The following is a 72,089-nucleotide window of genomic DNA, read 5'->3' as shown; positions in this document are numbered from 1 at the left end:
TTTAAATAGTCCGCAACAGATTGTCTTATCTCGTGGTCTGTGGCCCTGCTGTCCCACTTCTTAACTGCAGCTGCAACAACACAAACATATAGGGTACTTGTTATAATAAACACACACAGAATTATCAGAGGACACATGTGTCACTTTGAAAGCTCAAGTTAAAATATATTCAATCATGGCATGTACACACAAAGTTGTTAAGATTTATTTTTTCAGTGAACAATTATTCTAAGATCTTTGAAATCCGGTTTATTAGTGTTCAAAGCCAATTTGTACTTCACAATATAATCATCAGTCCTTGATCCTCCAGACAAGAAATATATTCAATAACTAACTAGCATACTAAAGAAAAATACCACATATTTACCATTCACAATGGAGTACAAGGCACTGGTTTGGAAGGCTCTCTTCGAACGGGTGCCCTTCATATTGAACTTGGACATGAGACTGTTTGTAAAGAGCCTGAAAGACACATACAGGATCCTCTTTACTGGTCAATAGAACACTGCTGTGGAAATCAGCCTTGTGATTTTAATATCTGTGTTATAACAGCTTTCCATTGCTACTTCACAGTGTCAACATATACCTGTCCATGATCTTGGCTGCACAGTCCCTTACGTTTTTGCCCCCAACACTGCTCAACCGTTCAACCTGAGAGTAAAATTACCAAATAAATTACCCAAGACTTGAAATTTTACCTGATGAATGGGCATAATTTAGCATCCATTAAAAGCATTATGTGTGGATGTAAAATGGCATTCCGTACAGTATGGAAAACACCATTATCAAAAATAGCAAATATCAGAGCGTTTATCAATACACAGGATATATGACTATTCCTTGTGCCATAATCCAGGCTAAGTATACATATGTAGAGGGCCAAATCCAGGTTAATCAGAATGATATACTACCAAAGTACCATAGAAAACATGAGGCTAAACCATCATAAATCTACAGCACCATAAGAGAGACAGCAGCATTCATTAGCTCTAGTGTCAGGGTGAGTAATGTATAGGCAAATCATTTGGGTTATCAAGCGTGCACGTTGCTTTACCATTCGACTTTTTTCCTCAGCACTTTGGAGCTGTTCCTCCAAGCGATCGAATTCTTCCATCCTATCCATCTTGTCAATATGGTAGTTCCTCGGCTCCGCCCTCCCAACACGCTTGACCTCCTCAAATATCTCCACTAGTTGCTTCAGAACGCACTCCTGAAATTCTGAAATGTTGTAAAGACATAGAGAGGAACACTCATATATAAGCCATATATGAAAATTAACTTCGGCCATTTGCATTTAAGAATAGTGTAACAGGTTCCAATTGCATTCACAATGCAAAACGTTCAAGTTAAAGAGCGTGGTGCAGGTAAAAAATAAGAAGAATTTACAGTTAGGACTCAAGATTCTTAAGAAAATACCCCAAAAAAACAAAAACAAAATTAAAACATGCCCTGTTAAAAAGGGTCTAAGACTGCAATAGCTGCGTGCCTCCTATGTGACGTGCGGAGGGATATCAGGAAAAGTAGACCCGCTTGCAGATAGTGTGGGGAGTTGCGGGTTCAAGTCTGTTTGAAGTTCAGTCGAGACCGGATAATTGAATAGCTGAAAGTACTGCAGTTTATCGTGTGTTTGGCAACTTATTGTGGGAATTGTGCGTCCATGACTACAGTGAGTATTTTCCTGTGTTTATTAGCGTTGAATGTGTAGTTTGATAGATAATTTGCAAGAGAATGTAGCCAGTTGGCACCCTTTGAAGTGGTAATTAAGACGGCATGAATGTCGGTGCAATATAAGATGCTTGTGGGGACGGGCAATCGCCTTACAGTAATTTTCTGTTGAGAGTGGTGCGTTTGATAAATAGGCAATTCGGTGTGTACCGATAATGTGTGTAATTTGTATCTTTTGGGAAGTTATTTTATTTCCATTACAGTATGTATGCACTATCAATGATGCGCCCCAATTATGACGTGACTACATGTGCATATGCATGCTTTTGGCCCGTGGGCAGTAATCTGACGGCATGCCGGTATATGGAAGGTGACTTGGGGATATTTGTATGTTACCCCTACAGTAATGGCAGTAATGACTGTGGATCTGTGTTGATGTTATGGGTTTAAAGGTGGGATATTAACTCATTGAGTGCCAAGGACGGACATGTTCGTCATTTCAATTAGTAACGTAGAGTGCCAAGGACGGACATGTTCGTCAATTGCGTTTTTTGACGGTGGGGCGTCGATCAAAGCCTTCTGCCTCTGATGTACAAATATTATAGCTATTGGATGTGTCTAACCTATTTTACAGAACCCTTAGGTGGCGACAGTGCTCTCCACATAACAGAAAGGCAAGGAAAAAACAAAGAAGAAGTCGTTATGGAAACGGAAATCGCATCGCATCCGTATGCATCGATATGCTGAAGCACGTTACTGCAGCTGTGCCTGCAGCAGCCAATCTGCTCCCACAATTGAGCCGCTCCGTGTCGGTTGCGACAGCAAATCCGCACATCCACACCGTGGAGTTGTTATTATTCAACTGGAAGCATCGTTGCCGGTGACAAACACACGCGGAACGCTGTAAAAAAGCAGGATGTCTAGCACCCTTCACTGTGCGCACAGCAAACTCAGCAGAGAGCCACCACAGACAGGAGGAGGAGTGTGCAGTTGAGGCGAGGCGGGGCGGGGCGGGGGGGGGGGGGGGGGGAGGGGGCACGCAGAGCAGCACACACACAACACCCAGACAGACCCAGGCAGCAGGACAGGATTGACAAACGCAAGCCAGAATATCCGATGCCCACCAGCAGCAAATGAAGACCAGCAAGAAGCTGCAACCAGCAGCGCACGCAGGGGCCAGCGCTGCTGGTTGTAGCTAAAAAATATTATTCTGCCAAACAGAATTCCCTGGCCTTCACTGTTTTATTGAAGGAAATTATTTTTGAGGTGTGACTACATTAGAAAAGATTAGCTTCAGAGTCAGTGATGTGCTTGAAATGTTTAATTTCACAAAAGGCCAATTATCTCAGCTTCTAGAAAAAAATTGCTGTTTCTGGATGAATCAAGCTATCTTCTCCGGCTCATAACTAAAGAACGGAAAATGGGATCAATAAACTTTTTTTTGCAGATGATAGAATAGAGTCTCATCGTTCTTTGTGCGTGTTCAGTGTTTACATAGTAATATCACACAATATTCTGTGGGCCTCGAGAAATCACTGAAAACGCTCTGAAACTCTGGCACTGGGAGCATCCGTCCTCCAAAAGTGGCTGGCACTCAATGAGTTAAAGAGCATGTATGTTATATTTGATATATGGTTAATGTTATCATAATATATTACAATGTAATTGTATTATGGTTAATGTTAATAGGCCTGCTATAGGTAGTAGTATACTACAGTTATTATCATTTGTATACTTATTTCTATATTTGTATTCTGTTTATTTACAGAAACCACGTTTTCCACAATTTTCTACAAGTGTCACTATGACACCGGTCTAAGTAAAGGAATAAAGAGTAATTCAACTTCAACAAAGGCTTTTATTGGGACCCCTCTTCCACACCAGAGTTCTAATCGGACTCTCCACAGCTATTTGGCCTATCCCACCACAAGAGTTTTTTTTACAATTTTTTATGCCCCCAGGGCAAAAATATGGAGAACTAGAATGACCGCACTGCGGATTTATGCCTCCTTAGTTCATTCTTGAGTCCAAATCGCCATTTGAGGCAAATTGGAAGGAATTCCGTCAAGGCACTCCTGAGATGTTGCGTTACAGAGCTTGGAAATTGCATGTGTGAGGTCACAGTGACCTTGAACCATCATAAAGAAAGAAAAAAAAAACATTGCATGGATGCATAACTGGGACGTATCCTCAGTGATGTACCCTGGGGTCATAGGATGTTTCGGGTCTCGCAACATCATACACCCTCGCCCAGGTGACCCAGCCGGGGCTGGCCAAGCCCCAACTTACGTCCCAGTAGCTACCCACGGTCAGCCCTATAGGGAGGGTCGAAGGTGGTCATGCGGTCAGGGCCACTCAATCCGCTGCTCCGGAACTACTCTGCCGGGACCGGGGGAGGGAGAGGGCTCTGGTACGTAGAGGGACCGGGCTCTGTGGGTTGCCACCCGGCCGGGTTCCTCCCTCGTCTCACCAGGTCTAGGACCTGTGCGCTGCACCAGACTCCCCCGCTCCAAACATCTCATTCCGAGGTGATGGTATCTTAGTGGACACCATGCAGTACCAGTACTTGGTGGCACTGCAGTCTCCACTTGCGGCTTGAATGGCCCTCCTAAAAGGCCTCTCGTGGGTTTTTGGGCTTCTTCCTCATGGAAGACGCAGGCTGGGGAGCTAACCCATACTGCTACCCGGGTGCCGTCCCTGTTCCGGCTGTCAACTGACTCTCCAGTAGTCAGAGTCAAAGTCTAATCAGTTTATCCTTGAGTGCAAGTGGAGGTTTGAGGCAAATTAGATGAAATTTCGTCAAGGCATTCCTGAGATCTCACGTTAACGAGCATGAAACGAGCGGTTGTGATGTCACAGTAACCTTGAACTTTGACCACCAAAATCGAATCAGTTCATCCTTGAGTCCAAGTGACGTTTGAGGCAAATTCGAAGAAATTCCATCAAGACATTCCTGAGATATCGCGTTAACAAGCTTGAAAATGGCATTCGAGAGGTCAGTGACCTTGACCTTTGACCTTTGATAACCAAAATGGAATGAGTTCATCATTGCGTCCAAGTCGATGTTTGAGCCAAATCAGAAGACATTCCATCAAGCAGTTCTTGAGATATCGCGTTAACAAACTTGGGAATGGCTTTCGTGAGCTCACAGTGACCTTGAACCTTGACCACCAAAATGTAATCAGTTCATCCTTGAGGCCAAGTTAATGTTTGAGGCAAATTTGATGAAATTCCGTCAAGGCATTCCTGAGATATAGCGGTTAACAAGCTTGAAAATGGCGTGAGAGGTCACAGTGACCTTGACCCTTGATCACCAAAATGTAATCCGTTCATCCTTGCACCCAAGTCGACGTTTGAGCCAAATTGGAAGAAATTCCATCAAGCCGTTCTTGAGATATCGCTTTAACGAACTTGGGAATGGCATTCGTGAGGTCACAGTGACCTTGACCTTTGACCACAAAAATCTAATCAGTTCATCCTTGAGTCCAAGTCGATGTTTGAGGCAAATTTGATGAAACTCTGTCAAGGCATTCCTGAGATATCGCGTTAACAAGCTTGAAAATGGCATTCGTGAGGTCACAGTGACCTTGACCTTTGACCAGCAAAATCTAATCAGTTCATCCTTGAGTCCAAGTCGATGTTTGAGGCAAATTTGATGAAATTCCATCAAGGCATTCCTGAGATATCGTGTTAACAAGCTTGAAAATGGCGTTCGAGAGGTCCCAGTGCCCTTGACCTTTGACCACCAAAATCTAATCCGTCAAGGCGTTCCTCAGATATCGCGTTAACGAACATCGGACGGACGGACGTACGGACAACCCGGATCCATAATGCCTCCGGCCTGGCTATCACCGGCGGAGGCATAAAAAGGTGGCATTATAATGCACATGCTAAAAAAATCTGGGACGTCACTCATGCTAAAAAAAAAATCATCTGGGACGTCACTTGGGCTACGGTACTTACTGTAATAATAATAAAAATATACAGTCAATGTGTACAGCAGAAAACTTTCCAAAACACCAGACACACAATAATTATCGTATTTGTACGATGATTTACCTCCAACAATGATCATTTTGACCCTCTGGTACAATAATTCAACACTGCCCAGAATGCATTTCGGCACTGAAGGAGCAGAGAAAACTCCGCTCCGCCATTTCCACCCCCATAACCTTCTGTTTAGTTTGGGCTCCATCTATGGTTAATATGGCACTTTATGAAGTTTTAATAGATTCAGTAGTCAAACATAACTAGTAGTAAAACTAGTTGACCCCCATTATGCAATCGGTTTTTCAAAATAACGCCTATTTGGAAATATAATTTTGGAGAACCAGAGACTGCACAGCCGACCGACCATCTCAGCTCATCTAAGCCGGCTAGACCGGTCTTGGCGTACGGAGGTAATGATCTGAGGGAACGTTTATTGTTTATTAAAACGTCACAGGTGTTATTGCTAGATTTGCGGGTTTTCATGTGCGTGTGCCAGCTGCTTTACAAAAACCAGTCTAGATGCAGCTATGTGTGGGGGGGAAACAAAAAACAAAAGAGAATCCTAATTGCTACATAAAAGTCCCACATGTTAATGCAAAGTGGTCTCTAACCTGCACCATGCTCTTTAATGGCCCAAATCCCCGTAATATTTTAGTAATCATAATGTTACCCAACAGCAGTTTGACAAACAAGAGAAGAGATAGAAGTCTGAAAATACATATACATGAGACTTACTGGCAGTATACGTCGGAAACATGCCTCTCTGGCCTTCTGAAGCCACAGGTGTTTCTGAAACAAACATTTAAAATAATTTTAACTCAATACATGTCATGTGAAACAAACATTTAAAATAATTTAAACTCAATACATGGCATGCCAATAAGACTAATAACATATGGAGGCATGCATTTGCCATAAACAGATTTAAAAATAGGCTTTTTAGGGATAGGCTTTCTTATAATCTTCTCTCCTTTTTTCATAAAATTTGTATACAGGCCAAGCCTACATCTTTATACTGTAGGATCTGTCATATTGAACCAGCTCAGTGGCCTTGTGGTTTGAGTGTCCGCCCTGAGACTGGGAGGTTGTGAGTTCGATCCCCGGCCGAGTCATACCAAAGACTATAAAAATGGGACCCATTGCCTCCCTGCTTGGCACTCAGCATCAAAGGGTTGGAATTGGGGGGTTCGATCACCAAATGATTCCCGAGCGCGGCACTGCTGTCGCTCACCGCTCCCCCAGGGGATGGGTCAAATGCGGAGAACAAATTTCGCACACTCAGGTGTGTGACAATCGTTGTGACTTTACCTTTACCTTTATATTGAAGATATTCATGATTACTCAACAAGACAAGAGTCTAGGAGATTACTTGTATTGCCTTCCACAAATTGAATATCTACTCAAAAATCTGTTATGTATAGAGCCACTGCATTATGGAACACGCTGTCTGATGGTATGAGAAACACCCAGTCTTTAAGTCTGTTCAAAAAACATCTTAAAAAGAGTCTGTTGATTGAACATTGATTTATGTGAATCTGAATTTGGTGTTGGTGTTCGTAAATTTTTTCTTTTCTTTTATGTTTATCTGTAAACTGTTTTAATCAAAAGCAACCATAGTTGGGTTGTGGTTATATTTTAAGAAAGCTTACATAGCATTACCTCATTTTTTTCATGATTTAAGGTATACAAACTGTATTTGAATAATTGTATCCATCAAATGTATGTAATTTTTTTTTTTTTTTACTTTTATGTTGTGGACCTCAGGAAGAATAGCTGCTTCCATGTATGGCAGCTAATGGGGATCTAAATAAACAATAAACAATAAATAAACCTCGGGCAGATTAATGACACGATATTCACCTCAGCCGTGTATTCGCGCAAGTTGAAATTTCTCAACTTGAGCGGAGAATTTGTGTGACACTGTGTCACGATAGCCAATCAGCATTGAGATTCTCTCAATGTCACCAACGTCCTGACCCTGATGAAGATAAGCTAATTGTGGCTGTTTGTGGGCTCCCGGAGCTATATGACACCAGTCTCCTGGCATGTCGCAATAAATAGGAGAGGGCTTGGAAAAAAGTCAGCAAGGAAGTTGGACTGAGTGATAAGTTCTGAAAATATGTGACTGTTTTATTGCAGCTATCGGTTAGCACAACCGCTAGCACAGCTGGCCTTCCTGGCATAACGAACAATCAATCTTCAGCTCCTTCCAGAGATTGCCAAGACACCGGAGGCTACCAACTCTGCTCCGTCAGCCGGAAGGGCTCGCAGGTGGCGTAGAGATCGTAAACAAAGATGGGGAAGAAGGCTACGGGCTAAGCTAACTATCTCTACCCAGCATCTTCCTCGCCAATGTACAGTTTCTGACTAACAATATGGATGAGCTGTGGTTGTGGATCATCACTCACAAAAGGATTATGGACTCCAATATCCTGATCTTACCAGGAACCATGGCTCAACAGTGGCGGCCCCGATAGTGCCATTGAGTGAATGGGACGCTATACGCCAGAGAGAACAACAGACGACTCCGGCTGGAGGTGGGGGTCTGGGCATTTATATAAACAAAGCTTGGTGCGCAGACACTGCTGTAATCGAGAGTCAGTGCTCTTGCATCTAAACATAGCCCACATTTCAACAACTATTTTTGGCCTAAATGATGACCATGATGGACGGACCTGCTTTAGTCTAAACATTAACGTATGTGGACATCGGGTGCTGGGTGGGGTGTGTGCAAGCGTCAAAGCCACATCATCCAGACAACAGATGTAAAAGAATATATTCTCAATTCCTTAGAATGTTAACCAATAACAGAAATTACTGTAAATAACTTAAGCGTATCTTACTTTTCAAGCTGGGACTAGGTTCGTCCTGACCCGAAGCGCCTCCGTTGTCCTGACAGTCCTGGAACCTCTGCTCATTCATTTCCCAGTTAACTGCATCAATATCACAAGGCTCCTCTTTTACGCTCAGGTTTGCGGGCGGTGCGGCCAGATTTGGTGTCCCATTTGACACGCCTGACACCTCTGAGGAGTGTGAGGTGCGGGTCTGGTCCAGGCCCGTCCTGCTGGGAGACGACGGGGGAGCAGACTCGTGGCTTTGGGAAGAGAAGTGTGAAGTAGGTCTTACAAAAATGCCAGCTGTGGAGTGAGATGACAAACACAAGACAGAGAAACACAATTAAACTGAGGCTACGTTTAGACGACAACAGTCTCGGCAATAAAAACGGCAAACTGTCTTTGCATTCTGGCCTTTGATTCGTTTGTGATAACGATTTACATGCAGATTGGAGCTGCAAATGTCATCACCAACTCTAAGCAGCGTCAAGCAGTCAGAATAAAACTGAAGCTTGCAGCTAGAACCTTCACAATAATGGCAATTAAATAAAGTACGGTAATAGCCTTGTCAAGGCTATTATTATTGTTATTATTATTATTATTATCGAAGCATTGCAACGTGCATCAAGGCCCTTGATGCACGTTGCAATGCTTTTTTGTGTGATCCAAAATATTTTACCGATTTTACCCTGTAGTGAGTCGACTGTTCTGTTTTTTATTTACCCATTCATAAATTTAGGGCTGCACGAGTATGTCAAAATTATCATCTTGTTCTGTTGTTGTGACATAATATGTGTCACAACAACAGAACAAGATGATCAAGCATATTATGCTTGATTTGAGGGGGAGAAGGCAGAAGGGGGGGGGGGGGGGGGGGTTGGGGTGAGACCCTCCCACGATGACGTACTACAGCAGGGGTGCCAAACTTTTTCAGCTTGGGAGCTACTTTTAAAATGACCAAGTCAAAGTGATCTACCAAACATATTTATTTATATATATATACACTGAGTATACAGTGGAAAACAGTGGAACAGTGGAAAAACAGTGGAAACAGTGGAAAAACAGTGGGGGGGAAAGAAAAAAAAAAAAAAAAAAAAAAAAAAAAAATCTTCCTCAATGCCATGCGATCTACCACACTACCTTCGCGATCGACGTATTGGGCACCCCTGTACTACAGCCTCACTACATGCAGCGGCCACTGCATGCTGCTGTATGAATTGTCTGAATTAGCGATGGGAGGTTTGACTCTTTTTACTAACTCAAGTTTGCATGAGTCACTCAGTAAAGAGAGTCGGTGTTCGAGTCACTTGGGTCACCTGAGTCAGTCACCCCCCCACACACACACACACACACACACACACACACACACACCCAGAGCCTAGAAAATCCCCCTAGCCGTTGCAACTTGCTTTTTAAAATGATTTCATGATTAAATAATTTGCTAGATGAACGTGAAGTATATTATGTGAACACTTTACGCCACAATTGTATATAGTAGCTACTGTAAATGTTTGCTCATGTCTAAATGTACCCTTCTTGCATTGGGCATATTCGTCTCTTTCTTTCTTTTTTTCCTGTATGTGTGTACTTTGAGAGCAAAGCAAACCGGAGTCCAATTCCTTGTATGTGTACATACTTGGCCAATAAAGCTGATTCTGAGGCCCGCAAAACTTACGACCAAAAAGAGTAAATGGTCAATGAAACAGACTGAGGTTCTAAGTAGGAGGGAATTAACATGGCTTTAGAACACAGCCCACGCCCCTGTAGTTACCCTGTAATTACATGTAAGTAGGAGGGAATTAACATGGCTTTAGAACACAGCCTGCGCCCCTGTAGTTACCCTGTAATTACATGTAAGTAGAAGGGAATTAACATGGCTTTAGAACACAGCCTGCGCCCCTGTAGTTACCCTGTAATTACATGTAAGTAGTAGGGAATTAACATGGCTTTAGAACACAGCCTGCGCCCCTGTAGTTACCCTGTAATTACATGTAAGTAGGAGGGAATTAACATGGCTTTAGAACACAGCCTGCGCCCCTGTAGTTACCCTGTAATTACATGTAAGTAGGAGGGAATTAACATGGCTTTAGAACACAGCCCACGCCCCTGTAGTTACCCTGTAATTACATGTAAGTAGGAGGGAATTAACATGGCTTTAGAACACAGCCCACGCCCCTGTAGTTACCCTGTAATTACAAGTAGGAGGGAATTAACATGGCTTTAGAACACAGCCCACGCCCCTGTAGTTACCCTGTAATTACAAGTAGGAGGGAATTAACATGGCTTTAGAACACAGCCCACGCCCCTGTAGTTACCCTGTAATTACATGTAAGTAGGAGGGAATTAACATGGCTTTAGAACACAGCCTGTGCCCCTGTAGTTACCCTGTAATTACATGTAAGTAGGAGGGAATTAACATGGCTTTAGAACACAGCCCGCTCCCCTGTAGTTACCCTGTAATTACATGTAAGTAGGAGGGAATTAACATGGCTTTAGAACACAGCCTGCGCCCCTGTAGTTACCCTGTAATTACATGTAAGTAGGAGGGAATTAACATGGCTTTAGAACACAGCCCACGCCCCTGTAGTTACCCTGTAATTACATGTAAGTAGGAGGGAATTAACATGGTTTTAGAACACAGCCTGCGCCCCTGTAGTTACCCTGTAATTACATGTAAGTAGGAGGGAATTAACATGGCTTTAGAACACAGCCTGCGCCCCTGTAGTTACCCTGTAATTACATGTAAGTAGGAGGGAATTAACATGGCTTTAGAACACAGCCTGCGCCCCTGTAGTTACCCTGTAATTACATGTAAGTAGGAGGGAATTAACATGGCTTTAGAACACAGCCTGCGCCCCTGTAGTTACCCTGTAATTACATGTAAGTAGGAGGGAATTAACATGGCTTTAGAACACAGCCCACGCCCCTGTAGTTACCCTGTAATTACATGTAAGTAGGAGGGAATTAACATGGCTTTAGAACACAGCCCACGCCCCTGTAGTTACCCTGTAATTACAAGTAGGAGGGAATTAACATGGCTTTAGAACACAGCCCACGCCCCTGTAGTTACCCTGTAATTACATGTAAGTAGGAGGGAATTAACATGGCTTTAGAACACAGCCCACGCCCCTGTAGTTACCCTGTAATTACATGTAAGTAGGGGGGAATTAACATGGCTTTAGAACACAGCCCGCGCCCCTGTAGTTACCCTGTAATTACATGTAAGTAGGGGGGAATTAACATGGCTTTAGAACACAGCCCGCGCCCCTGTAGTTACCCTGTAATTACATGTAAGTAGGAGGGAATTAATATTGCTTTAGAACACAGCCTGCGCCTCTCTAGTTACCCTGTAATTACATGTAAGTAGGACGGAATTAACATTGCTTTAGAATAAAGCCCGCACCCCTGTAGTTACCCTGTAATTACATGTAAGTAGGAGGGGGAATTAACATTGCTTCAGAACACCGCCGCACTGTAGTTACCCTGTAATTAGGTGTTATTATGGAACCCACCACGGTTCCGGCAAAAACCACGCCCTGTGCCCGCCTACGCAGCAGTCAAGCGCTGGGATTGGCCAGGCGCCAATGAGGTCTAATGCTCGCAGCTCGTCACTCAATAGGGAAATAAGGCTTAGTTGATGACTGAACTTCTCTTAGAATTCCAAGGAAGAAAAACAACAAACACCTGAATAATGTCACGGGAAAATTGGAGGAGTGCAGAAACGCCCGTTGGATGAGCCGTGGGTGGCGCAGTACAAATCAATTGAATTGGCAACTTTGATGATATATCTGCGCATTGAAGCCGTGGTCTCCCCCGGGGAGAACACAGCCCGCGCCCATGTAGTTTCCCTGTAATTGCATGCATGTAACTACCTAGTACTTTTTTTTTTTTTTTACATCAAAACAAGTACCACTTATATAAACTTTTTTTTTAAACCCAGGAAAGCAGCAGGGGGTGATCGGCTTTTAAACATCTTATACCTTTTTTACATCAAAAGTCCCACTAGCACACGTGTTTTTGTTACCCAGGAAAGCAGCAGGGGGTAGCAGCAGCAGCATCGCCTTTTAAACTTTTATATCGCACTCTCTCAACCCGCGTTTCTCCACCGCTGCGGGCTGTCTCTTCCCCCTCCCTTTTCCCTTCTGGAAGCTTCTGGGTAAAAATTTCAACTAATGTGATTTAAACAAGTAAATAGCCTCACTGATGCATGTTGGAGGAGAAAAGGGTGTTTCAACAAACGAAGCAGCAAACATTGGATCAAAATACTAGTTTTGATGTTAAGTTTACATAATAGTGAAGCTGCAAAGCATTACTCAAAATGTGAACGTTACAACAAGGGCTTTATTTTGAAAGAGCTAAAGCAGACGACATACTTACATTCTGGCTGACTTGACATAACTAATTGACATAACATTATTAGCGAACGTGTATAGACGATGCGGTGCGAGCTTGGCCTGTACAGTACACTGTGCATTTGTTTGAGCACATTGCTCCAGCTGTAAACAAGGCTATCTCGGTGAATACTCTACCAATCTGAAAGAAATATGTCACGATGAGTTTATTGACATGTATGATGATGACATGTATAGGCAGCAGCGTGTCTTGTATGCACAAGCTAATATGCTGAGGAAAAAGTTTTATTTTTGCTCTGATGAGGTCAAGATTAATAATAATAATAATGATTGGATTTATATAGCGCTTTTCTAGACACCCAAAGCGCTTCACAGAAATCATTATTCATTCACACCATTCGTACCAGTGGTGGTAAGCTACGGGTGATGTAGCCACAGCTGCCCTGGGGAAGACTGACGGAGCCTGATTAGCCTGTTTAGAGCCAATAGACCTTATTCGCTAACCCCGGACAACGCCATATTGTTGACATACCGTCCTGCAGCTGACAACTATAGTAACGGCCTTATTGTCGTTTCTGTTCCATTACAAAATAGCGATAGTGATGACAGCAAAAAAAAAACCAGAGTTGTTGTTTGTATGCTGCCGTTAATGCCTGTAATAATAAACAAAAGAAAAAACGAGGTGAACAGACTTTGCTGTGAGGAGCTGTCAGAAAGTTTCACCTGTCTCTCCTAACTATCCACACATCTCCTGTGCTGCTGACGTATCCTCCGTCTCGCTCCCTTCACGTCTGTGGACGGTAGAGATAGAAACAAACCACGGGGACTTTATTGCTGTCATTACTACAGCCATGCCTAATGCAGGTCACCATCCGAACACAATTGGAACGATACAGGTAACGCTAACGCTATAGCTTCCTATAAACGCTGCTCTCACATAGGTTGTCACTTAAAGCTGCAGCGCTATGTCGAGAATATGGAGGTGGTGGGCGTGCCCGTACGTGAGTGACGTCAATCGAATAAGGTCTATAGTACTCCCCTTTATATTGCCCCCCTGTGGGTCAAGTTTAAGCAGACTAGCATTCAAAAGCTTCAGGTTGCTTATAATGACTGCATGAGGAGTCTGCTCAGAAAGCCAAGGTGTTGCAGTGCTAGTGAAATGTTTTGTGGTGCAGGAGTCTACACCTTTCATGCCCTGCTGAGAAATCTGACCTACAAGTTTATCTGTTGTCTTAATGTGTCTCAGAACTTGATTATCATGCTGCTGTCTCAACCTGGTCTCAGTGCTATTAAGTACCAGTCCAGCATTTGGGCACATTGGTACAACTCTTTAATGTAATGTATTGGGGTATGTATATGTTATGATTTGATGTATTGTCTGTTTTTATACTGGACCTTGTGTCTGTTCATAAAGTGATGATGATGATGATTTATTAGACACATACAGTGTGGAAAATAGGGTCCAGGTTGAAAAAAAAAACGAAATTCTCCTTTAAATGTGTGTACAAAAGATACTTAATGTGAAGTGGTTAGATTATTTTTGGCCTCTAAACATATAGAGGGTATGCATGTGATGTCACAGAGGCAGAAGTCACTGTGGGGTCACGCCCACTGAGTCACAGCAAGAATGAGCTTGAATGCAGTAATCAGCCTAGACACCTGCTGCTCAGGGAGGAACTTGACACTCATTTTGACACTCATTCCCGATTGAGGGGGCGTGTTCCAATTAGGGATTGGTATCGAGTTTCGATACTTACTTGGCACCGAAATGAAAACATCGATACTAAGGGGTATCGAAGCCTCCCTTGTCAATCGATACCAATTTTCGATACCAAAACAAAACAGCGTCATTGAGCCTATAAGCATGCGACATGCTTGCACACCACGCTCTAATACGGCTGGTGATTGGCTGTCATGTAGAAGCATGCAGGGAAAGTTACGCCCACTTTAGCTGGTGTGGGTTTGTTGTGAGGCAGGCAGCGTGCGGTGCGGAGACAAGTGGAACTGGGACTGGTTTCCACAGACGAGAAATAATCGAGAGGTGGGTCAGCTTACCGCAAGTTTGTTGTTGATGTTAGCGGTTATCAGATCCCTCAGTCTGACAGTCTGGCTGTGAGTTGTAGCTACTAGCTAGCATTAGATCGTTTAATTAATTGGCGCGGTAACGTTATGCGCAAGCGGGCATTGTGTATTTTTAGCAACTCGTTAACAAACGCTGATGTCATGATAGTTTGTTGAATGTAAATGCGATTCACTTTGTGCCATTTAATAAGGCTATATTGATAGGCTAGTCAATGCTCAACTATTGTCTTCCATGCATGAAGTGGAGCTGTCTCATCAGTTTTGACAAGAATGACGTTCTGTTGCAGCAGTGAGCATTAAACACTGATCTGCAATGCTAGCGTTAGATGTTCAATTAATTAGTGTTAACGTTATATGCAAGCGGGCAGTTATCGCCCATTATGTATTTTTAGCAAATCGTTAACAAACGCTTATGTCATGATAGTTTGTTGAATATACGGTAAATGGGATTCACTTTGTGCCATTATTGATAGGCTAGTCAATGCTCAACTATTGTCTTCCATGCATGAAGTGGAGCCATCTCATCAGTTTGGACAAGAATAGCGTTCTGTTGCATCAGTGAATATTAAACACTCATTTGCAACTCTCCGTTTTGCACTGAAAACTATTGCACTGATTTATTTGTTTTACATTTATTTCCTTTGTAGTACTCCAATTTTTTTTGTGGGGACAGTAATAAGTTTAGACAACTTAAAGTTATGTTAAATACAGTAGGTTTTTTTTCTGCTGTAAAACTTGAAAAAAAAACTACAGATTTGTATCATAATTGTCAATGTGTAATGCAGTTTTATTTTTGTTAAAATGGATTTTTCTAAAAATTGGTATCGAAAAAAGTATCGTTCAGGAACCGGTATCGAAATCAAAGTATCGAAACGGTATCGATATCGAAAATTTTTGAACGATACCCATCCCTAGTTCCAATGGGTGTGCATACCCTCTATTGACAAGAGACACATTTGTACACCTGGTGGCTGAAATGCGGTACTGCAGGGGGACAGCTCTGCACAAGACGTGAACCATAGACAGTGGAAGAGATGTGAGGTGTTTACAAGCAACTTGTAAAAACCAAACTTGGGGCAAGCATGTAAGAGGGCAAAGTTGCACATAGAGAGAATTAACTAATGCAAAACACAGTAATTGCTTTCAGGTGGAGTGGTTTAAGAGCTGACTTTTGGTCAATGCTGCAGACTTGGAAGGCATGGGTTCAAACCCCAATTGTAATGTTTTTTGCATGTCCTTATTATAACAGAGTATGTCTACAACACTTGTCAAGTCATGATTTTGTTTAGTTTGTTTTTCTTTCTTAATGACAAAGACTCGTTTTTACAATCCATTTAGACGGTTTTAACTTGACAATAGACATTCTAAATGGTCCCTAGCTTACTTCCAGTTGTAGTGTTCGTTAATACAATAGCTGACAGGAAATAAGCTAGGTTTCAAACTGTTCCCTAGCAACATCGTTCTGTGAAAACTGTCTATATTTAGGGAGATTTGAAGATCTGAGGTAGCCTACTTCCTGCATGTAAATGTAGCAGTGTATTTATGCCCAGATGACACCTGGCGGCTAAAATGCGGTACTACAACAGTGGACGGGAGGCAGGTCTGTCCAACGCGTTTGTTTACATAGGGGGGCGCACATGTAGGCTACAGGGGGGTGGATTTGCGCCTAACAGGGCTGACCGTGTTTACATTTTAAAAACTACGCAGTTCACACAACTTTAACACGTCATGCATTATACATCAAACTCTTGAGCTAATTTTGCTCTCACTCGGAATGTCAAAATATAAGCGATGTGATGTATAGGCTACTTTTTGAAATATTAATGTTTGTTTGGCACAACTCATACTAGTTAACTGCCGCAGGGTTCCGCATTTCTGGGTGGCAGTGACATCACGCTGATTCGTCCTATAAAAAAAGTTATTATTGGGGCGCAGGATTACATTCTAAGCTAAACTAAATATAACATCACGATTTAATGTATACATGTCATTACCTACTTTGAACATGAGAATAGTGTAATTGAATACATTGTTAACCTGTGGATTTTATATGGTAAATTTCATATACATAAAACCAGTGTTAAAATCTTCCCCTAATTTCATAAGGTTTCTTTGTGAGTTTAATGATTACATTAGGACTCTTAAACGTAGCCTATAGATAGTAATAAAACTAATAAAACTGTCAAATTATATTGTGATTAAAAGAGAAGAGGATAGCACTCCAAGTTAACTTTTTATTGCCTGCAGCAAACGTTTCGGGCTCTTAACCCTTCATCAGTAGTCTCTTAAAACTTGTATGTTACACCCCCAGAACATGCACAAGGAAGTTGGGAAAAAAACCTTCAGACAGGAAAGAAGTTCGACAGAATCCGACCAATCACGACACGTGGGTCCACGAAAAATGCGCATATTGGATTCTGATTGGACTAATGAGCGGAAGACCCGCCTTTCTACTTCCCATTCCGGTTGGTGCATGATTCTCCCCTAATGGTGCGTTCCTTTATCGCAAAATAACTGGGATGTGGAGGCTAAATGACATCACATCCGTTTTGTTAGCGTTCCATTTGCAGAAAACTTGAGCTGGGAAGTTCACTGTTCATTGGTCAGATCCAGTCGCTAGCCAGGCTAGCCATTGTTAGCCATTGTTAGCAATAAAATTGACAACATGGCATTTCGCGGCAATTTGCGCATACAAACACTGCAGCCTCATGTCCACACAGATAGAAGTTAGGCAGTGCTGTGTGTACAGCTGATTTAATGAGACACAAACAAAACAGAAGTGCTAAACAACATTACTACGATTATACTACTACTGTTGTTGCGCGGCGCAGCCATCTTGGATTTTTGAGGTTGGGGCTGCTGAGACTCCTACGAGTTTGGAATGGGACATACCAGCTCTGATGACGTCACCGCCCAGCTCATGACCTTTGAAGTCGTAAGATTACCAGTCCCCAGTTATAAAGGAATGCACGAGAAGTACAGACAGTATGGCGGAAGCATTTGAAAATTGCGGAAGCCAACTCGTCTGTTCTAAGAGACTACTTCATCAGTGCAGTAGCCTACTGCACTGATGAAGGGTTAAGAGCCCGAAACGTTTGCTGCAGGCAATAAAAAGTTAACTTGGAGTGCTATCCTCTTCTCTTTTAATCTTGACATTCATTGTGGATTTAGCACCCAGTTATTTGTTCAGTTGAGTTGAGCGCGTTTTTTGATTTATTTTTGATTAAATTATATTGTGAACCATTTAAAGAGGAATCATTTGTTTTTGTTTTCTCTCTTGTCATTGCTACTTGATTCTCGACTGTAATTTGTACCATTATACTTGTCCATTTTTATTTATTTTCTGTTATGAGCACATGTCTGTAATGTACACTTGTCTGTTTGAAAAAAAAAGTTATTATTGGGGCGATGATATATCGAAATTCAACATATCGCAATGCAAAAAAGTGAACATGTATCATGGAGGACCAGAAAATGAGGTGCATTTTATAGGCTACGCTTACTCACTTGAAGTGCTCATTTCACACTCAGGGCTTTGGTCTGTCATCTCACTGTCACTGTCAATGGGCTCCAAAGTGTTCTTCTCCCCCTGTTGAGGAAGATCGTTACAGGTGTGTGAGCTGTCGAGGCTGCTGTGTCCATTTCCAAAAAGTCCACATGTGCGTCCCTGTCCCTGTTGCCGCAGAAGCTGCAGCTCACGGTCGCTCTCCTTCGCTCTGCTCTCGAGCCGCTGGATCTCTTTGTCCCTCTCGGCCACTATCCTTTGATATTCGTGCGTCCTGGCACTGTTGACACTGTACAGTACGTTTATGACTGAATCTATCGCGAGTCTGATCGCGTTTTCGATCACAAGCGCTTCTTCTTCGCGCAGGTGTGGATAGATAGTTCGGTTCTGAATTAAAGTCATCTTTAAAATCAGCTGTTTGATAATAGCACTTAACTAGCAGCCTACAAGGATGTGAGAATACGTCGCTGCAGACACTGCGCCACACGAGTCCACGTTACGCAAAGTAGTTCTCCTTAGAAATAATACAGGAATCTGAGGCTTTTCTACAATGTAAAACACGAAAACATCTACTACACAGCGACAGCTGACTGAGCCAGGCAGCGGGATGCCGCTTGCTTGCTTCCTGTTCCTGTCTGTATCGTCTTCTTCTTCCCCCGCGTCCAGTATTTTGACCGCTTCAGGTAGACCGGACGCCACAGCGCCATCTGGTGGTTATGCTTACAAAGTGGCAGTAATTTGATCTGAATGCTACAACAAAAGCAGAATCTTTATCAACGACGTGACATATTTCTATATTTTATGCACACTTTCAACTCACTCTTTCGAAATCCAGTAAATTGCATTTTATCCGAAGCATAAGGTTCTAAGACAAAACCTTCATAACACAGAGTAGTAGCCTATGGAGCCGGAGGTCATGTTGGCTGTTTTTTCATGTTGGAGTACTTCCATGCACTAGCCTTTCATACTACCCTCTTTAACACCATATTACATTTTTGGCACACTTTTTGCTTGATAATTTAGTAAACAGGGTGCCGATGAAAGGAATGTTTGCTGCATTCAACCTCACTATTGTAGGCCTACTACCACTTCAGCACACGGTAGTAGGCTATAGCACAAAGTCAACAATTTACAATAAACACAAATACTGTAGTAGTTACTAGTAAACTAATCATTAACTAATCATTAGTTAATGAGTAGTTAATTAATAATTTGTCATTAGTCAATCACTAATTGTTAATTAATCATAGTTAATGAGTAGGTAGTCATTAGTTAATGATTAGTATCTAAGTTCCTGAGTAGAAAAGTTAATCATTACCTAATGATTACTAAATGTCAGTTGTGAATATAGTAGTTAATCATTAGTTACTGATTAGTCGGTCAGTTCCATGAGTAGAGTAGTTAATAGTTCGTTAATGATTAATAAATGTCAGTGTGTGAATATATTAGTTAATCATTAGTTAATCATTAGTTAAGGTCACATTGTGAGTATAGTAGTTAATCATTAGTTCATGATTAGTTGTTAGTTCCTTAGTAGAGTAATTACTCATTAGTTAATGGTTAGTCAATGGTCAGTTTGTGAGTAGCCTATAGAGTTAATTGTTAGTTACTCATGACTTAATTATTACCTGTCCATTAGTTACTCTTTTTGTGTACCCTATTGTAAAGCGGTGCATCATACTCAGTAGTTTATGAGTACCATAGGTGTAGTCCCGGCAGAACGCGTGGGAACGGCGTTCCCATACTTCTCCAAGGGGTGTTTTGTGTGTGTCAGTGTGTGTGTGCATGTCGAGCCAATAAAACGAGTGAAACTTGACAACGTTGTCATTCGTCCTATATTTAAGGTGGGCTGAATTATTCACACAGCATCAACTCGCGGCTTGAAGAAAGAAGGAAACATTCCACCTTAACTATATTTAAGGTGGGCTGAATGATTCACACAGCATCAACTCGTGGCTTGAAGGAAAAGGAAACATTCCACCTTAACTAGCTACAGCGCGGGGGAACCCTCAGTTTAAAGGAGGACTTACCCCCTAGATATGTATTAGAACAGTGATTTGAAAATACCTATGGAAAAAAACAAGAAATGACATATGCTCTTGTCTATACTGGACTCTTTGGCTTGTTCAAGTCAAGATTCTTTTTCGGAAATCGACGCCATTACAGTTTGCCTACTGCCTCAAAAATAATTTATTTGAGAGGGGCCATATCTTTATAAATATCAACAACTAGCCAACGCTGGTGTCCTGTTTGGAAAGAGCTTTGCTCAAAATGGTTGAAAGTTATATCAATTTGGTAATTCAGTGGCGAACTAGAAATTTAATTATTTTTCTGCATGTATCTCTATGGAAACTACTCAAACTACGTTACGAGAGCAAAGTGACATGGGCTCGTTAACAGCAGCACACCCACAATAGGACAAACCTCTCGCTCTGGGGTAACACAATGCGAGATTTCTCCACGTAATTCCCTCGTCTAACTAGAGATAAACCGCGCAATCAAATCCGTTTTTAATTTGCGTTTTGGGGCTTTTCGTGATTCTTGTTGAAAGTTACAGCATGACAGCAGCATTTTTCCTCTCAGGGCGCAGGAGAGGCAGCGCAGAGCTCTTCTCCTCTTCAAAGCCCCCGCCTCTCACTGCCCGCGCGTCCCCGCTGCCTGAGCACACAGCAGCTCGTGCTCGCACACAGCGAGTCAACCCCCCCCCCCCCCCCCCAGTCCCCAGTCGCTCTACTCTGCTGACATTTCCTAAAAAGTTGGCGTTGCTTGTACACAGTGACGTTATTATAGTAGCCGATGTGTTTAGACCAGCTTTGTCACGTTGTCACGTCGTAGTATAGCGTTATATTTTACATGTGCGCTAAACTGCGACGCTATTTGTTTGCGGAAATATCAGACTGCTCTCTGCTCTCAGAGCACAGAGAGCCCAGCTGCTGCTGCGCGCGGCCGCGCGCCCCCGGAGCTTGAGGCTCGTCCATGAGGTTACAGTACGACTCTCTCCTGCCCGCTCCCACCTGCCTGGGCTTGAGACAGTGCTTCCAACTCGGACTGATAATATAAACATCATCATTCGAGCTTATTCAGGTAAGATATTAATAAAGTAGTGACACATTCAGCGGGAAACTAACTATAATTAAGACATGTGCCAACTTTGACAACGTTTGGTTCAGTATTTTAAGAGCAAACTTCAATAAGAATAGGCTTGGAGTTCTGAGGAGCCGAAAGGGTACAGAGGGGGTAGGGGAGTAATTATCTTGAAATCCCATAGTCTTTGGGAACACTGTGACGTCAGTGTGTTCCTAATCTCCCATTCATTTGAGAAAAAAAAAAAAGCAGTGTTCGACCCGTAGAGGGCGCTTATGCCAGTTATGCTGCTGAAAAATGATACAAATGGTAAAATGGCAACAGTTTGGTGTCAAATGTGGAAATTCTGACCAGAATTCTTCACACATCACCCCCAAAGTCATATATATTGGTTAAAATATAGTGTTTTGGAGGTAAGTTCTCCTTTAATAAAAGCTATACTGAAACATACTGGCTTTTTCAGCATCAAAATATATTTTTTTCCACCAGTACCTCACTATAACAAGTAAAGATGAAAAAGGCAGCCAAACATCCTTTAATTTTTCGGACCAGCTGCTAAAAAGGTACGTTTACAAGCATGAAGAAACAATGTTAAAAGCGTGTTTCTTTTCAACGCGGTTGAATCAAAAGTTAGCGTTAATCACCCCATTGCAATTTGCATCGCCAGATGCCAGTTGTGCAACTTGTGTGGTCGCTGGTTGAGAGATTGTTTAGCTGTTTGTGTTGATAACTGAGTCTGCTCTGCTGTGCCCATATATGTATTTTAGTTTCAGAGCTGCAAATGTCACGGGCTTCTGCAGTGTTTATAGAGGACACAAGTTAGTCGTGTGTCAGTGACAGTGGTTTGCAGCACTTGAGGAATCCCTGAGTTTGCTCATTTAATTCGTTGATATAAGCGATTGCCCGCCCCGAACGATTAATTAATGAATAGGCTGCGTGAACGTTAGCGTGTGTGCGTGTGGGGGGGGGGGGGGGGGGGGGAGGAGGGCGCTTTGTTGGGACCTGTGCGTGTGCAGGTGTTCCCCATATAGGTGCGTTCCCCCACTTCTCTAGATAGCACTACACCTCTGAGCAGGGGGAACACAACCGGCATCGATCTCCACCTCGGCTTCCTGCACAGCCACCGTAGGGGGTGTAGAGCAGCTAGGCTGGGCCGGCTCCTCCGGCATTAACCCCTCTCGCTCACCCGGAGACACGAGCGTCGCTCTCCTGACTGTAACAGCGTTGCAGATGATGTCTCTCTCCTCCCTCCGGCTGCTCACATTCTCCCCAGCCTGTGTCCCTCCTCCGTCCTCTACACTCTCAGTGCAGTCTCTGGCTAAGTGCTCAGGCGAACGGCAAGTCCAACAGAGCCTCACCTGCCAGCCGCCTGCACATCTCTGCTCTCCCGCTGTCCTCTGGTCCCCGACAGCCTCTCGACACTCCCTCGCTAGATGCCCAAACGCTCCGCACGACCAGCAGACACCCAGCCGTCCCCAGTACCTTTGCTCCGCGTACCTGGTCTGTCCCCCGGGACCGCTGCGACACCACCTTGCCAGGTGACCATGTTCTCTTTTGCGGCTGCTCTGTCCGCCGTTCTCCATGCTGCGTTACCTCCGTGCTCAACAAGTCCACACGCTGCATGACCTCCCGCAGCATCCGCATCAGCTCCACTGCACAGGCAGGCGTAGCTTCCAATAGCCGTCTGACTTCTTTCGACAAACGGGCTTCCATGCCCGCAAGCACCGAGCTGAACCCCGGAGCTACCGGTAGGTCGCTCGAGCCTCCAAGCCGTCAATTCCAACTTTCTCCGTTCCTTCTTGCTCTTTCCCCCCTCGGCCGACGCGGAGGCGATAACTCCACGCTTTACTTCTGACACCAATGTGACGAATCAGGTATTCGTCCAGGAACCAGGAGACTTATAGTTGGTACAGGCTTTTATTCACAGACTTCAGACACAGCTCTTAGCGGTAGCTACGCTCCTAGCTCTACACACGTCTACTCAGCTTCCTCGTGTAAACAGACTGGTCATGCTCAGACAGGAAGTCACACTTACACTGTAGGAACAACCCGACACATCAGTTCCTAGCTAAAACCCAGAATCGCCACAATATTTTCGTTGAACTATGAAGTTTTTGCACACACAAAAAGTCCCCCCCCCCCCCCCTGAAAACTTTTTGCGGACCACCTGGCAAAGTGCCATGGACCCCTGAGGGTCCCCGGACCCCCATTTGAGAACCACTGCAATAGGGTACACAAAAAGAGTAACTAATGATTCAGTATTCATTAACTACTCAGTATAAGAGTAACTAATCATCAGGTAATAATTAAGTAATGATTCAGTACCCATTAACTACACAGTATGATGCTAGTACTTTACAATAGGGTACACAAAAAGAATAACTAATGGTCAGGTAATAAGTAAGTAATGATTCGGTACTCATGTAGTAACAACTCTGCAGAAGCACTTAAGGGGGGAACGATAAAGGTAAGTGGTGTTAACCTCTTCTAAAGCCACCTATTTCTGAAGAAAATGGTGAAAACGACATACCCAAACTAAAATGCTTACTGTGGCTGAACCGCTAGGGTTACAGACAACTGCCTGAACTTTTCTGAAAGGTAAGACTTTGAAGTTTCTGTTCCAAGTGTCAGAATGAATCTATGTGTTACTGACCCTGAGTAACACCAGCTCAAACACAGTGGTTGATTCTCGCCTAGAATAAAAAACACTTTTAGAGTGTAAACAGTTACCTGTGGTTGTTGTATTTATGGCTAGAAACCCAATGGAGACATAGCCACAGGCCTTACCACATCCCAACTCAAAGAATATGAAAAAATACCAAAACAGGGAGGGAGATACCTAGGTGGATTTCCAAAAAGCCATTATAAAAAGCCATTTGAAAAAGCCAAATAATCTGAAATGTTGTCTTTGTCTTTGTACAAAGACAGCTATAACTTCTGCTGTGTTGATCTGATCTGAAAAAGGAAGACAGGGTTCGATGCGCAAGATTCAGCCGGTTAATTTGGTATGTAGCATGAACAGTATTGTTCAGAATTAACTACCTAATTAATCACATAAATGACAGATGAACAGCAAAAAATCAGAAACGTAACGCCCGGGTTACGGTGACATGCAAGAGGTTAAGTAATAATGTCACTCTTTGGAGTGAACAGCTTTGATATACCTACAAAATAATCATTAACTAATCATTAACTAATGATTAACTACTCTACTTTATTCACAAACTCACATTTACTAGGAATTGACCGACTAATCAGTAATTAATGATTAACTAATGATTAACTAATATATGCACAAACTGACATTTATTCATCATCAACGAACGATTAACTACTCTACTCATGGAACTGACCGACTAATCAGTAACTATGAACGATTCAAAATACAATGCTACAGCATGCGCTGGGACGCGTCATCAGTGATGTTAACTGGGGTCGTAAGGTGTTTCGGGTCTATCCAACATCATACACCCTCGCCCAGTAGACCCAGCCGAGGCCGATTAAGACCCCGACCCGCGTCCCGGAAGCAGCCGCTCACGGATCAGCCTTCCTACTCTGTCTGCAGCGTTGTCCGCGGAAGGGTTGATCATGCCCAATCCGCTGCAATAGAGCTAGTGCTACACCGCAGCATTGAAAGACCCTTCGGTGCATGGAGGGCTAAGGCTCTGTGGGTTAATCCTACTATAAAAAAAAAAAAAAAAAAAAAAAAACTACTATATTCACGAGCTGACATTTAGTAATCATTAAGTAAAGATTAACTACTCTACTCAGGAACTTAGATACTAATCAATAATGACTACCTACTCATTAACTATGATTAACTAGTGATTGACTAATGACAAATTATTCATTAGCTACTCATTAACTAACTATTAGTTAATGATTAGTTTACTAGTAACTACTACATTATTTGTGTACGTTATTGTAAAGTGTTACCCTTTGTGTGTTTTGTTTTGTTTTAAGTGGAATTTAATTCTGGTTCCTTATAGTCTAGTGGGAGAGGCCCTCAGAGTTTGAGTTAGAACAAAACACAACAGTGTTTTTTCATATCCCATATGTCTCCCATTAATGAAGTGGATTGTAATTGTTGGGAACTTTTATTTTGTTTTTGTGTGTGTTATTCTTATTTAGAACTACCCCAATCTCTGAAAAAGAGCCAAATTAGGCCAGTGCAAATAGCAGAAACAACAAGTAAACTAAGGGGAGGCACCTGTTTCCCAGCTTTGTTTGAGGGGATACCCATTGTCTCAGACTTTGAAAACCCCTGGCCTAGAATGCTATGTAAGGGATAATGTACAGTGAACACCCCACAGGGTGACTCAGGCACAGACGAGTAGCGGAGGTGCCTGAAGGGTGTTATTTTCTAATTATATTCCATTATATCTTTATAATTTGTTTAGCAGAGCTACGCTGGATGGTATGAAAGATCTCTGGGCACAGGACGTCCACAAGGGCGGTACCCTGTCCCTCTGTCCTGATGGTAACAGCTCCTTTTCAGTATTGAGAGGGTGTGATGTGTCTGTACCTCCGTCCTAATGGTAACAGCTCATATTCAGTATTGAGAGGGTGTGATGTGTCTGTACCTCCGTCCTAATGGTAACAGCTCATATTCAGTATTGAGAGGGTGTGATGTGTCTTACTGTACCTCCATCCTAATGGTAACAGCTCATTCAGTATTGAGAGGGTGTGATGTGTCTGTACCTCCGTCCTAATGGTAACAGCTCATTCAGTATTGAGAGGGTGTGATGTGTCTTACTGTACCTCCATCCTGATGGTAACAGCTCATATTCAGTATTGAGAGGGTGTGATGTGTCTGTACCTCTGTCCTGATGGTAACAGCTCATATTCAGTATTGAGAGGGTGTGATGTGTCTGTACCTCCATCCTGATGGTAACAGCTCATATTCAGTATTGAGAGGGTGTGATGTGTCTTACTGTACCTCCATCCTGATGGTAACAGCTCATATTCAGTATTGAGAGGGTGTGATGTGTCTGTACCTCTGTCCTGATGGTAACAGCTCATATTCAGTATTGAGAGGGTGTGATGTGTCTGTACCTCCATCCTGATGGTAACAGCTCATTCAGTATTGAGAGGGTGTGATGTGTCTGTACCTCTGTCCTGATGGTAACAGCTCATATTCAGTATTGAGAGGGTGTGATGTGTCTGTACCTCCGTCCTAATGGTAACAGCTCATATTCAGTATTGAGAGGGTGTGATGTGTCTGTACCTCCGTCCTAATGGTAACAGCTCATATTCAGTATTGAGAGGGTGTGATGTGTCTGTACTGTACCTCCATCCTGATGGTAACAGCTCATTCAGTATTGAGAGGGTGTGATGTGTCTGTACCTCCGTCCTAATGGTAACAGCTCATATTCAGTATTGAGAGGGTGTGATGTGTCTGTACTGTACCTCCATCCTGATGGTAACAGCTCATATTCAGTATTGAGAGGGTGTGATGTGTCTGTACCTCCATCCTGATGGTAACAGCTCATATTCAGTATTGAGAGGGTGTGATGTGTCTGTACCTCCGTCCTGATGGTAACAGCTCATATTCAGTATTGAGAGGGTGTGATGTGTCTGTACCTCCGTCCTGATGGTAACAGCTCATATTCAGTATTGAGAGGGTGTGATGTGTCTGTACCTCCGTCCTGATGGTAACAGCTCATTCAGTATTGAGAGGGTGTGATGTGTCTGTACTGTACCTCCGTCCTGATGGTAACAGCTCATATTCAGTATTGAGAGGGTGTGATGTGTCTGTACCTCTGTCCTGATGGTAACAGCTCATATTCAGTATTGAGAGGGTGTGATGTGTCTGTACCTCCGTCCTGATGGTAACAGCTCATATTCAGTATTGAGAGGGTGTGATGTGTCTGTACCTCCGTCCTGATGGTAACAGCTCATATTCAGTATTGAGAGGGTGTGATGTGTCACTGAGGATTGCCCTCCCTTTTCCAGTCACACGGGAGTCACATAGCTGTGTCATACTGAGTTGTTGTCGCCCTACGATCTTACTGCACATGTTGATAACCTTATTGAGTTTGTTCTTATTTTGTTCTTATTACTAATTATTAACAAAACTCTCGGAGCTTCCGCAAGAAGTATAATCGTTGTAAACCTTTCCTGCTCTGAAATCAAAAATACTTTATTTTGTCTTTTTGGGGTTTAACTGAAGAACACTAGCATGACACCAATTTACAAACTCATCCACACATTTACGGTATTTTGTTTCATCATTATTCGTGATCAAACCAACAATCACTGTATCGTCAGCAAATTTAACATTGAAAACATCAGATAAGTTAAGGTTACATTCATTTGTATAGAGAATAAATAAGACGGTTCTCATCAGGGTTACAGAGAGTGCCTTGCTTGTTCTCATCAGGTTTACAGAGAGTGCCTTGTCAGTTCTCATCAGGGTTACAGAGAGTGCCTTGTCAGTTCTCATCAGGGTTACAGAGAGTGCCTTGTCAGTTCACATCAGGGTTACAGAGAGTGCCTTGCCAGTTCACATCAGGGTTACAGAGAGTGCCTTGCCAGTTCACATCAGGGTTACAGAGAGTGCCTTGTCAGTTCACATCAGGGTTACAGAGAGTGCCTTGTCAGTTCACATCAGGGTTACAGAGAGTGCCTTGTCAGTTCTCATCAGGGTTACAGAGAGTGCCTTGCCTGTTCTCATCAGGGTTACAGAGAGTGCCTTGCCTGTTCTCATCAGGGTTACAGAGAGTGCCTTGCCTGTTCTCATCAGGGTTACAGAGAGTGCCTTGCCAGTTCACATCAGGGTTACAGAGAGTGCCTTGCCAGTTCACATCAGGGTTACAGAGAGTGCCTTGTCAGTTCACATCAGGGTTACAGAGAGTGCCTTGCTTGTTCTCATCAGGGTTACAGAGAGTGCCTTGCTTGTTCTCATCAGGGTTACAGAGAGTGCCTTGCTTGTTCTCATCAGGGTTACAGAGAGTGCCTTGCTTGTTCTCATCAGGGTTACAGAGAGTGCCTTGCCAGTTCACATCAGGGTTACAGAGAGTGCCTTGCCAGTTCTCATCAGGGTTACAGAGAGTGCCTTGCTTGTTCTCATCAGGGTTACAGAGAGTGCCTTGCCAGTTCTCATCAGGGTTACAGAGAGTGCCTTGCTTGTTCTCATCAGGGTTACAGAGAATGCCTTGTCAGTTCACATCAGGGTTACAGAGAGTGCCTTGTCAGTTCACATCAGGGTTACAGAGAGTGCCTTGCTTGTTCTCATCAGGGTTACAGAGAGTGCCTTGCTTGTTCTCATCAGGGTTACAGAGAGTGCCTTGCTTGTTCTCATCAGGGTTACAGAGAATGCCTTGTCAGTTCACATCAGGGTTACAGAGAATGCCTTGTCAGTTCACATCAGGGTTACAGAGAGTGCCTTGTCAGTTCACATCAGGGTTACAGAGAGTGCCTTGTCAGTTCACATCAGGGTTACAGAGAGTGCCTTGCCTGTCATCATCAGGGTTACAGAGAGTGCCTTGTCAGTTCACATCAGGGTTACAGAGAGTGCCTTGCCTGTCATCATCAGGGTTACAGAGAGTGCCTTGCCTGTCATCATCAGGGTTACAGAGAGTGCCTTGCCTGTTCTCATCAGGGTTACAGAGAATGCCTTGCCTGTTCTCATCAGGGTTCAGTGGCGGACTGCATAATCGGGCACGTCGGGCAAATGCCCGGTGGCCTGGCCTGGCCTGGCCTGCAAAAAAAAAAAAAAAATTTTTTTTTTTTTTGCAGGCCAGGCCAGGCCACTCACTGAACAGCAGGCCAGGCGCCGCCTACTGGTTTACTAGTGGTTTTATTACTTTATTCAGGTTTAAAGTGGGTGCATCTCATTGTAAAATTGGACTTGGCCCAAATTGTTCTTCAATGTCAGGGCGTCATTGTAAAAGAGGGCTTGCGCTCTCAACTGACCTTTCCTGAATAAATAAAGGTAAATGAATGAATTTTTTTTTAATGAAAACGGCCCAAATTGGGCTTCAAACGGCCCAAATCGGGCTTCAAACAGCCCAAATCTGGCTTTAAACGACCCAAATCTGGCTTCAAACGGCCCAAATTGGGCTTCAAACGGCCCAAATTGAGCTTCAAACGCCCCAAATTTTTCGCCGCCGCCCTTCGGACGCCGGCACGCGCGTCGGCCCGTATCGGCCTGGCCTGCTTGGTATCTAATGCCCGGCCTGAATTATGATCCCAGTCCGCCCCTGTCAGGGTTATAAGTCTAAAAGTCAGCTCTCTTTCAACAAACCAGCTAAGAGGATAATCTCCGATTTTAGCTCTCCTACTTTCTTTACTTCCTTTTGTAAAACAGGAATGAGGCCTGCTGCTGTTTTGTTAAAAATACAGTAATCATCACAGAGGCATTGCGGTAGGCTGGTAGGCTGGTAGGCAACGTGCTTTGGGTCGAGTCTGTCCCGGCTGCTGTCCAGGAGGTTTTCAGGCAGAGAGGCGACAACAGCCAGCTCTGTGAAACTGAACTTGAGTGCAGAGCAGGGGAGCGGAGACGAGCAGGGGAGCGGAGACGTGTCCACTTCACAGTTTCCAGTTAAAGGAAGGGGAGCCCCGTCCGTCCCAGGTAAGCAGACATAAGAAGACTGGCACTGATTGAACATCAGCTGTGTTACTGAGCAGTCCTGCAGCTCCTGGGTCTTTGTGATGGGTTTTGGCACAATAATCAAAGCATCGGTTGTCTCGACCTCTTCTGTCTTGTATTGTAATGTAACATTGCCTCGAGGTGAAAGCCATTCCTGTGAATACAATAGCATGGGGACATGCTGATGATTGATTGATTGATTGACTGATTTACTTTAAGGTCTTGAATTCATCAACAAGAATACAGGACTATAACCACAGTAAATACATGATTCACCATACTGTAAGTCTAAAAAGCACTATAAGTATAAAACATTGAGTCATACTGCATAGCAGCCATACTGGCTGCTATGCCAACTTGTTTGGTAACCAGGATGCCAGTTGGCAAACTTCCTTGACTTCTCCCATACATCTGCATAGCCTACTTACCGGTGAATAAATCCTTTCAGCCGATGTTGATAAGTGATGTGTGAAAGTTACAAATGCTGGTCTATGGATAAATGTCCTTCATAACTTATGTTCCTTGTGTGTTGTGCTTTCTTATATGCACTTATTTTTTTGTGTGTTTTTATACTAATTATTAGTCCTTTGGCTGAAAGGAGAACTTCCACTCTACAATAAAGTTAAATTGAACTGACCTGAACTGAACTGAACTGGAAGCCAAAAGATGACCACATCACTGTCTTACCTACAGTATAATAAGAACACTGTGGGGTACTGTAAGTTGCATTGTGTTGTTAATGGAGACCGTAGAAAGGTGGAGTTGGGCTAGCTCACCTGGAGATTGCCTTTGTGTTCTTGAAATAGAGGTTGAAAGAAAGGGGCCGGGGATGGTGTGACCAGCAGAGTTTTGATCTTCATTCTGCATTAAGAATCATGATTAGAAATTTACATTTTGCAATTTAGGCATGTAGCTGACACAGTTATCAAGAGCTGAACAATGAGTAGTCATGTAGCTGACACAGTTATCCAGAGCTGAACAATGAGTAGTCATGTAGCTGACACAGTTATCCAGAGCTGAACAATGAGTAGTCATGTAGCTAACACTACCCAGAGCTGAACAATGAATACAACAGCATAGATCAGTATGTTCTCAAAGTGGGGTCCGGAGACCTCCAGGGTTCCTTGAGGGGGTTCCAGGGGGTCCCCGGCAAAAAGGATAAGGGTAAGGTCTTAAGCCTAAGGGTAAGGGTAAGGTCTTAAGCCTAGAGTGCACCATGCCCAGGTGCGCACAGGTGGTCTAATTTGTGTCATTAGGGTCCTTGACGTGAAACATTACATTACATTACATTACATTACGTCATTTGGCAGACGCTTTTATCCAAAGCGACTTACAATAACACATTTTTGTCAGCAATAGAGCAATCAACTATGGAGCACAGTCTATGATAACTACAACTTCTGAAGGAACAGTGGTACAAGTTTAGGTTAGTGGTACAAGTTTAGGTTAGTTGTTTTTTTTTGTTTTTTGTTTTTTTTTAGAAAACATTTGAGAACCACTGACATTTTGAGCTACAGAGACCAATACCTTGTGGCGGGGTTGTAGAATATAAACAGCAGGCCTGCTATAACCACACATACTGGGCCCGCAGACTTGATCAAGATGAGGAATAGGTTTTCTGGTTCTTGTTCCTGTTCAGGGTCTGGGTAACAGCACAGAATTAGTGAGGCCCTTCACTATAGCCCTACTTTGAATTGAGTGCTGTGTTTTTTTTACTGCAAAAAAGCATTTAAACTTGAGAAGAATAATCCACTGCCAAAAACAACACCACACACACACACACACACACACACACACACACACACACACACACACACACACACACACACACACACACACACACACACACGCACAGGATTTGGGCCATGAGGATTTGAGCAAATGTGCTGAGCAAATGTGCTATGAAGCCGTTACACTGAAGAATGGCTTTTTACCTTTAGCGGGATCAGTCGTCCAACATTTCGGTTCACTCCATTCACTCCAAATTGCTTTGTAACGATAAGGTCGAGATTTCACTTTGATGCAATAATTGGTATGTGGTTCAAGTTGAGATTTTTCAATTGAAATAGATTTGGTTTCTGAGGGGAACGTGTGAACCTGAGTGGGGAAAAAGATTTTTAGATTATTGTTAGATTTTATTAGAGCAAAGCAAGACATCAAAGTATGGCAGTTTTTGACAGCATATCTTACTTTATTGCTGATGCCGGAAGATTTTTGAAGTGAGAGTTCGTAGTCAATGTATCTTTGTTTTTGTGAATGTTGTTTTAAGTAGGTATGGTTTTCATACCCACTTTTCCAAGTAATGAGGAATTTCTCTGCTGTCCATTGGACCACAGCATTATACGGGGATGTTAGCTGAACTAGTCATAGAAAAACAAACAAACAAACAAACAAACAAACAAACAAAAGAACATTTGCAGAGGTATTTTCTAAAGAAATAATTTATTGTAATGACTTGCTGTCAATAATCTCATAAAAGTGGGTGAAATATTACATTACCGGTAAATATATTTTTGAACACACATGCTTGCTTGCAAATACGAAACACACACAAACATTAACACACATCCCAGACAGTACACATATAATTGCAATAAATTCATACGTACTGTTCTGTCCTGGCTCAAACTCATCTGTTACATTTAGGCACTCTGTCTCATAACAAAGGCGTATGATTAAAATATCAACAGCCGTGAAGGTCTTGGAGGAGTTCTTGATTGCAGCAACTGTACAACTGTAACTATGATCCATCTTCACAAGTGGACAGGTGAATGTGATGACCTTTCTGTGGAAGAGAGAGCATGAATTTCTCGAACTGGAATTTACCATTTTGCATTAATGTAATGAGATAAAGTGCAATTACCCATCATCCCATTCAAGATCCCATTCAAAATGCAGCGAGTAATTGGTCTCTGTTTGTCCTGCGGGATCTTCAGTGATGTTCAAAGCACAAGTAATTGTAAGCCAATAGTCAGTCTTGCAGGAATAGTGATCAATTACAGCTGGAAAGAGGGAAGAAAAGATACACATTCATGAGAAGGTTGCTTATTTTTCTTTTTATCCATTATTTTATTTAGCAAATTTCAGAACATGGGGAACAAAAACCGGCTCAGACAAAAAAACTACAACATGCATATATCATCAACATTCCAATGTTACAGTGTGGTGCCACCAGCCGTGTCACGTGCTTGTAAGAGATGTGTGCGGAATCCCACGCAAGGGGTCAAGGTTGTTTCATTTTCAACACATCTCTGTGTCTATTTTGGGGCAAAACTTTCCATAATAACATATCTTAAAACAATATATAGGCCTATTGACACACACGCATGTAGGACAGTCACAGCATTGTAGAGACTGTGCAGAATATATATTACTCAAATGTTCAAAATCATATATGGTAATCAGATTAGCATGATAATTAAAGGATAACTTCAGCTTGACAGTTCTACATTTACACATTTGACCTGAGCTTTCTGAGATTTCTACTGCAGTTAATGAAAGGTATATGGGACACAAGTGAAGGAATCTTGTCAAAATTGATGAAGAGAGTACATTGATCACATAAAAGACATGTCATGACAGGAGACATGACATAATATCACCAAGATATTTCACACAAATATTTACTCTGTTCAGGATGGTCAGTGGTACCTTCAGCACAGTTAGCCCCTGCAAAGAGGCTGCAGCACCAGCACACAAACAGAAGTGGCAGATACTTCATATTTCCATGGATCTCTGTGGATATGAACATGACATTACATCTTCTGTATTCTGTTTGTTGTTTGCTCATTGTGTGTGTGTGTGTGTGTGTGTGTGTGTGTGTGTGTGTGTGTGTGTGTGTGTGTGTGTGTATGTTGTTTGCTCATTGTGTGTGTGTGTGTGTGTGTGTGTGTTTTATGGAAAAGTTGCATCAGCATATCTGCTTCTGTGGCACAAGACAATATAATCAGAAGAAACTGTTCAATAGTGCTGTATGACTCTATGCCAGCCTCTGTAGACTATTACATCATCTTAGTAGATAAGGTGATTTAATACATTAAGAGATGATTATAGTCAAATGACAGCCAAAGCCTAATGAGCTGTGTATATTGTAAAGCACCATTGTGGGAAATACAGTACATGTGAATCATTGTTAATACTATAAATTGGAATTCATCATTCTGTAACATGACAATCTGGTTACACAGGCATAATAAAAAAATACAAAATACAAAGAAAATAAAAATAACCAGTTGAGACTTAGTGCTATAAACCTGTCAAATCTAAAGTTCAGGTGGAAAGTGTTGTATTACCTTAGGGGCTGCCGTGCTGCTGCTGACGTCTCAGAGCGAGAATGAAGCAGAGATGGAACCCTAAGATCTAACTTATCACTGGTTAGATGAGAGGAAGTCAGGGCCTCGTTTGACGTCAGATGTCCTACACATGCTCTCTTTTTAAGAAAGGGGGGAAAAGACTGTCTGTTCCATCTGTTCTGTGATGTTCTGTAGCTTGAAGTTAAGAGGGAGGTTTATATGATGAGTGGGGCAGCTGAATCATAGATTGTGAAAGGGTCGAGTTGAAGTGCTTGAATGAATGAATTATACTGTGTGTGTGAAGCACGTGCATCACTGTTGTTTGCGCTCATTTCAAAAAAATAGTTGGCTACATTTACAAAACACATACTTTTTTCTGACTGTAGGCTACTATTGTCCTCTGATAATTTGGGGCTTACATCCGGGATTTGAGAAATCACATTTGTGTGGGCACATCAAGGCGGTAGCCTGGTATAACCATCCTGATCATGTGACCTCACATTCTGTTTCACTCCACATATCTGTGTGGAGTTCCAGCCGCTCACATCGATGTCAGTGGGCAGAACTACTTGCCTTGATAGGGAACTTCTTTAGCCAATGGGCATCCACATCCGGGTAGTGCAGAAGGCCCGCGGTTGATTTTCTTTAAATTGCAGGGGACATGTCCCTCCTATCTCCGTGCTATATATGCCCATTGCATCACCCGAATTCTGTGCTCTTGTTTTGTATTAGGTTAACAAACACTGAAATGAAATGATACCCGAATTTCCGACCTGTAATTCTGACCTAGATAACTGTTCAATTCTTTTTTTACAGCTTGGAGCTCGTTTTTTCCAGTGTTCCGAGTTGTTTTGAAGTTAGCGTGGCACAATATTGGGGGAAAAACTGACATTGGGGTTTTACGGATGTGTGTGTGTTTAAATGTTTTAGAGTGGATTGTTCTTTTGACATCCAATAGCTTCTTATTGACTGAATGTAGAAGAATAAAGACAAGTATGCAAGTGTGTGTAATAGATGTGAAGAGTGCCAGTGGTGAAAGAGAGGCAGTGAGCTCAGCAAAACTTCCTTTCTCCTAAATACAGGTGAAAGAAAAAGTGGTAAAGGTTTTCTCACCCATCTCTCCATTCAACAGGGGAGATGGAGGCCAGAGAAAACCTGGTGTGGTTCGTCAGTGGTGGAACAAGTTACCAAACTCCATTCGATCCCCAGAGTCCTTCTCTAAAGACGCTCTTTAGTGAACATCTTCTCATTTGATGGCCTGTGTAAAACTCCTCTAAGCATTGCCTCATAGCACCTACAGTGTGTCCTGTTGGACCAGAGCTTAGCATTATGGCACTTACTCTGTTGTATTGAGTCTGGTGCAGCGCACAGGTCATAGACCTGGTGAGACGAGGGAGGATCCCGGCCGGGTGGCAACCCACAGAGCCCGGTCCCTCTACGTACCAGAGCCCTCTCCCTCCCCCGGTCCCGGCAGAGTAGTTCCGGAGCAGCGGATTGAGTGGCCCTGACTGCATGACCACCTTCAACCCTCCCTATAGGGCTGACCGTGGGTAGCTACTGGGACGTAAGTTGGGGCTTGGCCAGCCCCGGCTGGGTCACCTGGGCGAGGGTGTATGATGTTGCGAGACCCGAAACATCCTATGACCCCAGGGTACATCACTGAGGATACGTCCCAGTTATGCATCCATGCTATGTTTTTTTTCTTTCTTTATTAGTTAGCCTGGCCTAGCCAGTGACTCATAGGAATAGACTATGTGACAACCAGGAAAGACTGGTGACTACTGGAGAGTCAGTTGACAGCCGGAACAGGGGCACCCGGGTAGCAGTATGGGTTAGCTCCCCAGCCTGCGTCTTCCGTGAGGAAGAAGCCCAAAAACCCACGAGAGGCCTTTTAGGAGGGCCATTCAAGCCGCAAGTGGAGACTGCAGTGCCACCAAGTACTGGTACTGCATGGTGTCCACTAAGATACCATCACCTCGGAATGAGATGTTTGGAGCGGGGGAGTCTGGTGCAGCGCACAGGTCGTAGACCTGGTGAGACGAGGGAGGAACCCGGCCGGGTGGCAACCCACAGAGCCCTCTCCCTCCCTCGGTCCCGGCAGAGTAGTTCCGGAGCAGCGGATTGAGTGGCCCTGACCGCATGACCACCTTCAACCCTCCCTATAGGGCTGACCGTGGGTAGCTACTGGGACGTAAGTTGGGGCTTGGCCAGCCCCGGCTGGGTCACCTGGGCGAGGGTGTATGATGTTGCGAGACCCGAAACATCCTATGACCCCAGGGTACATCACTGAGGATACGTCCCAGTTATGCATCCATGCGATGTTTTTTTTCTTTCTTTATTAAAAGCTCATGTCTGCCACTTTGGATAAAAGCATCTGCCAAATGGGAAATTGCTGTAAATTGTAAATCAACTGTCTGTCTTCTTGTAAGGAAAAGGTGCAGATTCACAGATAAATGCACAAAGCAAGGTTGATGGTTACAGTGTTGCTGACATAACAGATAAATACACAGAACAAGGTTGATTGTTACAGTGTTGCTGACAGAACAGAAGTGCAAGAACAGACATTATCAGACAACAGGAGCTTGATAAGGTGATGTGCATACTGGTGTCACAAGCTAATAAAACACACAAGACCATTTCATTTAATTAATGTTTATTTGTGTAGGGACAGGTATACATACATCGAACATTTAACAAGAAACGGTCGGATGTCATATATCACAACATTTATAGCCTAAACTAATTTGCAATGCCCATCCCTAGATGTTATTAAAAGCACATATCAAAAGCAAATAATATAAAATATACAATAAACATAAACGAGAGAGAGCACACACACAGAGGATAAAATCAGCATAGACCATCAAGTTTACACGCACGCACACACACACACGTGTGACAATCGTTGGGAGTTTACCTTTACGTGCGCACACGCGCACACACACACACACACACACACACACACACACACACACACACACACAAGAGAAGGACACAGATTGCTCTTCATAAACTGTCTTAGGTTGGATTTAAAATGATTCCAATTACGATCTTGTTTAAGATTATGAAGCTGTATACACAAATATAATACAATTTAAACAAAAGTATACATCAACCATCAATACAATATATTGTTGCGTTACTAGATTTCTATTACCGTACATGTAACTTGAGTCAATACATATTATTATACTAAAGTACAGGTACCAGACAGTATTCAGAGGATACATATATTTTTTACAGTTATGACTATAGACGGTTTTAACTTGACAACAAAAACATTCTAAATTGAACCCCCGCTCACTTCCTGTTGCAGTGTTTGCTATGGACATAAAAGAAAAAAAAACATTCAAGTGCAGGACTGACCATTCCGTGAAAACCGTCTATACAGCTGAGCGGCGAAAACAGAAGTAACGATGTCGAGTGAATATTTCTGCAGTTTGCCGAATGCTGAGAAAAAGTAAGTGCTGTGGGGTTGCGCTCTGGTGAAAACCGTCTATAAGGATGATATGAAATATGACAATATACTGTACATAGAAGGTGCACAAAATAAGAAGTTTCAAGATAAACACATGGAATAGAGCTGGGGCAAGTATGTCACGTCTGGGCAAGCAACGCAAGGCACTGTGGGTAAATAGGATATACTCCTGTACAGTAGTGCCACTCGCCATTAACTTCAATGTAAAATAGCAGTAACAAAAAAATCGATAAAACCCCCCAGAAATAATTTCATTCATAAATGACCCAAAGACAGCATGACACGATGATACATTACAACTTTGCGACACATCGAAAAGTTATTTGATCCATCTTCAGTAATGTCACTCATGTCTGTTACTGTATGTGACCTAGTTAGAGCCCGCTGTCTGTCTGGCATTTGAGAGATAAGAGCTCGGTGTTGGAAACTACGCAATATTTGAAAATACTGATTATGCGAAACTTCAGATAACAACAACATTGTGCAGGAGGTAGGTAGGTACTGTTGTATTGTGATTGCTAACGTGTATGTAGCGTACGGCCAGTTTAGTGGAGCCTGCAAGTCCTTATCGGGGCGGTCTTTCAAGACTCAGAATGAAGAATGAATGAGTCTCGCGTCGAGGCTTTTGAAGTCGCCGACTTACGGTTTAAACATACAAGTTGAGACTTTTTATGGAAACATTTTATGAATACTTGTAAGCATGTCTCTAATTCGGCATACACATGCTTCAATAAGAAGCACACATTCCAAATATATTAAAATGTTTTTTCGCGGTGATTCTCACAGCGCTCTACCTGCAAAATACACAGTGGAGGGCGGTAACACAGCAGCAGAGCGAACCACTTCCAAACATGGGATTTGACAATGACATTTACAAAGTGCTTCTTCGGAGATAATATGTATGCAGAATTGGAGAGTGGCGTAGGTTTGTAAATGATGTTCTGGTGGTATTCAATTTATCGATAGACAGGGCCACATTTAGTTGCCATATGAATGGAGTTTTGGTGTGGCTGCTACTAGCCTAGCCGCGACTGTCGTACTGGACCACAATGCACTGCGCTGCAAGCGCTCCTCACCCGCGGTTACATCACGCGCGCCAGCCCTATATACAGGATAGCCGGATAAATCAAGTTTGTTCTGATGCAAATAACTAGCTTGGAAAGTCTATATCCCACATCACTTATGACAGTAAATCTACAATGCTTCTCTTTGGTGCGTAGAGAATCACAATGTTTTTGGAAGTGTGTTCGCTGAGTCGCTGGGGTCTTCTTGTAGAGTGCTACATATCATCCACTGCTTGACATAGTTTGAATTTGAGTGTCCTCCTTCATGAAATAAATCAGAGTCTATCTGCTCCACTGTGTTGGACTCTGAGGTCACAGGACTGGTGCAGTCCGCCTCTCCAAAACCACTATCAATGGTGTCCAAGTCCACAGAAGGGTAACCGTCCTCCGACTGCTCGTTTGAGGCGAACGAGACAAGTGAGACCCTCTCCGCTTCCATGATATGGGCAGGGGGCTGACAGTTCATATTTGACACTGATAAGTGATTAGACATTTGGTTTCCATCCTGTTCTAATAACCCACCCTCTCTAAACATCATGGACATCTGAGGTTCCCCTAAATCATAGCCAGCATGCTCCCTGTTGTCTCCTGCATATGAACCAAAGCTTTCGCCTTCTTGGTAACTTCTGAGGGTATTTATGGAGCTCTGAGAAGCAGTTTCCGCCTCAAACTCTTCTTCTCCAGACAGGGTTACCGTATGGATAGAGATGTGTCCAGTGGAGTGGCCGGTGCCGTGCAAACTACCACCCTCATGGAAGTGCAGTGGTGAGGCCCTGTGAGGCTGGAAGCTAGGATGGGAGCAGCTGCCTTGTTTCGTCTCATCCTTGCCACAGCTTTGTCTCTCCATATTCCAGGGAAAGACGTCATGCTGACCCCTGATAGGTGTGTTGATCATCACGATGTCGTACTCGCTGAATACAGGCCTCACCCACTCCTACAATGGGGCAAATAAGAGAGCTTAATTTGGAGTACGGTACATGCCTAAATAGATACTAGTTTACATTTGCATATGAATGTTGAATGTATGTTTGTAGATTTGCATGGCTTTTGAATATATTTTTCAACCGTAAAGCTTTATATTGTCTGTGACTTGGTAAGAACACTGCAGCTAGGCTAGAACTAAAAGCAGAGATCATAGGATCATATCTACGTTCACACAGCAGGCATAAGTGGCCTGAATCTAATCTTTTCCCCCTTAAGTACTTTAAAATGTGGAAAAAAATCAGATTTGGATCACATTTTTTGGAATGTGACCTTGGTGTGACATGTGGCCCATATCAGACTTCAATGTGACTTTTACGTCACTCCAGAGTGACATTCGTCACTATTCTGCGCTGGCAGGAGGGCCAGGGCAGTCAGTAGTGATTACAGACATGCAGAGGACAGCTGCAAGGGAGCTAGTCAGTAGAGGGACAGTGAGGTTTTAGACCCCATAAGTATTTGGGGTGACACTTCTGTGCAAGCAAAACTTGAGGGTTGCATGTAGTGAGTGTCTTGTCGTGAGTCTTGTGGAGAGAGGCTGACAGATGTAGTTCAAAGTAACCTTTGACATCCTGAGATTTTTGATGAACTTTGTTTCAGTGTAGGCATGCACGTCACGGTCCCACCACTCCTGGCTTCGACTCCGCATCCACAAACTCCTCTGTACAGAAGTAGCAGCTATTCCTCCACAGAAAGCCATAGTTAAAATTGTAAAAATCTTCTTCACTATCATCTGCTTCCGTATTCGCTGGCGTCCACTGCACAATAACTTGCAAAATTAAACCGGAAACAAAACATGAAACAACACTGTCAGCTACCGCCATGTTTACTGCTGTCTTCTTCCGGGTTTACGTAGAACAGCAGTGTGCTGCATGTTACGTTATTGTTCTTCTGCGCATGCGGGTCACTTCAGGGCTGTGACCTGTTCACACTGTTATCTGATATTGGCCACTTTTAACACGTTAACTGCCAGCGACGTATGCATACGTCAAAAAAAATCCAGCGCTTGACTGCCAGCGACGTATGGATACGTCAAAAAAATCGTTTTTTTTTTTTTGACGGTGGGGCGTTGATCAATCCCTTTTACGTCTCCTGTACAATTATTGGAGGTATTGAATGTGTATAATCTATTTTACCGACCCACTAAGTGTTGACAGTGCTCCCCCAGACGAGCGAAATCAAAGAAAAAGGGAGCAAGGAAATGGCGAGGCGATTTTACAGTATTACATTCTCATGAAAATGGTTGGGGGAAAACGCTCTCGTTTTCGCACTGATTGCTGGCGATGCGGGATTGCAAATTTACATAATACATTACAGGTGGAACACACTTTGAAACACGCAGCATAAATATGACCAGAATCGCAAAAGCTTCTCTCAACCAAAACTCCCAAGAAGCGAGCGAGTCCATGCCGACTTCCTCAAACAGCAGCCTGCAGACAGGCACAGGAGAGCAGCAAAAGCACTGAGACTGTGACGGCCGCGGCAGCCAAGAAGAGGGAGGAGTTGAAGGAACTCTGCCTCTCGCTCTCTCCCTCTCTCTCTCTCTCTCTCTCTCGCTCTCTCTCTCTCCCTCCCTCCCTCTCTCTCTCTCTCTCTCTCTCTCTCCCTCTCCCCCTCTCACTAGGATTAAACCTAGTGCGTCTCCCTCCCGAGAGGGAGGGAGAGAGAGAGAGAGGGAGGGAGAGCGAGAGGGAGGGAGAGAGAGAGAGAGAGAGAGAGAGAGGGAGGGAGAGCGAGGGGAAGGGAGAGAGAGAGAGAGAGAGAGAGAGCGAGAGGGGGAGGGAGAGAGAGAGAGAGAGAGAGCCAAAAATGAATGGTTAAAGTGACAGCTCTATCGAATTTCACAAAAAGCCGTTTATCTCTGAATATTTTTTCTCATGCTAAAACCATGCTGTATTCAACTGATAATGCTTACATAACTACTAACTCTACAAACTAACTCTTTTAGACAGAGAAAGTACACATTCTATTAGTACTTTTGAGATATTGTATGTTCACAAACTCCAAGCAGAAAATAATCCTCGGCGCTTGTAAAATGAGCCACAATCCTCAAAAAACGGCTTGGCAGAAGCTACCTACAGCAAGAAAAAAACGGCTGGCAGTCAATGTGTTAAAAAGTCTGTGTTTGAACAGCCACACAAAATCTGATCTGAGAAAAAAAATCTGAATTGAGCACTAAGGTTTGCTGTGTGAACGTAGCAGTCTCATTTATAAGTCACATTGGAGGGGGGATTCACTGTCTTGCCATAAACTCACAAACTGTAAAAACAAAAGTCAAAAATACCCTTTAGATTTGCATATTCAAAAACCTGTCAAAGTGTGGTTGCAAAGTACAATCGAGGGGATTATTATACGATCTATGAAAGGACAGGACCTACTCTTTATATCTCTGATATATTTCTTCCCTAAGTGCACCATGCTATGCTGTGAGCATGCTAGCACAGTGTGGCATGTTTTTCCATTATATTTTATGCAGCAATCTGCTTTGTTCTAGTGTGCTGGAAACAATCTGGCAAGTACCCAAACATATTTAAACATATCTCCTACTGGCTCACTTTCAAAGGATGCAGCTGGGTTACATCTGAACGGATCCTATGGAAAAATATGTTGTACCCGAGCCATAACAGGCCCAGTGTCTGTGTAGCATGGCACTACATTACGGGGAGGACGACTACATGAGGTTCCTGGGGTAAATTATATTAAGTATGCTAATTAATATCTTTAGATCCAATACACAACTTCATATGCTTCTATTATGGAAAATAAATTACACTCTTATACAGAATGACTTAAAGTGAGTGTGACCAAAGAATGAGCTTAAATTCCTAGATCACCAGCATTACAAAGAAATCGGAAAGGTTGCAAGGATCAACTCCATAGTGTCCTTTAAAATAAGTAATGCATTATAATCCCTATAGTCACTAGATTGATCATATAGAGAAGGGCTTGATAAAGATCAAAAGCTGAAGTACCGTAAATCCAAATTATTTCACACCATGCCTTAGATTAAGTCATGTTCATGTTATTGAATTTGAAACCTTTGTTCTCTGACTGCTATGAACTAGGGCAAGCTGATGTCCAGATAAGCAGACGTGACTTTGGTGTGTGAAGGACACCACATCCTGAGACACAACCGATACAATCGTCTCTGTTCCTCTGAGAAAACATGAGCACAAAGCTCCGCCACAAAGGGAAGATAACAAAGCTGCAGGAGTCAGCAAAGGCACATTTATGGGCTGGTTCCATTTCTGGCAGTGCACTGAGGAGATGATCAATAATACAACAAAATGTACCTTTTTTTGCTGTGTTGTGGCATTTGAGTTATCTTTTAAAGAGCATCAAGGATTTTAATCCAAGATAATTCTGGGGCTTGTTATTGCAGCTGCTCTCTGCTTACCTAAAATAACATGCGTGGGAGGACTGTTTCAAAGGGTTATAAAAAGTTAGAACACGGCTCTCTTGAATACTCGATTCTGATTGGTCAATCAACAATATTCACCGGTCATTATTTCTCGACAACCGACCGCTGCTCTGCCACACCTGAGATTAATCAGTTGATAAGAGCTTTTTGTCAGCAAGACACTACTAATTAGGCCAACCAGTTGCAGCTGTGGTGTCTTGTGTGCCAATTACGAATGAAACCGCTTTGTCGTTGAAAACGCTATTAAAAAATCTATTTGAATAATTATTTTTGTCAGATTATTGAATGATTTAGTTGTAGGCCGTGTTCTAAGCGGGATAATGTATATTGAGGCGGTGATTACTGGGAAATAATGACCTTCAGGTGAACGATTAAGCCCTCCGCTGGCGCGTCGGGCTCAATCCACCTGTCGGTCATTATTTCCCCCGTAATCACCGCCTCAATATACATTATCCCTTACGTATTCTATAAAGAGCATCAATCATTTGTCTTTGTCAGGAGTGGTGTTCCTTCAGTTCTGCACCATGATAGGATTTGACTCATCACAATCAGAAGGCATATGGATTTGATTAAACTATAGGGCAAACACTTTCAGCATTTAGAAAATGTAAATAATGCCCAAACAGCTGTACACCAAAAAGTTTGAAGTTAAGTTATATGTGTAGGACCAATAAATATGTCAAGTGTTCCTAAACCATTTTCGTCATCTCTACATTTTTGATTTTTGCCTGCAATCTGTGAAATGCAGGCCAAAAAAGTCAACACATTATGAATTAGCTTGGTAAAATTGCCTGTACACTGTGCACTCATTATGAACATCCTGCCCACGGCATTTCCAGTCAGACCAGCTGTGATGACATATGAAGGGCAAAGATAACTGATTCAGTAATGTTTTGCAACATAGCCTAACCTCTGATGAATCCTGCTATGAGTTTTGATGCATTACTGGACTACCGGTATATTCACATTAATCTACCATAAATGGGGTGGGTGGGTGGGGATTTCAGGCGAACATTTCAGGTGTCTAGGACAGGGGTTCCCAAACCTTTCCTTCCAAGTACCACTACGTACCAAACCAAATTTCCCAGGGACCACTTCCACTGCGTATACCAGGCTACTAGCTGGTTCAAAACGGACACACACACCTGCCAACATTAGGCTGGCCAAAATTTAGCTTAACTTTGGAGTGTTATTTAGCTACCTTCCTGACAAACTAGCATGACATGGTAAAAATCGATTCCTTAGGTCTTCTAGTTTCATATGATACCAGAAACTTCACTCTGGCTTTGAAACTGAGCCTGCTGCAGCCTCTGAAAGTAAATGTTGAAAATTGTGATATTTCCCAAATATCACGATATTTCTGAAAAGCAGCCCAATCCGGCTACTCCTCAGGGTTAATGTGTATGTAAAAACTAAACTTTTTTTTTGATTTTGTGTGCAATTCTCTGGCGGACCACCAGGCGGGAGCCCCGCGGACAACCACCAGTGGTCCGCGGACCACAGTTTGGGAACCAATGGTCTAGGACATATGGCTGATTTTGAATGAATTTCTTGAGTTGTTACTTTAAGACCAATTGGCTTATTATATTTGGCTATTAATAAACCATGCCCATTTTCATCAATAATTAAAAGATTTCATGGATAAACTTGGACATCATCCCCTAGAACATGTGTAAAAAGAAAATCACAGCCAGGTGTTGAAGTAATCGGTGCAGGTTGTGCTACAGACAGACACGCATGTCACGTATAGCTGCTGCACCACTTAAAAATGTTCATACAAATCTATACTGCAAATTATGATATTACTGTAATGCATTTGCATTTGTAGCGCACACTCGTGGTACCAGAGTTGAAAATGCTTTTGTAGGTGTGTTCACGCAACACTTTTCAACCAATTTTGGCTTAATTAGAAATGGTTAATGAGTTATGAGCAATTTAGTGTGATATCGTTTTTTTCTCAAGTTTATGGATCAATAAAAGCCAAACCAGTTGTCCTATCAATAACAAAAACCCGGCTCCATCAGGTCACCCGCACGGGTGCTCTTTACACCCACTGAAAGTTTCAGCCCGATGGCACGTAAAACGGCATAGCTGTTACACACACACACACACACACACACACACACACACACACACACACACACACACACACACACACACACACACACACACACACACACACACACGCACACGCACAGACACTTCTCAAATTATAATAAGAAAGATCTCTTCCTGCCTCCCTCTCTGACTCTTTTGCTCCCTCTCTTTATGCATTGACTTAGCACACTCTGCTGAGTATTTGTATAACTGCACATGGGTTTCTACTGATATTCTGCAGTGGCATCCAGACATTGACACTGCCTCTGCTGATTTGAAATGCAAAAGAAAAAGCATCACTTCTAAAGCTACATTTCTCATCCATCATGTGAAAACCTTGCAAAGGATTACATGGTTCTACAGTATATGGGGTGAGCATTTCCACAAGTCTTGGTCTTATTAAACTCTTTAAAAATCCCATTCTTACTTTCTGAAAAGTTTGATATTGAGATTTCCCCAAAAGTGACTATACCAGTAGAACGGTGTGATGCAACAAACCCTTGTGCCATAACCCAGGGCAAACATCCAGAAGCCCAGTAGCCCACTTTAACCCTTGTACACTGTTAACTAATACTTACCCCTAAATGTTATGCCCCTCCCATTGTCCAGTTTTGGTCAATTATTTTTCTAATGATAAGAAAGGTAAAAAAAAATCTTTTTTTTCTTTTCTTTTTTCCCCCAAACATTTTACCTTCAGATGAAGCTATACATACCAAAAAATATTTATTCATTTTCAGAAATGTAACCCTCTATAAGCCAGTTTGTCTTGACTATAAACAGTTTCACTTGCTGCTTTTTCAGATTTCCACAATCTCTGCACAAAATATAATCCAAAGGGAATGTTTTTGGGTGGGATTATCACAGTGGGGTCTATGTAAAAGATTATTACCAATATTTATTTTGTTCCATTCTTACTTTTTATTCAGTGACAATTTAAAAAACAAATGCACTGTATACTTTTTTAGACCATCTAATTGACCATTTTTGGGCAATTAGAGTGAGTCCTTCTGGGCAAGTACTAACCATTTTTGGCCAACAACAACAATAGAGGGAGAATCTTTTTTTCCTTTTTTGCTCAATCTCATGTTTGCTCAATCTCATGTCTCAATGTTCATTACTTTTCAGAATTTCAACCCTATCAATGCCAGTTTTTAGTAATTGACCATTTCCTTGACCGGCCAAGGGTGCATTCTGTCATTCTGATGCAGGTCATAAACAGACTCTGTCTAGCCTAGTATGTGCATGATCAGGACACATCGGGATGGGGCTTTGGTGGGGGGGTGGGGGGACAGCTCAAGTTGCTTGTGTGTGTGTGTGTGTGTGTGTGTGTGTGCGCACACACACACACACACACACACACACAACTTGAGCTGACTTCAATATAGGCATGTTTTTTTTTGTCCCTCCCTCCCCCCAAAACCCCATCCCTAAAATGGTGTTCATATGGATGTGTGTGTGTGTGTACACACACACACACACACACACACACACACACACACACACACACACACACACACACACACACACACACACACACACACATCCATATGAACACCATTTTAGCTGAAATTATTTATTCCATTGGGCTGTAGTGGTCCATAATGCAGCACAAACAGAAACCAGCTAAATTGATTGCAATAGATGCATGCCATACATGAGAAAATGTTGCAATCTGCTGAAAAATATTAAAAACCATAATTTTGAAGCCTTATGTCCAAAATATCTGGAGGAAGTCATAAAAAAATGCTTTTTTGTAAAAAGTGTCTTGGAGCTCAAAAATAGCACTTTTTTGCACTTTATAGATGCATGCCATACATGAGAAAATGTTGCAATCTGCTGAAAAATATTAAAAACCATAATTTTGAAGCCTTATGTCCAAAATATCTGGAGGAAGTCATAAAAAAATGCTTTTTTGTAAAAAGTGTCTTGGAGCTCAAAAATAGCACTTTTTTGCACTTTATAGTGGTTTTCAATGGGGAATTATCTATTCATTTCTGGATATAACAACAATGCAGTAAACATTTTTGATTCCCGGGGCCAAAAATGAGCTGAGGCACTGAAGTGTGAAAATCCTTGATATATGCCCCAATCCCCCACCCAATTTCAAAATTCATCGCCATTTGACCATTTATATCACATTTATAACAATGCGAACACAGAAAATTACACTGCACTAGCCCAAAATGTACCAACACTGTACAAGGTTAAATATTAACAGAATGATGTACTAATGATGTTGAGTGTGTGAGTGCAGGCATGTCACTGGGGTGATCAAACAGGCTCCTCTCATCACAAATGTTTCACTGGATTAGACCCATGATGCTTCCTGAAGGCTCAACGGGAAGCTCTGCTATCCCAAAGACAGCTAAAGTCACCTACTAGACGCTAAGGCTGATCCCTGGTTCCACTGAAAATCTAAATCAAACAAAAAACAAGCCCACCAAAACACAGCTGCTGGATCAAAGAAAATATCAAGTGGAATACAACAGAAGATCCGCACACACGCTCTTGTCTGAAGAATTTACAGGAGCCTTACTTTAAGAAGTGACATTTTGAGTAAAGCACTCTTCCTGCTCTTCAAGTTGTATTAATTCCACTTATCCCTAGACCCTAGTTACTCAACAAAAATGGCCTAATCTGGGACAGCTGAGACTGCTGCTTTGAAACAGGCCTAATGGACAGCTGAGCCTGCTGGTTTGAAACAGGCCTAATGGACAGCTGACCCTTCTGCTTTGAAACAGGCCTAGTGGGACAGCTGACCCTGCTGGTTTGAAACAGGCCTAGTGGGACAGCTGAGCCTGCTGGTTTGAAACAGGCCTAATGGACAGCTGAGCCTGCTGCTTTGAAACAGGCCTAGTGGGACAGCTGAGCCTGCTGGTTTGAAACAGGCCTAATGGACAGCTGAGCCTGCTGCTTTTAAACAGCCCTAATGGACAGCTGACCCTGCTGGTTTGAAACAGGCCTAGTGGGACAGCTGAGCCTGCTGGTTTGAAACAGGCCTAATGGACAGCTGACCCTTCTGCTTTGAAACAGGCCTAGTGGGACAGCTGAGCCTGCTGGTTTGAAACAGGCCTAATGGACAGCTGAGCCTGCTGCTTTTAAACAGCCCTAATGGACAGCTGACCCTGCTGGTTTGAAACAGGCCTAGTGGGACAGCTGAGCCTGCTGCTTTGAAACAGGCCTAGTGAGACAGCTGACCCTGCTGCTTTGAAACAGGCCTAGTGGGACAGTTGACCCTGCTGGTTTGAAACAGGCCTAGTGGGACAGCTGAGCCTGCTGCTTTGAAACAGGCCTAGTGGGACAGCTGAGCCTGCTGCTTTGAAACAGGCCTAGTGGGACAGTTGACCCTGCTGGTTTGAAACAGGCCTAGTGGGACAGCTGAGCCTGCTGGTGTGAAACAGGCCTAGTGGAACAGCTGAGCCTGCTGGTGTGAAACAGCCCTAGTGGACAGCTGACCCTGCTGGTTTGAAACAGGCCTAATGGACAGCTGAGCCTGCTGGTTTAAAACAGGCCGCTCATCAGTTCAGATACCCGCGCACGCAGTAGGTAAACATTTGATCTTTTCACTCCAGTTTTTACCTGACTTCCAATAGTTAGGCAGCTTCATCATACTGAACACTTTCCTACTGAACACTTGCTCATGTTTTCTTTTTTTTTTATCCGAGTCTTGTCTTTATTAGTGGCCGGGACAGCGAAGCGGCCGGGCCACTTATTGCATTTGCCATTATTACAGCGCACTCCTCTTATAGTGATCAACTTGGGACGGATCAAAGTGATCACTATAAGCGGATGATCATTATAACCGATTTTTTTCTTTTTCTTTATTTAATACATTTGTATGTATTACATGAATACAGTACATATAAAGTAAAGTAATGCTATTCACTTAAAAATCCATACAGTAAGTTAGGCCTCTTAAAGTTAGCTGTTTCAAACACAGCGGTGTCATGTAGACAGAGATGCCGTCATCTCTCCACAGACAGAGATGCCGTGATCTCTCCATATACAGACAGACATGCACCGAGAATCGCTGCTGTATCTCGTTGGCTCATTTTTGGCAGTTTTTAAGTAAAAATAATGATAAAATTACTGTAGTTTTAAACATTTTTTACATTGTTCTCAGGTGGGACAAGGCCCAAAATGATCACTGTAAGCAGAGTATTGATCACCATAAGCAACTTATTTAAACAGCATGTGTATCAACAGTGGAAAAAGGAGCTTCTTGGTTTCTTTTTAGAGAAAGATTTAATGCAGAAGTGTTGGTACACAGGTAACCTGCACAGGTTTACAATACATTAGAACACGGCTCTCTTGAATACTCGATTCTGATTGGTCAATCAACAAGATTCACCGGTCATTATTTCTCGACAACCGACCGCTGCTCTGCCACACCTGGATTAATCAGTTGATAAGAGCATTTTGTCTGCAGACACTACTAATTAGGCCAACCAGTTGCAGCTGTGGTGTCTTGTGTGCCAATTACGAATGAAACCGCTTTGTCGTTGAAAACGCTATTAAAAAATCTATTTGAATAATTATTTTTGTCAGATTACTGAAATAATTTAGTTGTAGGCCGTGTTCTAAGCGGGATAATGTATAGTGAGCCGGTGATTACTGGAAATAATGACCTTCAGGTGAATGATTAAGCCCTCCGCTGCGCGTCGGGCTCAATCAATCACCTGTCGGTCATTATTTCGCCAGTAATCACCGGCTCACAATACATTATCCCTTACATACAACTTCAAAAAATAGGAGACACGGGCAAGAAAAACGTTTCACACAACCTCACTGGGTCTTCGTCAGGCAGCATCCATCTTTCTGAAGTTGTACATTGTATTGTAAACCTGTGCAGGTTACCTGTGTACCAACACTTCTGCATTCAATCTTTCTCTAAAAAGAAACCAAGAAGCTCCTTGTTGATGACAATTTTGACTTTGAGCTTGCTTGCTTCCACTTTTTCTGTTCCAACAGCATGTGTATAGAATGATTTGGGACCAAGCTTTTTGATCATTATAAGCAGTTGATCATTATAACCGTGATCACTATAAGCGGATTACACTGTATTATTATTCTCCCGGGAAGTGGGACTTCCCATGCATGAAAATAAACCAAACTTTGCACAAAGGTCCAGTCCCATGTCAAACTTAGTCTACGCGAATTTGGCGCCAATAGTCGCTATTGTCGCGACTGTCTAAAGTTTCAAACTTTGAAAATTCATAACAGATCAGGCATACGTGCTACGGCTTTGCAACTGTCACTGAAATGTGCGCCCAAGAGAGGAGAAACTGTTGTACACTGCAACCTATGGCCAATTATGAAGTCCAAAGCGAAACTGCAAAAACTGTAAAACTATTTAAACCCTACTCCTCATATTTTTTCTTAAAACGACCCCAAACTTCAGTATCTGCATCGTTGGACTGTCAGACATTTTCGATTGATACAAAATTTAGCCCACGGTGCATCAAATGTTTTACCGTAAACAGTACTGTAAACAGCTACTGCAAATTCTTGCTAAATAAAGATTGAATCTTCACAAAATAAATTGACAAGATTTTGCTGTCACAGTAGTTAAAGTGTGCAAAATCTCAGAATTGTATCTCTACTAAACTGAATTTTTGACAGTATTTTGAGTTCTGCCCCCATGTATAGCCTAAAGAGCATCGTAATTGCCCTAATTACCTAATGATGTGATGTCACTCGAGCAATGATGTCATCAGTGATGATGTCATCATTGATACATCATCAGTGATGTCATCCTTCCTGGCTGAGCAGACTAGGTGGGTAATGTCATAGTTGTATAGTATAATATAGTATAATATAAGTATAAATATGCAATGTTTCAGTCTATCTCTCTCTGTCATTAGCTCCACTGTCCCTACTCTCTCTCTCTGCTTCTCTGTTCAACTGCCACGTACTTACCCTGCTGCCTTACTTCTGCCCCAACACTTTCATGAATGGCGGTGTTCTAAGCAGACTGGATTGCATGCAGCAGATAATAGAATGCTCATCCATAAGAGACTTGTGACTAAAGACTTGACTTGGACTCTAGCTCAAAGACTTGAGACTTGATTTGGACTTGGAAAAAATAACGTGAGCATCTCTGTCACTGTCAGTACCCAGCCATGACCCATTGCTGCACAGCAGCTATAATTTTATCCTTTGTTTTTTAGCCAAACTTTTTTTTTTCTGATTTTCCCGCATTTTCTCCAATTGTAATTGGCCAATTTCCCCCTGCTGCAGTTGCCAGCCACTTCTTTTCACCTGACAGCGGGGAGCTTCACCGGAAAGACGTAGCACATGGGAAGATCATGCTATTCCCACCAGTTCTGCACCCCGACTGACCAGAGGACGGAGGCGCTAGTGCAGCGACCAGGACACATACCCCTAATCCGGCTTCCCACGCGCAGACATAGCCAATCGTGCCTGTATGGACATCCGACAAAGCCAGAGGTAACATGGTAGGCAGGGACTCTACTGCTACACTACCCGGAAGCCCCGTTTTTTAGCCAAACTTAAACTTGTTACATTGAGTGAGAGAGAAAACATGCAAAAACATGTAAATAATGGAGGTGATGATCAAAAACACCAGAACATCTGTGAGAAGAAGAATAAAGAATGAAAACAAATCTCATGAGGAGGAACCACACAGTGCTCACTCTGGGCCTAGAGTGAAAAACAAACTGTATTCAGGCTCTACCTCACGGAAACATCAAAGATCTGAGTTAACATCACCGGGGGTATTTTCCACTGGGGAGGAATGGGTCTGGTGATGCACACGGCTGTCATAGACAGTCTACCCACAGCATGCCAGAGAGATGAAGAAGACTCTTGAAGCCCCTGCACACTGAGTCATTCATGACAAAAAGGCCCTCATATGTCAAGTCAAGGGAAAGTCCCAATAACCGGGGTCCAGAGGTGCTGAAAGTCCCCTCTTGGGCAACACCTGCTGGGCGATTTTGGAAGTTACACAAGCCAAGATAAGCAGTTTTTGTTCTGCTTTTCTCTTACCTTGAAGTTCCCTTCGTAGGTGTGGTAGAGGGGCTCGAAAAACTCATTTGGCTTGGGGATGTATGTAATCAGCTGGAGTTTTTTCAACAAGTACCTGAAACAAATTTAAAACAAAGCGATTAGCATCCATTTATATTTAAAGAATGGTTTGGCAGTTCTTGTTTTCTCTATAGAACACGCATGTGTGTGTGTCCATGCTTGTGTGTGAGTGTTTTGTGAGCTGAGGTCATAGTAAATCATAAGTTAAAGTTCAAATGTACATAATGGATGGGGTGAAATAATTGTAAATGTTTAACTCTTTCATCACTCAAACAGAATGGAAAGGTAAATGAATCTCCTGTATACAGTAACAAACAAAATCAAATTTTACTGCAACAATTTTAACAAAATGTTCTGTATAGAGTGTATGCACCGACGTCTGTTTCCCACTGGAACACGCCCCCTCAATCGGGACTAAGGCTACGTTCACACAGCCATCCTTAGTGCTTGAATCTGACTTGATGCTCACATCTGATTTTTTTGTGTGGCTGTTCACACAGACTTTTTAAAAGTGGCCCGTATCTGACTCCAGTGTGAACAGATCACGGACATGAAGTGACCCGCATGCGCAGAAGAACAACAATAACGTCACACGCAGCGCACTGCTGTTCTACGTAAACCCGGAAGAAGACAGCAGTAAACATGGCGGTAGCTGACGATATTGTTTCATCTGTTGTTCACGGTTTAATTTCAATGCCCGCGTGTTGGTCCTCCCCCTCCCTCCTCCCGCCAGCGCAGAATAGTGACGAATGTCGCTCTGGAATGACGTAAAAGTCACATTGAAGTGGTGGACGCTGCCAGGAACTTTTTGGATATTGAAGACATTTCGGGAGATGACTTGACAAAAACGCTGAATGAAGCGTTCGCTTTGGTCTAGACGACTGGTCTGGGCCACACCACAGTATGGATATTGGGGTGAATGGGCGCATTTTGGGTGGACACTTTTTTATTGATATTGTATTTGCACTATAGTTTTAGCAATACAGTAGGTGGTGGTAATGCACCATTTAAGGATGCCAACTGCCATACAACTCAACAGAAGAAGAAGAAGTCACATTGAAGCATTAAGTCAGATATGGGCCAGATGTCTGTTCACACCGGAGTCACTTTCAAAAACATCAGATTCAAATCTGATGTTTTACCACATTTGAAAGTAGCCCAGGTCGTCTTTAAAAAAGTCACTTTCAATGTGACTTGTACTGTTCACACAGTCATGAAAAAGACTGATCTGAGTCACTAAGGGGGGAAAAGATTAGATTCAAGCACTAAGGATGGCTGTGTGAACGTAGCCTAAGTGGCAAAACCTATGGGCAAAACATTCAGCAGGTTGTTTGGAGCAGCAGGTGTCATTTATCTAGGCTGATTACTGCATTCAAACTGAATGTTGCTGCCACTCAGTGGGCGTGACTCCACAGTGAGTTCTGCCTCTGTGACGTCATGTGCATACCCTTTATAAGTGAGGGTCACACAGATATTTAACACCATAAGCATACAGTCATAATAATAGCCCAGAAAATCTTCCTCTTTTTCATAGCCTAATGCTCTCACTGCTTAATAAAGTATATCCTAATGCAGTGTTTCTTCTTAAAGTAGGTAGCTGTGGAATGAATCATCTTCATGATGGGGTTGGGGTGTCATAGACTTTTGGCTCATATATTACCGGTAAGTTAAATTAAGTTAAGTTAAGTTAAGTTAAGTTAAGTTAAGTTATCCTTTATTTATCCCCATGGGGAAATTCATTCTCTGCATTTGACCCATCCTCTACTAGGAACCTTCCTAGAACTAGGAGAAATGGGCAGCCGCAGTGCTGCGCCCGGGGACCAACTCCAGTTCTTTTGCCAGTGACTTGGTCAAGGGCACTGACAGGAGTATTAACCCTAACATACATGTCTTTTGGTGGTGGGAGGAAACCGGAGCACCCGGAGGAAACCCACATGAACACGGGGAGAACATGCAAACTCCACACAGAAAGGACCTGGGACGGACCGGGGTTCGAACCTGGGACCTTCTTGCTGTGAGCAACAGTGCTAACCACTGATCCACCGTGCCAGACACTTAATGTCTGTTAATTATAAGTAAAAACGTTATAATACACTAGCCCCATTTTAATTTCCAATTGTAACCCAGTTTGGCTTATTTTTAGCAGGAGCAGGAGAAACTACCACCACAGACCACAGTGACAATGGCAAATTTACCAGTGTTCACTTGTAATGTCAGTGTTCACCCATGTCAGTGACAGTGGTAAGATGATAGTTTTGAGTGCCTTTGCTTGTTCATAGCCATAATGTTACATTACATAACATAACGTTAATCACTGTGCCAAAAATATATGTCACAGACATTTGCAAGATAGATGTAGACCGCAGCTGAAAATCCCATAGAGATGCATTGCAAATAATTTTCATGAGTGGTGCATGAACCAAAATGAAAGTTCAAATCATTATTGCCCATGGCTTTTACCAGGCATTTAAGCAGATTGTTAAAAGCCTTATAAGAAACATGCCAAATTAGCTGTCAAATGAAGATGTATTATAGCACTAGATGCGCCGATGCGCTGTAACGCAAGTAGACAAGGTACTAAATGTGCTAGGAGTGTTAAAAGTTCAATTGTTTCCCAGTGTTTCTTGTTTTATGTGTTTTGGTATTCATATCATCCTTTGCATAAAGTGGAACAATGTTCACTGTTATCCAATAATAAGGTATTTGCTTGGATGAAAACATCAAACACCAGATTCATAGCGAGTCCTCTTGTGACTGTAAGACCTATATCAAAAAGTGCTGTCTCTTGTTTCTACTGATGCTCTGCATGACTTCCTACTGTATGTCTGCTAGCCATTTTGGTGCATCACGTCTCTGCACAAAAAGTGCAGCAGTGGTTTCTCTATATGTGGGAGGTGATGCCAGGAAAGGCTAAATCGAAGTAGTCAGAGGCTTAGCTTATCATTTACTGGAAGACAAAATGTGGTGTTGATGACCTTAAGTCTTCATATACTTGCTGTGCTTAGTTGTTTTCTCAATATATGGGGATCAACTTTACCGTATAAACCTGGAAAATTGACTCTTAAACAGGAATCATTCATTTTATTTCTATGATACTGGGTCATTCATTCAGTCTTAACTTATTAACGTAAGCAAGTTTCTCCAAAATCTAGAAACAAGAGCTATCATAGAACATCTATATCAGTAGTTTCAAAGAAATGAATTGTGCTTTTGATCTCATAGTGTAAACATCTTGAAGTGGCAAACCCCATTGTGCCCTGGGAAAACATTAACAATTGGATAGGCTATATATAGTGGCAATTCAAATGCAAATCCACTCATGTTTAGAATATGAATGAAAAAGGCATAATTCAACAGGAAGAATATGACTTTAACACCACCAGGGTTAGATGATTGATTCCCGCTGAAGCCAACCATACAAAAAAAAAATACAAAAAAAATGCGGTACTGAACTTTTGGGCTAACCAGAATTCAACAGAACATAAAAGAGGCTAATTTACTGCTAAAGCTGAGTAATCAGTACTGTATGTAAATTATGTGATTCTGAATGTTGTGTTCTCTCTAAAGAAACACTTCCTGAAAGACTAAAAGAACTGCAAGGTTTACTGTACTCACGGCTTCTGATAGTAACCCAGCACCAGGACAAGGACAGGAAGCATTAATAGGAAGAAGAAGAGGTACCGCAAGTGAGCATCATTGCCTGTAAAAAGGATAAACATATGAACTGAATCCAATTCTAGGAGGATAAACAAATACACCCGTCTGCATGCGTTGTTCACTGTTGTGTCATTGACTTAGGCTACTTGCTAAATTGCACTTTGATTCAGTTAAATTCAAATGTATCTTCCCATGAGGCTAACATTTTTGTATAAAGGATTTATACAGAAACACAAAGATGATCTTTGCACAACTGTATGTGCCAGTAGAGTATGTGCCACAGCCACACACTTTCCTTCTTTACTTACAAAGGTTTTATTTATTGTCTTGAAATAAAACTCTTGTAAGTGAAGACAGAGTGTGGAAGACTACAGATTTTAAACATAGACAAACACAGTAAAAGCACACAGTAAATCACAACATGGACACATATCTGTTGCTAGGATGGGACAATAGGGATTAATAGCCTCATTTAGCGCAACAAAAAAGTGATCTGTAGAAAATACAGACTTTACATGCAGAGGTAGATACATAATTTCATTTGCAAATTTAAGCAATGGAATTGTACCTGGACTTTCCGTCTCTGCATAGGTTCCCATAGTGTTCCATTCTGTAGAGCTGCTCCATTCGCTCCCGGGGCCCTTATACGTGGGATAAGGAGTATCACACAGTAAGGTCTGTACCACCACGGTATAGTTGGTATTCGCCTGCAGTTTCCCCCGCTTTATCGATATGTACTTTGCATATACTAATAGGGGATGAACTGGATCCTGTAAGAAGGAAAGTCGTCAGCAGGGAGCCACCATGACGATTTTGTACAGTAACGGTATCTCAATTTCAGTATTCTTTCATTCAAAGAGTACCTTTGACAAGTCTTTGCTCGCCCTTATCCACACGCTGTATCTAAAACAGTCATCAAGGTGGCTTTTTATGTCCCATGTGATGTTGAAGGACTCGTCGCCAGTTTTCACTTGAACTGCAAATGGCTCCTGAGGCTTCACTGTGGAAGTAAAGGCCCAAGGGATCATTATGAAACTGAAAACAGGTATAGGGCAGTCATACTCTATAGCAGGGGTGTCAAACATATGGCTCGGGGGCAAGATCCAGCCCGCCAGAGGGTCCAATCCGGCCCACAGAATGACTTTGCAAAGTGTGTAAATTGCACTGAGAAGTCCTTCAATCCAATGTGATGCACTTGTGAAGGCTAAGAGGTACCATGTTTCAGGAGCAAGTTAAATATTAAGTACCGGTAGCCTACCGGTATTCATGTTTTCTGTATTCATCACTAAATGGTAAACTATTTTCACTACCCTTGACTATAGAGTTTTGCAGTTGCCATCAATTGTAATGCACAGTTACAGGCACTAGCTTTGATAATTTGTTTGATAGGCCTATGGTAGCTGAGATAACCCTGTGTGAAAACATGTTATTAAAATGTGATGTGGTTCTTGGATACTTATAGACAGGTTTTAATTTACGAAGTAAAGTACATGTCTAACTACAATAGTTAAACAAACAATGTACATCTTCAATGGACAGGGGCACAAAACGCATTTTGCTGTAGAGCTGCTGGTTGTAGCTGTAGAACTATAAATCTGTGAAGACTATTTGGCCCAGGGCTGCCGCAGACAACAGGACAACAGCATATAATTTATAAACACACAAATTACCAATGTTTAAAATGTGTAAATCAATAGTTAAATATTTAATTTTTTTTAAACTAGTTACAGAGACCTACTGTATGTTGATGCGTTTGGACACATCATCAGTGATGTAAATGCCAATTACAATCAGACTTTTGTTATCTCTTATCTTTGTCCATTTCTGTGTTATCCTGTCATCTGTTCATCAGAAGTGATGAATAGCGAAAGGTCAAATCATCATGCTTTGACTTACCTATGTCACACAGTCTCCAGCTGGATGACTCCTTCACATTCACGTTGTTTTGACTGACTTGTTGAACAACATTACAGTTGGTTTCAGTGGATGCAACATAATCAAAATCCTCTGGATATATTACGCACCAGGACTGAGGCGGATTGATTTCACAGCTGCCAGTAACCTCAAAATCTTCAGAATCCCTACAAAAGACAAACATGTGCATTACAACCAGAATCAGCTTATAGCTTCCCTGTTGCTCAGGTTAGAGCAAGTAATGCTCTCTGAGATCAGCTTGTAGCTTCCCTGTTGCCCAGGTTAGAGCAAGTAATGCTCTCTGAGATCAGCTTGTAGCTTCCCTGTTGCCCAGGTTAGAGCAGGTAATGCTCTCTGAGATCAGCTTATAGCTTCCCTGTTGCCCAGGTTAGAGCAGGAAGAATGATCCATACAGGAACAAAAGTATTTGGATGCATCCTGAAAGGCCTCAAATCAATGCTATTACTTCCAGTTCATTAATGTTTCTATGGAGCAATAAATGCATTGGAGTGAGCAAAGCAAAGCCTAACCTTGTTTGTTCCAGTCTACTGTACTTGTTTCAGTAGAGAAACAATAAAGATTTGACAGTAATGGAACAGAACTGAAGCCTTCCGGTGTGTGCTATAATACTTTGGTGTTTGTATGTTTCAGTGTATATATCAGGACAGGCATTCAGTGACCAGGACTATACTAATGCTCCTACCGTGTCAAGAATGAGCCACGGAATGAATTGTGCATTGTTGTGTCCAGCGTTGGCGGTCGTTACTCAAAAAATAATATATGTTACACATTACACATTAGTTAAAAAATAACGAATTACTTACTTTACTTAATTACTCCGTGGAGAAAGTAATTCATTACACTACTCGTTAGATTACTTTTGCTATTACTCAGCAACATCGCCTGAGATGTAACGTAATGAGCATGAACATATCTCCACCCTTCAAAAGTTGTAGACCACACTGTCATTTCACCCCCATCTGCCCTGAACTCCTATGAACAATGGATCGGCCAGAGCGACGACTGCCTCTTGATTGGCCTGAACCAACCTATGTAATGCAAGTAATGACAAATAGTGTTTGATTTAGTAACTGTGATGTAATTACTGGAATTAGGAACAGTAACGCCTTACACTACTCGTTACCGACAAATGTAATATGATTACAGTAATGCTGTTACAAATGCTCCACGTCAACCATGATCCGTCGGCTGACATTCAAGGTACATACGGGCCTCTGGGTCCGGCTGGGCTCCTGGCCGCTTCTGGGGGGCACTTCTCTGATGACATCACCACCGCAAGATGACATCACAATGCCATCAGGTGACATCACAAGTGCCACAAGTGTCTTAAGTGTGACATCACTGGCTGGGAGTGAGGAGATATAACATCACCAGTGATGTCAGATACCCAGACTAGGACAGCTATAAGTAGGACCAATTCAATAGCTAGAGAGGTTCCTCTAAGGATCTCCTAAGGTTCTCCTAGTCACGCCACGATCACAGAGTCCCACGCAAGATAGTGCTTCTGGAGATGAAGCCTACGGCAATCCCCCATGTACCCCAGGTCCGCTACTGAGCCCGGAGGAGACACTTGGAGTTACTCCGAGAATAGGCAGTGTCTTGGCAGACACACCTGCGACATCGTGAACGGCGAGATCTGAGACTCTGGGTCGTTCATCGCCCGGAACTCGACAAGCGAATCCGAACAAGAATACGGGTCCTTCAAGCCCGTACAAGAATCCGAACCATAGTCTGGGTCCTTCATCGCCCTGAACTCTACAATACAAATGCCTTACTTTGTAATGCGTTATCCCCAAACTGGTTGTGTCCGTGAAGGATGTTGATATACTTGGAAACATTTTGGGTAATTTCAGCTGGGCAACTCTCAGCAGAAAGTAACAAGGTGAGCCAGGGAGGCAAAAATCTATCCATATGCTTCCTGACAACAAGATGTTCCCATGTTGTTAAAAGCAACAATTCTGAGGCAAGGGGACAATGACAACTGTCCAGGGGCAGTTGTCATTGTGATGACCTGCTTACCACTGTGAAAAAGCAAAAACTGAGTGGTATGGACACATCACCAGATCATCAGGCCTTGCAAAGACCATCCTGCAAGGCACTGTACAAGGAGGCAGGAAACAGGGAAAACAAAAGAAAAGATGGGAGGATAACATCCAAGAGTGGACTCAATTAAAACTGGGTGAAACAGTGAGAGCTGCCGAGGACAGAGAGAGATGGAGAGAGCTTGTCGACAGATCGTCTGTGGTGCCCCAACGACCCTCCAGGGTTATGGGATAGGTGAAGGTGATCATGATCTTAACTAGAAAAGTGCACCCAGTACAGTGCAGATCTCTGCCAGGCAAGATAATAAATAAGGTTCATTTTTACTATTTACAAATAAAAATAGCAAGTACGGTACCAAATAAGCTATGCACAAAACGGGTTGTTTTCAGAGCTATACTGAAATAAATAAATAAATAAATAAATAAATACATATTATTAATATAGCACTAATACAGTAGCAAAAATACCCAATAGGATGATCTTTACTGCGATTGTGTTCTTTCAAAGGGGTTAAAAGGAAGATCCCAGGTTACTCAAGCTAGGTGTGCTGTGATGAAGCCTCAGTGTATGACAGAATACATCATATCCACAAACACAGACAAGGTGTGCGGTGATGAAGCCTCATACTGTATTGTATAACAGAATATACATCATATCCACAAACACAGACATTGAGGGCAACTTGTACCTGCACGTGGCTTCTAGTAGAATGGGGATTGTGGGCACTGAGCCTGAGCAGGAACAGTTCAGTGAGGTTTCATAGTCCGTTGTGCAGGTGACAGCGCAGAGAGAGGTGACTGCAACACAAAGGAAAGTGTGCTCAATTTTTCATGGTAGCATTTGCTAATTTTATCCACAATGATGTGTGAACGTCTTCTGCCCTGTTCAAGATAATTTAATATTTATATAAACTTGTCCAGACAAGTAGCATCAAAACAAACAACACACAAGCAAAAATACTAAGCCTATCTGTATTCAAATTAATTTGGTGACAAAGCACCCTAAATTAAATAAAATCTACATTTAAAAATACAATAATACATGAGAATAAAAAGACAAGACATTGATTAAACAAATATGACAAGCCAGCCTACCATCGTCAATCAAGAAAGTGAGGTTCCACAACAGTAATGACAAAAGTTTAACAGCCATGGGGATGAAATATTCTCATCCGCTGTTTGAAAAGAAGGCAACACAGCAGCTGAAATTGAATATAGACATGGTGGTTATAACTCTGTTCTATAACTTTATTCTGTGGTTATAACTGTGCACTCTAGTAGAGATCACTTTATTTTAACATTGCAATCTTGACTTTATCTGGAACTAGCTGACGTGTTGGGACAAAAGGCTCAATTAGGCTATCAGATACTGTATCTATCCAAGGTCTCACTGACATAATACATGATAACAATAATAATAATGATGATTATCAATGATAATAAAAAATAAACATTTAATAAAAGAGCATCAGCATTGCCTAGTCAGCATTAATAGCCTAATGTATCAATAGTGAATGGCTTCCATCTCAATCTGTTAAAACCTCTTAAAGATAACTTCATTTTAGGTATTTTAGTGAAAGTATATGAAAGAATCAAACAATCTTACCTTTTTAATTGTCCTATTTTAGGATTGTGCCACAACGCTAACAGACTAACACACCAACGCTCGCCTGAGTGTGTTTAATGGAACAGAGTTTGGGTTCCGACGCGATAATGGCGTCATCGTCAGTGGTGTCAACTGTGAAGGATGTGGTTTTAGCCCTTTGAGACGTGCCGGTGTGGTGCCTTCCCACCACATGATCCACACTGCTGCTATGAATATGCAATATACCTAGTCAGAGAACAAGGCTAATTAGACAAATTAAAAGATAGTCAACTCATTTTTTTTTTTTACAACAGGAGGTAAATTAAGTCCTTAGTCGACTAAATGATTGAACTATAGACTGGATCCTTTGTATTTTGGAGATATCGATTAACTCAATTCTTTCCAAAAAAGGAAAATAGTGTTTTAGAAGTGAATTCTCATCAAATGTATACAATCATGTTGTTAAATTTTGTATTAAATATGTGACGTCACGTCACACATTTAGCTACTCAAAACATGATCCAATATATTGTCTTCTTCTGAGTGGATTCTCAGTAGTGAAACAGGGGGTGTTTCAGAAAACCTTTCATAAGACCCTTATCTTTTACACCTACATGTCTTCAAAAAGTACAACAGATTATCAGGGGTTTTCTGCATCCGTAGATAAATGAGTCATGCCCCTCACAGGTTGTAATGTTGCTGTAGAGCCCCTGAAACTGAGGGATTTGAGGTGGCTTTAAATGTAAATATCTCAAGTCAATTTCAATGCTACATAATACATACTATACAGCGCCTAGAGTTGCAGTATGACTATCATGAGCCATGTCTACATTAACATTTATCATGTACTACAGGGCAGCATTTTAATCTGAACTGCAGCACAGTACTATGACCCTTTTTTTTCATTTTTACCATGGGTGGGCTCCTGTGGGATTCAAACTGACTGTGGCTGTGTGTATGCATCTTCTCAAATGTCACAGTACCACTATGACTCAAGGCCAATTGTCATTCTGAGAAACCATACTTGCACAAAGCCAGTCAGTGGCTTTCTTTACTTATGGCAGTGGTTCTCAAGCCTTTTCTCATCAAGGCAAATAGGCCTATTATATTAGACCACGGACCCCCATTTGATAACAATTTGTCCCTGGGTCCCCCATCTGATACGATTTTTGCTTTTAGACGTTTTATTACAGAAGGTGTATGAAACCCAAGACCAAAACAGTCATATGTTCTGTCATTGTGTTACTTATGGATGAAATTATAGTGAAAATAAATGATCACCCTTTTTCTTTGAGAACCACTGATGTAAGTATCATATTGGTCTTTTTGTCTGCACATGCATATAGACATATAGGCACATACAGTATGAGAAAGCTGATTTTGAAAATGTTATCAAATTACTGAATTTTCTTTAAATTGTAGTCCGTAATGTGACCTAATGAATTACTTCTCTCTAAAACCCCTAGGATTTCAAGTGAATATACATACAATATAAACTGCAAAGTGTTCATCTACACGTCTACTAAAAGACTGAGCATGTTGTCTCCAACATTGTTGCTATGTAATCAACATCTTCTGTCTAAACAACACTGCAGCCCACAGAGCTTATGATGGTGTGCTTCTAGTGGAGACGGACGCTTACAAGCTGTAAGCACTGTTTCCGGTTTTGAAATCACACAATGTTCTATGATGGGGGCGTTAGAGAGAGAGAGAGAGAATGAACTGGACTGGACCAGTATACAGTATGTGTTATGCCAATGTCAGCTGCGTGGTGATATTCAAACATTTTACTGGTGATTGAAATTATGCATTTTAATTTGACTTTTTATGTATATTTAAGTACCACAGTGTGTCAAAATCGGGAAAGAAAAAAGGCCAGAATAACATCACTGCTTGCAGAACACTGTCGGCCCTATCTTGGTACAAGCGCTATCTGCTTTTTGCACTTGTGCCGCGGTTTGCGTGCACGTCTTATGCTATCTTCCCTGCCTCTTATGAGATCGTCCGCCTCGCGCAATTGTCAATTTGCGTTGCCTGGCATGATACCATCCAGTTTTGTGCCGGGATCTGAGTGCAAACGCAGGTGTGGGCGCATGTTTTCTATTCAGTGTGTTTATGCATTCATGTTATTAGTGAATAGCTGAAATAGACACGGAAAAGGAAAGCGGAAGTGACGGAAAAGCCATCATCATTTCGGCTATTTGCTAATAACGTTAACGCATAAACACACTGCAATGTTGTAAGACGAGTTGACGTCTTCTATGCAGTGACTGCATAGAAGACGTCAACTCGTCTTACAACAACAGTGGAAAATTACTGGAAAGTCGGGGTGCAAGTTGCTATTTAGACTGTAAACAGTGGAACACGGACGCAGAAAAGGAAGTGACGGTGGCAGGAGAGGGGCGCTGTAGAGGAAGCTGGGAAAAACGGTAGGGCTGTCCCAGAGTCTATTTTTCAAATAAAAATAGACTCTGTGTTCCCAGATTGTAATACAAGAAGCTCCACCCTAGCTTAAAAACTGAGCTCGCCAAATACAGACTTGCAGCCCACTAATTTTCTGCGCTTTAATTTGAAAATATTTTGCAGCCCACTAAAGGGCTTGTGACCCATGTGGTTGAGAAACACAGATTTAGGAAACCCTTTTATCCAAATGTCCTTACCATGTGCACATGTCATTTTTTACAGCCGCATCTCCAGTGGCTAGCCTTGGCAGGGAGGCATTCCTATCTTCTGAGCTATAAATAGATAGCATTTTCATAAAAGATCTTAATTTTTGAACCAATTTTATTGCCGTTCAATGTCATTTATATTTCAATTTCTAAAAATGTGTCCAGTGTGATTACAGTTACCTTGCAAAAACTCACATCTTGAAGTAACAAAAAAATGATAAACCAACCAACAAGTCTTCGAAGAACATCGGGAACTGTAAATACAAAAAATCCACTTCCAGGGAGTTAAGTTGAGCTCCTGTATGTTGGACATCAGCTGTGCAGTCGTCCTCCTCCGCTGTTAGTGCGGGATCTGCCTCTGGGACGTCTACTTGTGTATATGGACGTGTCTGTGTGTTGGGGGAAGAGCCAGGACTCTGAGGGGTCCAGCAGGGCCGCGTGCCCAGGTTGTGGAAGGTCTGTCTGGACCAATTTGCGATCGCGGGCCCGTCTGGCTGCAGCTCTCCACTTTTCCCTCTTCTGTCCCTTGGTCTCCTCAGACATCTCTGATACTAGGACCCTTTTCCTCAAGTAGCTGGAATGGGACAGACAGATTTTGAAAAATAGTCATCAAGTAAAACCTGTGCCATAGTCTTTGTTCACACCTGGCGCTTAACAGAAGCAGAGCTGAAGTTGAGCTCACGCTGAAGTTGAGCTCATGCATAACCCGGTCACACAAGAAGCACTCTCTTTTCCTCAGCACCTAGCTCGGTGTGCCTTGAACCCGCCCACAAATTCCTGGCAGCCTCACGCTTCGAAAATAGGACTGAATCCTGAACGATCGATTGAGCGTGGCTTGAGCGTGGCACACGCGCGGCTGGTGTGAACGGCCTCGCCTGTTAACAAGGACGCCGAAATGAAACTTGTGGGTTCAGCGTAGGTTGAGAGTTACTTCGGCGTATGGTGTGTGTGAACGTGGGCTTACTTATGCTACTACTAGTCAATGAGCAACAAAGTGCTCAAAAGTTACAACAATAACTGAAAACCAACAAGAAATGCAATAATAATGCAATAAAAAAGGTTACAGAATAGTGAAACAAATAGATGCCACCTAAAACAGGTTAAACGAATTCAATTACATAAACCGTGTTCATAGAAATTGCATTTTCTATGTCCAGGGACAGAGTTCTGATCCGACTCACAAAATGTGCATATCATAGCAGACTGGAGTATTGGCCTTGGCGGAGGTGTGCACTCTCCAAGTGCACTTCTAGTTTATAATATGTTACCAATTTTGCCAACCTAAGCTCCTCAGGCAGACTGTTACAAGGGGCCTGAACAGTAAACAATGGAAACGATGAGAAATGGAAACGATGACAAATTATGGCTATGAAAAATGTATGTGGCATGGAGACACACATCAGTGAATGATATAATAAAGTATAAAAGCTGTTACCTCAGGCGTTCCCTCTCCTTGTACGCATGCATTCCTTCAGGAGTAGCACGGCATCTTTCTCTGTAGCGCCTCTGTCTCTCTGCATTTGTCAGCTTTCCTATAGTCAGGGAAAGAATTCTAAAACACTGCCCTTCTGTTTGAACAATTATTAACATTACCGATATTTTGAAATGTCACCAAGCAAGATTTTCACGTAAAAATACCCCTGTCCCACTCCCATCAGTCTAAATCACAAATTGGGTCTGCAGCAAAGAAAAGCATCCCCATCTCCCATAATTGAGACAGCATAGATACACCCTATTTGTCCAAATCAATTTCAAGTGTCGGATATGAGGACTGCCAGGAAATTTACTGGGCAGACAGAAATTGCAGAACCAAAACTTATGAGCAAAATACAAATGTTTCTCCTTAAAAGAGAATTTCGGTTTTTTTTAACCTGGACCCATCTCCTGGCATTAATTATGATTTGACCACTCACCAAGTGATGTCCGCGGCGTTTCTGGCCGTCCTAGCGTTGTTTTGAGATCAATAGCGTCCAAGTCAGTTGTAAAATGGAGCTGATTTGGGGCCAAGTGTGAGCCTGTCTTTCCTGCATCTAAATAGCTATTTTTATTACCGTTTTCCCCAAATATCGTCATAATCTGATCCCTCAACATCCACCACAGTGATATTTCGCCCCAGGCCATTTCCTGGAGTCGCACAGGGATCAAATTACCTCAAACGTGATCTCGGTCACCAAGTCTCGTGAAGTCCCGCGATACTTTCCTGCCGACTGGCCAACGACAGGTAGGACGCTTTGCGGTGGTGGTTTTAGCGTAACCTATGTGGGGTTTGGCATAACCTTCATTATTTCGAATCCCACATAGGTTACGCCAAACCCCACATAGGTTACGCTAAAACCACCACCGCAAAGCGTCCTACCTGTCGTTGGCCAGTCGGCAGGAAAGTATCGCGGGACTTCACGAGACTTGGTGACCGAGATCACGTTTGAGGTAATTTGATCCCTGTGCGACTCCAGGAAATGGCCTGGGGCGAAATATCACTGTGGTGGATGTTGAGGGATCAGATTATGACGATATTTGGGGAAAACGGGAATAAAAATAGCTATTTAGATGCAGGAAAGACAGGCTCACACTTGGCCCCAAATCAGCTCCATTTTACAACTGACTTGGACGCCATTGATCTCAAAACAACGCTAGGACGGCCAGAAACGCCGCGGACATCACTTGGTGAGTGGTCAAATCATAATTAATGCCAGGAGATGGGTCCAGGTTAAAAAAAACCAAAATTCTCCTTTAAAGACCCTGGAAACCGAAATCCACAAAAACCTTCTATGTAATTTAGGGACTTATGTGAGTAATTATAAGCCTCAAAAAGTTTGAGACATTAATTTCAACCCAAATCCTAAATATCGCCATTTCAATATTTAAAATTTTCCGTGAGGCAGCTTTGAATTGGGCGGTGCTGAACTGCTTCAAATTCCTTGTGACATCACTAGGAGGAGCCAATCAGTGACGGAGCTTGCAGGTGTCCATTCAACAAAACCTTTGTGCCCCCAAAGTCCGCTGGGACTCTGTCTCTGAATGGGGCCCATTCGTATGCGTATTCCCAGTAACTAGCCAAAGCCAGCAAGGACAATCGAACTCCACTCCACCCCACCCCCCCCCCACGATTTTGGAGCTGGTTCAATGCGACACGCCCAGACATTCCGCCAGGGAGCATGAAGGAATAATTCTGCCTTGTTTCTCCATGACTTTCAAACCTAAATTGATATACTTTGCATCGTTCAAATTTGGCTGGTGGCTTATTAACACTTTGAGTGCCACGGCCCTTGGGCAAAAGGTGCTGTACTGTGCCACATAGGCCGCAATGCATTTTAATATAGCCATATCATTTTTTGTGTTCCTCTTATATGGACAACCAATAGCCTCAATGAAACTTTGAACCCTTCTGTTTCATTAAAAAAAAAAACTGTGTTTATAAACCGTTCCATTTTGGAAATACACCCCTCTGAAAAAGAGTGTTTTCGACCGAAAAGAGCATGCTGAAATTAGTTTCTGAGATAATCACATCTTTATGTTAGAAAGGCGACAGAATGAATTCTGCTTTGAGTTGAACAAACATCGAGCCTGCTGCTGCCTGCGTGTGTGTGTACTGTCAATGGTTGTATGCTGTTAGTGCCCTGCGTGCCCCACCCCCCTCCTCCTCCTCCTCCGTGGTGGGAGGAGTCGAGTGTCTCTGCTCTGCTGCGGTTTGCTCTGTTTGATCTGCACTGAAAAGTCCGCTGCCTGCACCCCCCGCTTTTTTACAGCGTGTCCTCGGCTCCCAGCTGAGAATAATGTCACTTTTCATAAAGACGCTGGTGTCGCCATGTCGGCAACTAAATCATATGGATGGACTATCGCAGCGGACACGGATGGGGCTCAATTGTGGCAGCAGATGACTGCTGTTCACAGGCACAGCTAACGACGTTATGCTTCAAGCATATCAATGGCGATTTTTGTTTCCTCATGACTTCTTCTATCTTTTCTCCTGGCCTTTGTCTAATCGGGAGGGCACTGTCGCCACCTAAGGGTTCTGTAAAATAGGTTAGACACATTCAATAGCTCCCATATTGTAAGAGGCGATGTAAGAGGCTTAGATCGACATTCCCCCGTCAAAATATGAATTTGGAGTTATTGACACCATTTGGCGTCGCTGGCAGCCTACGGTAAATTTCTCTTGACGCCATATGGCGTCGCTGGCACTCAATGTGTTAACATGTGGTGTGAAGAACTCAAAATGCACATTTATTTTGGGTTTCTCTATCTTAAAAAAAGAGAAAGCTGGACTCACTAATGATGGTTGAACCTGCTGCCAAACATTTATTTTCACCCTCTCCACCTCTAGCAGGCACAAAGGAGAATATATTTAGGTCCAAGGAGTGAATGAATTCTGGGTAATGAAGTCCTTCCACAGCATCAGCAGAACAGGGAGCAGAGCGGCCATACAGTATGTTAGCCTGTAAACGTTTAAAACATTGGTGTTGCACCCTGCTGCAGAGCTGCTGGCGATGTGACTGTGTGCACTGCAGCAAGGTGTCTTGACAAAAAACGTCAAGCAGTTGCCTCTCTTTGCCATTTCGGCATCACAAAGTATATGCCAAGTGCAGCTTTAAAATCAAAACAATCTTTTTACATTTATTAAAAACAAAAACAAAAATCCTTCATGATGCTATTAGATGACTGAAGACAAGACCCATACAACAGATTTGGAAATTACAAGTTCCAATCTGGATAGGATTTGATAATAATTGAAAACAAGGCCAATTACAAGTCATAGTGGAGTAAAAACCTACTTTTCTTCATGGGATTCCGCCCCTGGCAACCGTGGCTTGCTTCACCATGCTTGCTCTCCTGCTGGTCCCCAAGCCCTGGCTCACACATCTCCCATGTGATGAAGACCGTCTCTTGAGGAAGATGCTCTTCTTTGACCAGAGGACCGCTGACTCGACTGGCAGGCGAGAGCAAGTCCATCGCTCCCTCTGAGAAGCGGGACATCTGCTCCTCAAGCTCCAACTGGACAGACGCCGCCGCAGATACGCCATCTCTGCGCTCTGCGGAGTCTGACTGAGGGGTTCTCCTCCCAGGACCTCCAACACAGACAGAGATAATAAGGTTACTAAATAAAAAGGGGGATGTCTTCATGCATGGGAGGTAGGGTTAGACTAGTGCATCAGGCTGATGTTGGCCTTGGAATAGAACTCGGGTGTTGCCAGTAAATATTTTTCATATTGAGGTGAGGACGATATGACTTTACTCAACAGTTTCAGGTGTATAATGTTCTGTTCAAAATCATTCCCTATTACGTAAATAGTGCACTAGCCTAGAAACTGTTTGACTGTAATTCTGTTGCTAGGGAACAGTTTGGACTCAAGTTTATTTCGTGTCAGTTATTGTTAATAATAACTAACAAGAAATAAACCTGAGCCCAAACTGTTCCCTAGCAACATAATTATGGTCAAACAGTTTCTAGGCTAGTGCACTATTTACGTAATAGGGAACGATTTTGAACAGAGCTTGTCTGTAAAACCTGCAATAACAACTGCCTCATCCGGGTTTAAGGAGCTGCCAAAACACCCTAAAATACTTTAATTAGTTTAAATTGAGACATTTTGGGGAAAACACTGAATACTAATTTGGGGGAATATGTTTGACATGGAAATATTCAAATTTGAATAAGTAGTATTAGACAGTATTGATATTGGCTTTCATAAATTGGCCCCACCCTAAAGGAAGGTTAAAAAAAAAAAAAAAAAAAAAAAAAAAAAAAAAGCATACTGCCTGATAGACACAGACACACTGCTGGCTTCAGTGGCTTGAACACCTTCTCATCTCGATAACGGAAACAGCGACATAGAAAGTGCTGTAACGACATTATGCGAGCATGCACTCACTGGGGAACTCCGTTTTCACGTGTTGCTCGTTTATATCTTCGTTTTCAGCAGCTCTCCAGTCCTTCCCTGACACTGAGTCACACGGGCTTGCTTGCAGATGTAATGCTGCTTTCAATTCATTTTCAGTTTCCTCCAGCTTGACCTCCAGTCGGCTGATCGCTTTGTCCCTTTCGGCCACCATCCTCTGGTATTCGTGCAGTTTAGCATAACCGATTCTGTGAATTGTGTCCATTACAGCGCTTACAGCGGTTTTGACGACATTTTCAACAATAAGAGCCTCCTCTTCTGTAAACAAGTGCATGTTTAGTTTTCCAATAACGTTAGATGAATAATTCGACATTGATGTTAGCTAACATTAGTGCAGGTTTTGGCACAGCAACGCCCCACAACAAAATACTAGCGTTACTTACTGACGTGAGCAAGCTGCTGAGAGCAAAGCGTTTATGGTAGGTAAAGTAAACGAAGAAGAGGGTTTCTATTTCAAACACGACACGAAACCAAAATGAAAGGTAAAATCATAGATATTATAAACACGGTAACAGAGCCCTGCCTCTACACACAAAGCATGTCCATGTTTACTTCCGCTCTCTGAACCACTTCTTCATTCATTTGCTTTATTGGTGTGAACTGTTGATAACACAGCGCCATCGTCTGGCAGTAATGTAGAGTAACATCTCTGCAACTTCGATACATACACCTCCAATTATGCTTTTGAGAATGTTTCCCAATGGGATGAATAAAGTGCCATCTTAAAATTTCAGAAGGTTCATTAGCTATGTGCAATTGGAAATAGGTTGTTTTTTTACCAGCTTTGTTTATTTGTCAGGGATGCAAACTCATGGAAAGTGAAAAAGGTGACAGATACCAGGGCAGATACAAAACGACTCAAAATCATTCAGTTAAGTGCCCTATTTTGGGATCAAAAAGGTGACTAGTTTGCATCCCTGTTTGTTTTTGAATTGGTTTGACTTCAATTCAATCATACGAGAGGCTGCTGACCGACTGCTACTCCCACAGACTTCTGGGCTACCGCACAACTTTTCATAAATAATAACTTTATTTAAATAGCACTTTTCTTAACAATGTTACAAAGTGCTTAACAGAAAAAAATAAAACCAGACATTGCAGATAGGAAGTACAATGAGACAATGAGTAAGATCAGATAATACAATTACAATAAGATGAATGGGGTCATTTAAATAAAAGCGTAATTATACATTTCCAAAAGCTTTTACGAGAGAGAAGAGAAAGGTTTTAAGACGGAATTTAAAAGACGTCAATGAATTAGTGAGCCTGAGTTCAACCATCAGAGTTCCAGTGTAGGGGCTCTGCTTAGTCACTAACCGAGTAACCGGGACCTGGGAATAACCAGCAGGGCTCCATCCGTGGATCTTAAAGGTCGAGAGGGCACATACCAGGTCAATAAATCTAAAATATATTTGGGTGCATAACAATGGCCATTTAGGGAACCCTTTATCCAAATCTCTTTGCCATGTGCGCATATTTTTTTACAAGCCCAGTGGGAACCGACAACCAACCTTGCCAGTATAGCATGTATCTTCTGAGCTATAAATAAGATTTTCATAAACATTTTAACCAATTTTAATGCATTTATTTCAATTAAAATTCTGTCCAGTGCGATTGGTTACTTTGCAAAAACTCATATCGCTAAGCAGCAACAAATGGATAAACCAACCAACCTTAGCTAGACTTAACTAGACATATGATCTATAAAGCCCTCTGAGACATGCTTGTGAATTAGGGCTATACAAATAAACTTGACTTGACCAACAAGTCTTCAAAGAACATCCTGGGAACTGTGTATACGAAAAATCCACTTTACACA

The 72,089-nt window shown here is 42.5% G+C and overlaps 4 protein-coding genes across 5 annotated transcripts in view; all 4 read right to left on the bottom strand.

Moving 5' to 3' along the window:
- The window catches only part of LOC310772249 (uncharacterized protein), a gene marked incomplete at its 5' end in the record, with an annotated part of 19,108 nt that extends 278 nt beyond the window's left edge, over window positions 1–18,830 (bottom strand). Inside the window, 7 exons of the mRNA XM_083632007.1 lie at window positions 1–70; window positions 368–462; window positions 587–651; window positions 1,055–1,218; window positions 6,391–6,444; window positions 8,499–8,792; window positions 18,431–18,830. The exon at window positions 1–70 is cut by the window's left edge and continues 278 nt beyond it. Coding sequence (XP_083488133.1) covers window positions 1–70; window positions 368–462; window positions 587–651; window positions 1,055–1,218; window positions 6,391–6,444; window positions 8,499–8,792; window positions 18,431–18,830 — 1,142 coding nt within the window. The remainder of the gene's footprint in view (window positions 71–367; window positions 463–586; window positions 652–1,054; window positions 1,219–6,390; window positions 6,445–8,498; window positions 8,793–18,430) is intronic.
- Window positions 18,831–39,099: 20,269 nt separating this feature from the next.
- Window positions 39,100–61,786, bottom strand: il21r.1 (interleukin 21 receptor, tandem duplicate 1; the record flags this gene model as incomplete). The annotated part of the gene is made up of 9 exons (XM_083631993.1): window positions 61,726–61,786; window positions 61,215–61,321; window positions 60,809–60,917; window positions 58,039–58,223; window positions 57,006–57,142; window positions 56,711–56,912; window positions 56,101–56,185; window positions 52,447–52,540; window positions 39,100–39,873 (listed from the first exon to the last, which is right to left on the bottom strand). The coding sequence occupies exons 2-9, from the start codon at window positions 61,270–61,272 to the stop codon at window positions 39,100–39,102; spliced, it is 1,644 nt and encodes a 547-aa protein (XP_083488119.1). The 5' UTR covers window positions 61,273–61,321; window positions 61,726–61,786.
- A 2,602-nt stretch (window positions 61,787–64,388) lies between these two features.
- LOC310787787 (uncharacterized protein) lies at window positions 64,389–70,805 on the bottom strand. Of its 2 annotated transcripts, XR_014553277.1 has the most exons (5): window positions 70,244–70,805; window positions 69,146–69,439; window positions 65,809–65,905; window positions 64,554–64,947; window positions 64,389–64,439 (listed from the first exon to the last, which is right to left on the bottom strand). XR_014553277.1 is itself a non-coding variant. In XM_083649275.1 (4 exons), exons 1-4 carry the CDS (start codon window positions 70,581–70,583, stop codon window positions 64,686–64,688), a joined length of 993 nt encoding a protein of 330 aa, XP_083505401.1. In that variant the 5' UTR covers window positions 70,584–70,805; the 3' UTR covers window positions 64,544–64,685. The 2 variants fall into 2 exon arrangements, 1 of the variants encoding a protein (XP_083505401.1); XM_083649275.1 differs by lacking the exon at window positions 64,389–64,439 and having other exon boundaries at window positions 64,544–64,947.
- A 596-nt stretch (window positions 70,806–71,401) lies between these two features.
- Window positions 71,402–72,089, bottom strand: part of LOC310775034 (uncharacterized protein) — a 3,189-nt gene continuing 2,501 nt past the window's right edge. Inside the window, exon 4 of the mRNA XM_083635111.1 lies at window positions 71,402–72,089. This exon is cut by the window's right edge and continues 305 nt beyond it. The gene's annotated coding sequence lies outside the window, so the exon portion shown is untranslated.

The sequence above is a fragment of the Poromitra crassiceps genome, assembly GCF_964638095.1.
Source record: "Poromitra crassiceps genome assembly, chromosome: 1".
NCBI lineage: Eukaryota > Metazoa > Chordata > Actinopteri > Beryciformes > Melamphaidae > Poromitra > Poromitra crassiceps.
The sequence above is the reverse complement of the archived record's forward strand: the minus strand, read 5'-3'. Positions and strand labels throughout refer to the sequence as shown.

What these genes read in the sequence shown, in the direction of transcription:
- LOC310787787 (XM_083649275.1), bottom strand. Translation starts at nt 70,583, where the DNA reads ATGTCGAATTATTCATCTAACGTTATTGGAAAACTAAACATGCACTTG. An exon ending in GCGGAATCCCATGAAGAAAA is followed by an intron (nt 65,906 to 69,145) that starts GTAGGTTTTTAC and finishes CCCTGACTATAG; the next exon opens with GAAAGCTGACAAATGCAGAG. An exon ending in AAGGAGAGGGAACGCCTGAG is followed by an intron (nt 64,948 to 65,808) that starts GTAACAGCTTTT and finishes GTCCCATTCCAG; the next exon opens with CTACTTGAGGAAAAGGGTCC.